Genomic DNA, 72,089 nt, shown 5'->3' with positions numbered 1-72,089 from the left:
ATTAAAGCCACATGGGGTAATGAATGCATTTGATGCTTGTGTTGAGATGACCGGAAAAGGAAGGAAGAAGCAGTCTACGTGGGGTTCATGGTACAGCACAGAGTTGGGAGGAAAGGGCTTCCAAGGAGACAGCTCTTTCTGTTGCATGGTCTGGAGACAGAGAATGTGTTATGTTGAAGAATAGAAATAAATAATGCTTCATAAAATTTTTACTAAAATGAGAAATGTGTGTCTGACAGACCACTGCATAGCTGGGAGAAGCCACACACATCCACTTTGCATATCGAAGAGCTTGATAATTTCTTAGAACCACATGAGATCCTGCGATTCAGACTTCCTTTTACAAATAGACAGATCTAAGGATATAAAATATACTTTATAAATCATATTTTCCTTATGAACATCTGGAGTATGTTGCAGATGTGCTAATTGGAAGGTGTAGGTGATCTTTGCTACAGCCATTGAGTTGAGGTTGTATTGAGATTTCCTTCCTTTCCTGGTTAATTTTTTTTTTTTTGGTCAACTTTACACAAGCTAGGGTCATCTGAGAAGAGGGACCCTCAGTTGAGAAAATGCCTCCATCAGATTGGCCTATGAGCAAGCCTGTAAAGGCATATTCTTGATTAGTGATTGATGTAGAGGGATCCAACCTACTGCAGTGGTGCCACCCCTCAGCTGGTAGTCCTGGGTTACAGGGTTACATTAGAAAGCAGGCTGAGTAAACCATGGGAACAAGCCAGTAAGGAGTGTTCCTCCATGGCCTCTGCATCAGCTCCTGCCTTGCATTTCTGCCCTGATTTCCCTCAGTGATGGAGTGAAACCTCTAAGCCAAGTAGACCCTTCCCTCCTGGAGTTGCTTTGGCTCATGGTGTGTATCACAGCAATAGAACGCAAACAATGGCATTTGGCCTGGGAAAGCCCTAATTCTGATGATCTGCCTGTGTGCTGGGATATGGTCAAGTGCACACATGTGAAGGGAGAGGAACAGCTCAATGCTAGAACTGTATCAGGAGATGGTCTCTGCACAGACGTTAGAGGAGATTTTTCTGTCATGCTCCACCACCAATTGTGGGATTCACAACCATAATTATTAATATTTTGTACTTTTTGAATACTGAGATTTTAATACTGAGAATCCTTAACCCTCAACGTGGAATATTTCATCTCTCCTGGAAACTAGTGAGTCATTTCTAGTTACTTGGAAAACTACCTTGATTACAGAGAGTTTCATTTCTGCCTCAATCTAAGTAAATGCCTGCTTTAAAAAGCAACCAGTTATCAAGTTTTAAAAGCTTGAGGTCTTAGCTGAACATCCTAAGATTGTAACAAACAATTCCTAATGTATCTGCAGCTTGGTCTGAAGGATGCTCAATGGAAAAACAACCAAGATATGATGCTAACTGAGTCTTGGGGCAGGATAACCCCAGGTTTATAAAGTCCTTTGTTAAATACTTCTTGTACTGCCTATCAATCCATAACTAGTTTACATTAAATGAAAAAGAAATCTAAGAGTGAAATGCCACGTGGTAGATCAATGTTTTAAGTCTAAGAGACGTAGGGAATAATAGAAACACCAACTCAATCTAGAGTTCTGTGAGTGTATTAAAAAAAGCATCATGTATACACACAAAAGTAAACATTTTCATTTCCCATTTACTGTAGGAAATCTTTCTAGAACATGAGTCACTCTAACTGACTGCTTTTTATATGCACTTATTACACCACAAAGGTTGAGAAAGCAATGAGATTTCTGAACATAATCTGTTTTGCTTTTTATGAAATAGTTCTCTATATTGTGCTTATTAGAGAAAACAAAAAAATACCTAGACATTGTCTTAGATAGTACAGAGGAAGTCCTAACACTAAGTAACCACTGACTGATCAAAACTTTCAAGGAGGTGTAAATTTTAGATTTCTTTCAGTTAGTTTGTTGATTGATTGATTGACTTAGAGGCAGGGCCTCCTGTTTCCCCAGGCTTGCCTTTCACTTGCTGTAAGGCTGAGGACACTGAACTTCTGATCCTCCTGTCTCTAGAACAGGCTGGGATTGCAGGAAAGCACCACCATGCTCATTTTTATAGAATGCTATTGATCCAAACACCCCTTGTGCATGCTCGCCGAGCACTCTGAGCTACATCCCCAGACTACAATTCATAGTTTCTAGTGATACAGTTCTAGATGTAGAGTAAGCTGTTGTCTCCAAGATGAGAAAAGAGATCATCCCATTGGCCAAAATTTATCAAGGGTAACTGAATGATGACTGGGTAATAAAATCAGGGGACACATTACATTCCTGCATGACCTGCTCCCCTCAGAAAGGAAGGCTTGCCTACACTCACCACCTATAACCACCATGGTTGATTCAAGTTAAGACAACCTAAGAGTCCATGGCTTAGTCAAGGCTTATCTACCTATGATTCCTTTCTGGACTTTCCAAGTTTCACCCAGGAAATATAAATATAGATATTGAAATGTATTAGAATAAACATATTCACATATATGTCTATATAAATTATAATCTATGAAACACTAAAATATGATTTTAAAATATTGAGGGAGTACGTATTGGTTGCTGATGATTTTTTTTTATGCTTGTTACAGTGGAGCAGACATTTCTTCCTAGTTGGAGTTCATTTGTAGATTGAGTTTTCCTGCCTGGCCCACAGTCAGGACAAATCTCTCTCACCTGCCAGTCCCACAGCCGCTCAAACCCAACCAAGTAAACACAGAGACTTATATTGGTTTCAAACTGTATGGCCGTGGCAGGCTTCTTGCTAACTGTTCTTATAGCTTAAATTAATCCATTTCCTTTAATCTATACCTTGCCACATGGCTCGTGGCTTACCGGCATCTTCACAAGCTGTTTTTCATCATGGCGGCTGGCAGTGTCTCTCCGACTCAGCCTTCCACTTCCCAGCTTTATTCTCCTCCTTGCCCCGCCTATACTTCCTGCCTAGCCAACGGCCAATCAGTGTTTTATTGATTAATTAGCAACACATTTGCCATACATCCCACAGCACTTCCCCCTTTTTTTTTTCAAAAAGGAAGGTTTTAACCTTAACAAAGTAAAATTACATATAATTTGGGAATTTGGGCGTAGCTTCTCTTACTACTTCCTGCTGGAAGGGGGCGCTGTATCTTATGGGGAAACAAAGAAAATTTTAGAATTATGGAATAGTCCATGAGGCTGTATCGTCTGAGCCAGATGCTTTCAAACCATTCTGGATGTTGGATCATCTGGGCCATGGTGTCATCAGAGATCTTTCAGGGGGTCTTGGCTGGTCAAACCTGATGTATCTTAATCTTGAACAAATCCATAGCCTCTGGCTTTCTGTGGGAACAAAAGCAGAGTCTCCTTTCCAAAGTAACATATCCTTACATCGAAATTTTGAAGTCAAGATATCTTTAAAATATGCATATTGGTTTAACTCAGCTTCCTTTACAATCAAATATCTCTCTGCAGTTAAAAATCCCAAAGACAACACAATCCAGATTCTCTGTGTAATATTCATCTTTACGTGGCTTATTTTTTATATTACCTTTACTGTCTCTTTAAAGACTTTATTTTTTAAAACTATGTATTTGTTTCTATAACTCTATATATCACCTTTTTTGTCTCTTTCAAGCCTACGTATCTTTTACATACATTGTAAACTATTACATCTGAATCTGTCTTATTGTGAATCTCTTGCTTTAAACTGCAGCAGCTGTGGCTGCTGGCTCCGCCCACCTCAGCTTCCCAACATGGCTACGTTTACCACCAGCTCTGGGAGCTATCATGGGTCTATGCTTTTATCCAAGCAGCATGTAGTCCAGAAACCTCTTTTTTTGTTTTGTACTGTCAAAGTCTAAATCCACCATGCAGCTTAATGTGCCACTTGCAGAGGCCTGATTCCCGCCATACTGCAGGTTGAGCATGTACGCCAGGAACCCACCAGTAGCTGAAACCAGCAGCTGCCGCTCATTTGAGAGAGACAATTAGGAAGCTGTTTTTAGCTCCGTTTTAGAATCTTTTCTCAGGTTTTAGGTGGAAACTTTTGCCACCACGTTGGACGCCATTTGTAGCTTAAGTTTTCCTGCCTGGCCCACAGTCAGGACAAATCTCTCTCACCTGCCAGTCCCACAGCCGCTCAAACCCAACCAAGTAAACACAGAGACTTATATTGGTTTCAAACTGTATGGCCGTGGCAGGCTTCTTGCTAACTGTTCTTATAGCTTAAATTAATCCATTTCCTTTAATCTATACCTTGCCACATGGCTCGTGGCTTACCGGCATCTTCACAAGCTGTTTCTCATCATGGTGGCTGGCAGTGTCTCTCCGACTCAGCCTTCCACTTCCCAGCTTTATTCTCCTCCTTGCCCCGCCTATACTTCCTGCCTAGCCAACGGCCAATCAGTGTTTTATTGATTAATTAGCAACACATTTGCCATACATCCCACAGCATTCATGAGTTGATCATTGGCTGAAACCATGGACCACGCATCAGCAGAGACTGCAGATAGGAAGAGGGGATAGCAGTTAAGCTGTAAATAGCACAGCAACTTATGAAGCATCCACTGTGTTGTAAGCACTCTGGTTCCCACATTACTTCCTAATACTTGGGGGTTCGTGGATGCCGAGCAAGAGTCCTTCAAAAGCATCTTGCCATTTCTGGTCTGGTGAAAGATCCTGTGGTGTAACCTGTTAAAAGTGATGCCCTTTCCCACTCAATACCTCCACATAGTTGACAAAGCCTTGCCTAATAGTATCTTTATCTGCAGTCTTGAGTCATGATAATTACTACAACACCCTATATTACCCACCATTATTCTTCAGAGGAAACATGGGGTCCAGCCGGCATTCACCGAGTAGGCAGAATACCACTACAAAGACTGAAATTACTAGGTTATAACACAATGTACTGAGCTCTCTCTTGCCCTCCACAATCAGGTACAAGTGCCTTTTATTGGGAAAATAACAGATTATACTGCTTCAGCACCCAGGAAGCTAGATTTGTGAAGTTTGGACATTATATGTTTTAATTGCTATTTATCCCAAACAAGAATCTATATTCATGTGTTTTCCCCTCTCAATCAAAGCCACAGTTTAGGCTTTGTTTGTTTGTTTGTTTCTGCAACATCAGGGACTGAACCTAGGACTTTCCACAGGTGAGGCAAATGCTCTTCCACTGAACTCAAGCCCTGGCTCTCTTTTAATATTTCATTTCCTAATAGTCTCATTAAATGGTAGAAGTTGGACTTGAACTTGAGATACTCTGCCTCCCCATGGAGTGGGGATGACAGACCTGTGATGCTTGGTTCAGCTTTAGTCTTCACTGCTGATAAGTTTTTCTGTACTTAACCCCATACCTACCCTTTCTTGTTGAAATTGTGTCTTTAACCCTATAGCTTCCAGATCTTTTGTAGTTTCTCTAGGGAAAACCTTCTTTGTGATGCTCACAATACTTTCAAGCTCTGTTGAGCATCCAGTGCACTTGTTACCATGGTTACTTATTTGTAAGCATCCTTGCTAGAGAATGAGCACATGGTGGGTCTGAGGCACATCCACCTCTGCTCCCAGCACCTGCCACATGTGTAATCAAATCCAGTTGGAAGGATCAAGACACCCGGGTTTCATACTTTTTAAAAATACTCCCTTTAAAAGACCCCTGTTCTCATTAATTCACAAGACAATTGACTTCTTTGATTGCCTATTTCTTTGATTTGTTTGATTCAGATTACAGAACGTGGAAATAGATGAATATTAAAATGAAAGATTTTTTTAAAACATGCTATTATACATGAATTACAATTTAACCATTTTTCTAAGCCAGCTTATCCTTTGAAATGACTTGGTATGCAGAATAATAATGCTATGTAAATTTCTCTCTCTTCTTTGATTTTGACTAATCATGATCTCATGCTATTTGAAATATAGCCCAAGCTCTTTATAACAATGAAATTCACCCCATGTGTACTAGATTTTAATTCCCTAACTGAGACATTTCTACCACCCTTTCGAAGCCTCAGGGATCATCAAGAAAAAGGAAGTGGGCAAGGTGGTGGTGGCACACGCCTTTAATCCCAGCACTTGGGAGGCAGAGGCAGGCGGATCTCTGTGAGTTCAAGGCCAGCCTAGGCTACAAAGTGAGTTCCCGGAAAGGCGCAAAGCTACACAGAGAAACCCTGTCTTGAAAAACCAAAAAAAAAAAAAAAAAAAAAAAAAAAGAATGAAAAGAAAGAGGAAGTGGAAGTGGAAAGAGTGTAAGATCCAGAAGATAGGGAGAAAGGATGTGAGGGGTTACCTGCTAGGCATAATGTGCCCATTGCCATCATGATCCTCGTAGGTGTGGTTGCCTGCACTGGTCTGCACAAGACTGGCCCAGTCAACAGTCAGCCATAGAAAAGGTTCTACTCCTCCCTGCTGAACCAGTGACTACTGATGGATTCTAGGGGAGCGGCAGTCATTGTCTTCCAGTGTCTTCCCACTGAGAAGCCCACCAAGCTCCACTGGACAGTTCCATACCCAGAGTCACATACAAGGCCATGGTTAAATCCAGAGAGATGCAAAACAAAACAAAAAGACCAGAATGTGGGGAAGGGACCTCTAGGGAGTGGGAAGGACATAAGAGAGGATGGGAAGACAATAATCAGAATAAGTGCTCCTTAAAAAGAGAATTAAATATATAAAAATAATTCTGAGCTCTAACATATTCAAAGTTGGGTTTCTTAGGAAAATTCTCTATGTGCATAATAAAAAGATGATTCCCAGATGTGTGTCTTCTGATTGCCAGGAATTTGATTTTATAATATCAGGTCACTGACAACCCATCAAGGGTTGTTATAGCATCAAGTACTCATCCTGTCCATTTGATTTACTAAACCTCATGTTTAGAGAATTCTAAATGCTACCTTTAAAAATGTATTTATGTGTGTAGCAGTCAGAAGACAGCTTGTAGGAGTCAGTTCTTTCCTTCCAATATGTAGGTTCCAGGGGATTGAACTCATGTCTTCAGACTTGCCTGCAAGTACCTTTACCTGCTGAGCCAGCCCTCTGGTGCAGTCAAAAGAAATTGACTTTCTCCAGTGGTTCTTCAATGTTAAGTAGCATAAGAAACAAAAGAGACAAATTCCTCATTTATGGAGTAAGACTGATGCCTATGCCTGAGAACCCTTCTTTCTGGGTGACTGAGGACTGCATAATGACATGTTGCATTAACGAAACCATTGCCAGCTTGTTCTGAGACGATAGAGTCATAAACATTATACAATAGATGATCCAGGTGTGCATCTAGTGTTTTGAATATTCAAGTTAGGGAACTGCCAGGTGGCAGGTCTTGTGTTTAGCACTGTGTTGAGTTATAAAGATACATGAGACTCGGATTTTGTCCTAAGGGACTATCGCAATGTTAAGTGAAAGCATATGAATTTTATGAGTTAAACTGTGTCTACTAAATCAATCAGTTTTAGGTTAGCCTATATTTTGAGGACTATAGACAATCTTTATAACCCACAAATGATAGCTTCACCAAGCTCCAACAGTGAGGTAATGTAAGAAAAAGGAAAATTCCTTTTAGCCTGAATTTTTTTGTTTTTTGTTTTTGTTTTTTGAGACCGGGTTTTTCTGTGTATCCCTGGCTATCCTGGAACTCACTCTGTAGACCAGGCTGGCCTCAAATTCAGAGATCTGCCTGCCTCTGCCTCCCAAGTGCTGGGATTAAAGGAGGCACCACCACTGCCTGGCCTTAACCTGAATCTTAATAAAAAATTTAGATAAAACTGTGATTCATAATATGTGGTGATATTTTTATTGTGCTGAAATGTGATCTTATTTGTATGTTAATAAATGAAGTTTGCCTGGAGAACAAAGGTCATAGCTAGCCAGGAACAGAAGTCAGGCAGTGGCCCTTAATCTGATCACATGGCAGGCAGAGTCTCTGCGTTGTCAAGGACACAGCCAAGCGTGGTGACACGCGCCTTTGATCCCAGTACCAACCATAGAGACCTGGAGGTCTGTATAGATAGGCAGTGACGAGGAAGTCATGTGGCTGGGCTTAGAGCCAATGAGAAGGCAGAACAGGAAAGCAATAAAAACACAAATCACACAGGAAGAAGCTCTCTCTGGGGAAGCAACGTCAGCGAGGTGGTAAGATAAGGCAGTCGTGACTTTCTGATCTCTTTGGCTATTACCTCTGTATTTGGCTCTGTGTTTTTTTTTATTTACTAAGACTGTTTAGAATTTCGTCTACACATAATATATATTATATATTGTATTTTTTCTAGAAAATTCTATTTCCTAGTTAGAGTTAATATAGTCTGAATTGCATTGTTTTCACATGCAAAGAAGTTGTCAAGCAAACACACATATTTACAGTACACTGTAGAATATTTCTAATGCTGGTCATTTTAGCTATTATAAGCCAGGACTTACAGATCTGAATGTTATTAATTTAATTTTACTCATTCAGTAAGTGCTATGAATGCAGCTTGATTATTTGTATTGTATCTAATTGAGTTATTTCTGTACTAAAAAGCATATGAATTCTAGAACCTAGCTTGGGGTAGGGGTCAAGACGGGGTAATGCAGAGGGTATTGTCAAAGGTCGTAACTTGGTGGTTAGAGAAGAAAACACTGCTCTTTGTGTCCGAAAGAACCAGCTCTGCAGCATAGAAGAATCTGCAGCAGACTTTAGTGCAGAAGAATTGATGAAAGGTAAAATTCAAAACAAATTGCTTCGTATGAAATCTGAAAAATACCTCAGCTGGGAAGAGATATAGTTAAATATACTCATGCATACACACACACACACACACACACACACACACACACACACACACACACAAACAACCATATTCTCCTCTGTTACTAATTAGCATCAACTGAATAGAGGCTTTATGGTATACCATGAACACTTCCCAATTATACACAATTTCATGATAATGGCTGGTGTATGTCATGTGGGTGTCTGAAAACCCAAGCTGAATGCATTGTGAACCTTCAGCTAGATGGATGGTTCATCATTTGCATACCCCCTTAGATTTAACCAATCAATTTGCATAATGTTCCAACATTGTCCTTTTTGGTGAGGAAGCAGCAAGCTCCACAGCGAAGGGAGAGTTAGCACTGATGACAATTCCATGTTTGCACTTGACAAGCAGATCCTGGTCCAATCCTGGGAGGAAAGTTTGGGTCCCACCTCACCTGGGCATTTCATCCCTGGCTTTACAAGAGAAGCTTTGGTTAGGACTAGGTAATGTATCTTTTTTAGCACAGCAAGATTAGTGGGTCTGGAGAGATGGCTCAATGTGATGGAGTGCTTGCTGCTCTTGTAAGAGGATCTGTGTTCAGTTCCCAGCACTCACATGAGGCAGCTCACAGTCCCCTGTGATTCCAGCTCCGAGGCATCTACCACTCTCTTCTTGCCTCTCAGTGCACCCACATTCCTGTGCCCATGCTCGCTTGCTCTCTCCTCTCTCCTCTCTCTCTCTCTCTCTCTCTCTCTCTCTCTCTCTCTCTCTCTCTCTCTCTCTCTCTCTCTCACACACACACACACACACACACACACGTACATCAATAAAACTAAAAGTTAATATTTTTAAAAGACATTTCAAGAGCCAAGGAGTCAGAAAGGGGCCCTCAAGATCACTGAAAGAGTCCATCCAAGTCAGCTCTTCTGGTGATATTTACTGTGTCCCGGATAGTTCCATGTCAACTTGACACTAAACTGAAATGGCTGAAGTCATCCAAGAAGAGGGAGCCTCAATCAAGAAAATGCCTCCATTAGATTGGGTTGTAGGCAGACCTGTAGGGCATTTTTTTAATTAGTGATTGTTGAGGGAGTTGGGCCACGCCTGGGCTGGTGGTCCTGGGTTCTATAAGAAAGCAGGCTAAACAAGCCATGAGGAGAAAGCCAGTCAGCAGCACCCTTCCATGGCCTCTATCACTGAGCTTTTGCAGCCCTGAAAGGTGTTTGTTTGAGTGGATTAGGATCTGTGAAATTTTATGGCACAGAAAGCCATTCTGCATCCTGGTCCCTGCCCTGTTTGAGTTCTTGTCCTGACTTCCTTCAGTGATGAACAATGATGTTGAAGTGTAAGGCAAATAAATCCTTTCTTCCCCACCTTGCTTTTTGGCCATGGTGTTTCATCACAGCAATAGAAACCCTAACTGAGACAGGTTCCCACTGCAGGTTCACCTCAGACTCAATGTGACAGATTAGGATTTGAACTTGGGTTGGAGCTTCATATCCCTGACATCTAGAACATGGAACATCTCACTAAAACTCCTGTAATCATGCCCAAGAGTACATCTCATGAAGCAAGACAAAGGGCCTTACCATTTGAAACACATGGCTTCCTCCTTGGGCCTCAAGAAAGTCTGAATTAGGCCTCCAACACAAACCATTTGGTACATGATTTGGGATAGAGCCTTGTCTAACAAGAGCAAAATATCCACTTAAACATTACTACAAAGAACAGAGAATCACCCTCCTTTGAGTCATTGCCTGGTTTTATTCCCCACCTAGAACCAGCACCCTGCTTGCCATTTCTCCACTGAAGCCCTACTCTGGGGCTTTGGTGAACAGCCAATATCACAAGGCTAGCGCAGCTTCCTACAATGATAGGTAGATACCTTCCATCCTCATCGTCTTGTTCTGTGCACATCAGTCATGCTGCCTTGGATCGGGTGTATCTTGCCACCTTCAATATGCCTTGTATCTGTGGTTTACTAATCTCTCAGGATTGTAGATGTGTCAATTCTCAGGTTATCTCTGAGACTGTAATTCTGCAACACACAGCAAAACCTGTGTGCTATAAAGTTTGTATTCCATGACTATTAACATATGAAAATATTGCTTGGAAAATAGAACAATCTAAAAGCCAGTATGGCCTGTGGCTTTTGGTATTAGGTAACAGATTCACAAGTGCCCCATGTATGCGTTGTAAGAGTAATGATTAATTCTGAGTATGATTCCCATAAATCACAATTGTAAGTATTGGAATGCTCTGGAGAGAAAGTGGCAGTGCAGAAACTCAGCCAGTGAGCTATTTAATACCTATCACCAGAATGTAGTGTTTGGAAGTTTAGCTTGTGGTTTAAGTAGCCTGACTCGTGGGATTCATTTCCAAAGAAGGAATGAGGTCCCTACACTGACTTTTTTGTTGTTTTAACATGTAATTCACGATCTGGTCCAGATTCATGTATGTAAGTGCCAGAGAAAGCTTTCATTACTAAAGGCAATGTAAAATATGTATCTCTATGTTTACTCATTGAATCGGGGAAGCAGGAGTCTAAGACCTACAGTCGGGCTATTGGGTGTTGCTACTCATCAAAACCACTTTAAATGCCGTCAATCAAAACAGTGCTTTCCATAGCAACAAGACTGTTTTTACTAACATGGCAGTGTAGATTTCTTGATGCTTTAAAAGACTCAGATCACTGTAGTTTTCAAATATTGAGGAGATTAGTCACAAGAAAGGGAATCCTTTGAACAGAGATTATTTACTTCTGATTTGACATTTCTTTTCCTAACCTGTTAAATCACCTCACTTACTCACCATGGAGGTTTGTTTATGCTTACCTAAATGATGAAAGAGTTATATCATTGCATATTTTATCAAAGAAGATGCCTTTTTCTTTTTAAAGGTTTATTATGTATTTACTATGTGTGTGTGTGTATATCTGTCTGTGTGTCTGTCTGTCAGTGTTTATGTGAATGAGTGTGTGCAAGTACCCTCTGAGGCCAGAAAAGGGGGTTATGAGCTGCTGGGTGTTGATGCTGGGAACTAAACTCCGGCTCTCTGCAAGAGCATAACATGCTCCTAAATTCAGAGCCATCTCTCCAGCCCCAAGTGTGCTCTTTTCTGATACGAACTTCATTCATTTGTGAACATGAACTTCTACCCACTGAAGGAAAAGTCACAAGCTTTACTTCATGTGCTAGTGTGCCCCTAATGGTGCTCGTCTACTCTAAAACTATCTTTCCGCCATCACAGTAGCATGCTGTATACAGGCAAAGTCATTTAAAGTGTTCTAAACACTTCCTGATGCAGCAAGCTGGTAACAATAAATTCTAACTATAACGTTAGGGACCACCCAAGAGCAGTTGCTCAAGAGTTTTGTTTTGTCTATTGGTCTTAATTTAAAAGTAGAGATGTTTACAGATGCAAGACGAAGATGATGATTGCTCCCCTGTGGTTTCTTGCAAGAAAGGAAGGAAGAGGGGTCAGCAAGACTGCTCAGGGTGTAACAGCACTTGCTACTAAGCCTGCTGACCAAAGTTCAGTCCCCAGAAACCACTGTGGAAGCAAGGAACCACACCCACTCCTGAAAGTCACGCTCTGATGTACACACACACACACACACACACACACACACACACACACATGCTTTTTAGTGATGAATACATTCTTATAGCTGAAATTAGAATTCTTAAATTAATATTTTATTAATAAGGAGTAGACTTACAAGACATCCAGAGGAGTCTTCCATTTAGGACTTTAAGAGGAAGCCAGTGAATCATTACATCCCAGGACACTGGGAACTTGGAGATTGAGTTCCCTTAGGATTTGTAACTTCAGAATTTATGCTACTTTCGATATTGCCTAGAAAGAGATTGTGGGCACACCTTTGTGGTTGAAGTGATTATAACCTCAAGCTACCAAAGAAGAGAGTGGTGCTTGGCAGGGTGAGGACAAAGTTCCTATGCTGTAACAAAAGAAGCAAGGCTGGGTAGCAGCTCTCATCTCAGGACTTACCTTGGCTGGCACAAGCTAACCACCCTGTGAATCCCCAGTGAGCCAGGGTTCTGAGAGTCTGATTTTTGATACTTAAGGAGTGGCACATGTCCAGCTTGGCCTCTGATTTATCCTAAGCCACTCATTCATGGAACAGCCATTAATCAGCTCTAACACCAGGTTAGACATTGAAGATATCAAAAGAGCAGAAAGAACTTGACCATCTCCTTCATGGTCTAGGATGCCACTGAGAATAGACACAAGAGCAGTTATAGTAAAATGTGAAATGCACAAAGGAGGAGGCAGCCATCCCAGCTTCCCCGGTGGGAGAGCTCCTTAGAAGTGGATCTGGACTGGACCTCGCATTTACAAAAGAAAGGAAGAGAAGATATTGAGGGGAACGTGTAGAGAGAGGACTTGCCAGAGAGAAAGCACAGTCATAGAAGTCTAGGAAGGGTCATGTTTTTTTACTGAACTCTGGAAGAAGCAGTCTGTCATTACATCATCTTTTGTGTTATCATTGATACTAAAGACCAGGAGATTTATAACGATCTGGAAGCTAAAAGTCTACACCTGACAAGGGTCTCCTTGACACATCGAAACATGGCAGGCATTACATGGCCAGGGGAAGGAAGGAGGGGCCAGACTAATCCTTTATAAATAACCCAAACTGTGCTGTGAAGAGAGTTCCATCCACAAAGTCCTGCCTTCCAAGCAGGAGCCCCGAGTTCCACCCCCAGAACCCACAAATGCTGTGTGTGATGCCACCATGTGCCCATAGTCACAGCAGTGGGTGATAGAGACAGGTGGATTTCTGGGGCTCACTGGCTGGCCAGCCTAGCCTAATCGGTGATCTCCAACCAGTGAGAGACCCTGTCTCAAAAGGAAGGCCGACAGCTCCTGAGGAACAGCACCTGGAGGTGACCTCCTGTGTCCACACTTGTGCATGCATGTGCATGAACCCATGCACATGAACATATGCACATGAACACAGGCACATGGACACAGGCACATGAACACAGGCACATGAACACAGGCACATGGACACAGGCACATGAACGCATGCACATGAACACAGGCACATGAACATATGCACATGAACGCATGCACATGAACACAGGCACATGAACATATGCACATGGACACAGGCACATGAACACAGGCACATGGACACAGGCACATGAACGCATGCACATGAACACATACACATGAACACAGGCACATGGACACAGGCACATGAACACATGCACATGAATGTAAAGAACAACACATGGGCCAGTGAGAAGGCAGGGGCCAAGCTGACCCCTTACTAAAGAACTCAGAGAGGTCCCAGTCAGCTGGAAAAGAAGCCCCAGGACTGCCACACTGAGACATGGTTGAAGACATCATCATCTCTAGGGACTGCCAGCACAAGATGACCCAAAATAAACTTTTGACCAAACTGAAAAGTTAAAAAACAAAACAAAAAAGCAATCAAAACCTCCATGACTGTGATAATCCTGCTTTTAAAAATATCCAAAACACATGAACTATAAATAGCCTCTTTCACAAAAACAAAAAAATAAGAACAGTCAATTCTAGCTTTAACTACATTTATAAAACCCTTGATCATTGAAATAAGAGACTTCAGGGACTAACCATGTATGTTTGTTTTCTCTTGCTTGTCACCATTAACTACATACCTGCTGCCTCTCAGTTTCTGCAGGTCTGGAGGCCATGCAGACCTTTGCTCAACACTGCAAAGAAGGTTTTGATTTTTGTTTTTCCTTTTTTTTTTTTTTTTTTTTTTGGTTTTTTGAGACAGGGTTTCTCTGTGTAGCTTTGTTCCTTTCCTGGAACTCACTCTGTAGCCCAGGCTGGCCTCAAACTCACAAAGATCTGCCTGCCTCTGCCTCCTGAGTGCTGGGATTAAAGATGTGCACCACCAGAGAAGGTTTTAACAAGGTTGTGTCTTCTCTGGATTTTATGGTTATTAGAAAAATTAATGTCTTTGCACCAGTACAACTCAAGCTCCAGACTCTGGTACCTGCAGCAGGGAGGACCACTGTTACCTCCTTCTCCAAGGCCCCCACAGGAAGCTCTCACTCCACTCTCCTGAGACAGCCTTATATAAAATAAAATATGATGGGAGTAACATACCTTCGTCTCTGCCATGTTTAGTTGATTAAAAGCAAATGATGGATTTGTCACAGGACTTGAAGGTCCAGGATGAGTCTTAATCTGTTAAAGCTGTGATTATCAGCCTTCTTAATGCTTCATGCACCCCTTTAATACAGCTGCTAATCATTGAGATGACCCCCAACCATTATTTTTATTTTTATTATTTTTGTTGCTACTTCATACCTGTAATTTTGCTACTGTTATGAATCATAATGTAAATATCTATGTTTTGCAATGGTAGAAAAAATGTAACGGAAACAAAAATCTAGACAGTGCAGTAAGAGAAAGGGCAAAGATCCAGGAGCCAGTGAATCTCAAAAGTAGGTTTGCTGTTCTTGTGTGTGTGTGTGTGTGTGTGTGTGTGTGTGTGTGTGTGTGTGTGATGTACAGATGTGAGCATATACTTGCCACAGTGTGCATGTGGATATCTGAGGGCAGCTTTATGAGTCATTTTTCTCCTTCTTTTAAGCAGATTCCCAGCATGCAACTCTCAAGTCACCACCATCAGGCTTGCCCAGCAAAGGCGTTGCCTACTGAGCCGTTCTGCCAGCCCCGGGTTTGCTATTCTTACAGGAGATTTTATGTATATTTATGCCATATTCATGAGGTGGGTAACCTTCCTCCACCCGCTAATCATAGTGGATCAAATATTCCTTTTAGTGTATTTCTTCCCACGAGCATCTCGAAAAATCCCACAGGCAGTGGTCCAAACCACAATGCTAATGGCATTAAAATGTAGCCAGGGTCTTCTAAGGACACAGAGCTCCCACTGTGTGAATGGGTCACAGCTAGGAAAACCCTTTTGGAATCTTCACTCCTGATACAGAAGGAAAAGAAAACAAAAACAAAAAAACCCAAAAACTTCACCAAAGCTCCAGGTACCTAACCACAAACAGGCACTTTTAACTGTCATGAAATATGGCAGCCTGTTTCTTGGATGTCCCATGTCTGACTCATTGTCTAACTAATCTCATTCTCCTTCAAGGAACATGGGTCCTGATAAGCTTGTTGTAGGGAGAGGGCAGGTCCCCTCTTGAGTAACTGCTTCAGGCCAAGAAAGGACACAGACTCTACCTATGGATCCAGTTTCCTTGGCACATTGGTGAGGGAAGCAAGGCTCATTAGATTGATGGTGGAAACCTACTGACTGCTATAAAAAAAAGGTGAGTTCATTGGCTGAAAGATCCTGAAGTCCCCTTTAGGCCAGTGTATGACAAGCTAAACCTGTTGAATGCCAAGAAAGTGAACCTCAAGTGTCACTGAAGGACCTAATGACCTTCTGTCTGGAAGAAACAGATTGACTTTGGCAGTGATTCTTGGGTCCCAAACAACATATTTAGTACCTAATGAGGTGACGAGGTCTGCCAAATGCCTTGTGGGGTCTTGGATGGTTTGAGTAGATGCTGTATTAACAGCCCGGGTAATGCTCCCTTACCTGTGCTGTCTCTTTAAAAGGGGCTGGCACAGCAGGAGGCTAATGTCAGCTCCCAGGTGGTTGTTCCTTTGGGGTTTTTGTTGTTGTTGTTTGTTTGTTTTTTGTTTTGTTTTGTTTTGTTGAGGGGGATGGGGGCACAGCCAACAGCTGCACTGGCCTGCTACATTTGTGACCTTTATTTATTACAAGGACAAGCAGATGTTTACTCTCCATCAAAGACAGGAGCCCCAGCAGGGTTGCAGGGCTACAGAGCTCACCCCAAATAATTTTATACTTACTATTTTGAAGAGGCGTCTGAAGTTCTTCCACAGCCTCACAGACACAAAGGACACTCTGCTTCCTTTCCCCTTTTTCTGCGGTTGACATTGAAAATTAAGATTTAGTTTGAGTCAAGTATATTGGAACTCTCCAGCTTTTAATTTAAATGGCAATAGAATGTTCTGGAAGACCTGACATGCTTCTTATTCTTCTTCCCAAGCAGATGAGAGTCCATGTTTGTTTTCAAATGACTTTATTAACTGCCCAGGTCCCCAGTCATGAGGAAGCTGGAAGGGCCTTGGATTGAATAGATAGCACCTAAATTGTGTGTTATTGTCCTCAGCTTCTCAAATGTCCCAGCGACTGAGTCCTTTAAAGACCACAGGTTAGGAGCAGCTGTCTGTAAAATGTCTCAAAGGACGAGGAAGTGATTCAGATTTGGGAACTGCTCAAAGTCAGCATGCTTCAGAGCAGTTCAGTGGGCTTCTGAGCTTTCCTTGCATTGGGTCTGTTCACACTCAAGGGAGGGGACGTAGGTGGGCATGGCTAGTGTTATCACTGTAACTTGTCCTCTAGGTGTTGTCATCACAAAAGTCATCAATCAAACTGCTTACTCCAGAAACAGATCAGAAATAAAAAGCAGAGGCACGAGGAGACAGTGAGGACAAGGAGCTTCTGTGGATATCATTCTGTATGTTGTGAATGTGTGTTGCTCTGATTTGGTTGATAAATAAAATGCTGATTGGCCAGTAGGCAGGAAGTATAGTATAGGCGGGACAAGCAGAGAGGAGAATTCTGGGAAGAGGAAGGGCTGAGTCAGGAGTTGCCAGCCAGACACAGAGGAAGCAAGATGTGAAGGTAGAACTGAGAAAAGGTACCAAGCCACGTGGCTAAACATAAATAAGAAGTATGGGTTAATTTAAGTGTAAGAGCTAGTCAGTAGTTAGCCTGAACTAACGGCCAAGCAGTTTTAATTAATATAAGCCTCTGTGTGTTTACTTGGGTCCAAGCGGCTACAGGGCTGTGGGAGCCAGGCAGGACCAGGAAAACTACAGCTACAAGGAGCCTTCACGATTTTCTGCAAGATGGAACCGGAAATAGAAGAGAAGTGAGAGCAAGAGAAGCAGCAGCTGGGAGTGTAACAATCAAAGAAAGGTTACCTAGCAAAAAGTTCTTGACATACAAATCCTGAGGAGACACAGGGAGTTCTTCGTATTCAGTATTCAGGAAACTGAGGTATGAGTCTGTTCCATCCATGCTGGCTTTGTCTTTCTCATGGTATCAAAGAGCAGAAAACTTACTGAAATACATTTAAATGTCTTGGTGGCCACAGACAGGACTGTCAATGTAAAACGTAGTGTAAAACAGCCAGTTAGTTAAATTGAACTGACTGTGAATGACCAATAAGCTAATAGCTAGTCTTTGGTGTTGAAATGAAAACATCCATAGAGACAATTCTCTTCAGATGTCAGCAACAATGAGACCAGTTTGCTGATGCAAATTAATTTTAAGCCTAACTAAAATGGGGTTCATACTAAATTATTTTTCAAAATGAAGATAGTATTAAAAATAATTCATAATACCAGCAAGGTTTGAAGAGTTAAAGCTCCATATGGAAAGGGTAGACATTCCCCTCACAGTGAAAAAATTATGCTATTAACAAGAAAAAAGTACAAATCTTGGTACTATCCTCAAAACCCTTCTAGAAGGATGACTCATACATTATGCCTTACTCATTTTGAGACTATTTATTTATTAAAGAAAAATCACATTCTCAGCAGTTCTGCTCAGTTTCTCCTCCCTCTTCAGTGTTGCTGGCAAGGTAACTTGTAGGCAAAGGCATTGAGTTAAAAACATTTCATTGGGGCCTACAGAAATGACTCAGTGGTGATGAGTACTGGCTGCTCTTGCAGAGGACCCAGGTGTAGTTCCCAACACCCACAGGTAACTCCAGTTCCAGGAGATCTGATGCCCTCTTCTGGCTTCCACAGGCACTGATTGCATGCACATGGTGTACACACATACATGCAGGCAAAATACTCATACACATGAAATACAGAAAAAATTTAAAGGATGTTAAATGGTTAAAATGTTTTTTAAATGTTAAAACTAGTTAGAGTTGCTCTAAAAACATCAGAATTATTCTGAAAGCATAGAACACTAAAAAGAAAATACTAACTAATGTGCACCTGATCAAGTGAAAACCGAACTACAGTAATGAGCCATTAGCAGAGATGGGTCATTAATGTGTTCTAATCATCCACTTAAGACAGCTCTGCCATCTTTGAATGACAAAGACTGGTGTCATATGAAAACAGGGTTCATGTGAAGAATGTAAGAACACTCAGTTCACACTCCATTCATGATAGTAAATGTTTCATTGTAATCAAACCGGCTTATTGTAGTTGTCAGAGAAGGATCGTTTCATACATGAAGTGATGATGCCATCAGCTTAGAGAAAAATATACTAGATATTTAAAAGATGTGTCAGCTTTTGTGGCACTTGGTCCTGGAGCCTTCTGTCTTGGGGTTTTGTGGCTTAATTCCCTCCATAGAGAAGTGAGGTTGGATGCTCCTCACACAAGGAGCTGGGCCAGCACCACTGCTAAGTGCCGGTTTCCCAAAGACTCTGAGTGATTGACTGGTGTGCTCCCGTCTCCATCTGTTGTGTGGATGGACAGACACCTGTGGTAATATATTTGTAATCTAAGAAATAAAACTGATCAGAGGACAGAGACGGCCACAGAATTAGCCACAGAGGTCAGGCAGTGGTGGCACACACCTTTAATCCTAGCACTTAGGAGGCGGAGGCAGAAATCATCTGGATTTCTGTGAGTTCAAGGCCACACTGGGCTACACCAGATTAATCCAGTCTACAAAAGAAACAGCCAGGCAGTGGTGGCACACACCCTTAATTCCAGCACTTGGGATCACACACCTTTAATCCCAGCTCTAGGAAGGTTGAAACAGAAAATGATATGGCTGGGCAGAGAAAGGAATAAAAGGCAGGAGGAGACAGGGATTCACTGTCTTGCAGAGGCTCTTGCAGGCTGAGGAGATGGTGAGGTACCTGTGGCTTGCTCTATTTCTCTGTTCTTTCAGCTTTCACCCTGATATCTGGTTCTGGGTTTTTATAACAAGACCATTTAAGATTTGTGCAACACACACCTGCATCTAATTTGAGTGACATCAGCACGTGGCTCAGCCGGAAGAAGAGAACCTGGAGTGCATGGAAGTGCTTTTCTTGGGATGCCAGCTGCCTATTTTTACCATCTAGACTCTGGGGCTACGGAACATTTAAGATTACAGAGCAATATAGACAAGGTTAATGGACTTGATTAATTGGGTTCTTCCTTCCTTCATTTCTTACTTTTCTTTTTCTTCTTCTTCTTCTTTTTTTTTGCCAGCTGGAATAACCTGAAAATAGCCAAATGGTATAGCTTGAGGCCTTTTAAGAAAAACATTTAATGTATTTTTGTTTTCATATGTGAAGAAAAAAGTTGCGAGTTCATTCTTCCTTTCTTTTTAGTGTGTGTGTGTGTGTGTGTGTGTGTGTGTTTGTGTGTGTGTGTGTGTGTGTGTACCAATGATGCACATGTGCAAGTCAGAGGACATCTTTCTGTTCTCCCTTTCCACCATGTAGGCTCTAGGAATCGAACTCATGCCATTGGGCTTGGCTGTAAGCACTTTTACCAGGTGAGCCATCTTGCCAACTCTAGTTTTATGTATAATGATAAAAATTAAAGTCTGAAAAGTGCCTTCCCATAAGAAGATAACTAAAGTTTTTGTTAAATATGATACTTTATGATTACTTATTAGTGACCAAAGCCAACATTAAATTCAAGATCTCTGGAGCATCTAATTTTTAATTACCTCCTTCAGAGACACACAAGAAATAATTGTGTGCCTAACAGCAAGATTTCATGCAGCATCATAAGAGATTTCATGATTTCTACGTCATTTTATTTTAGGGTGTCCTTAATGTCCAGGACCATTAATGTCCTCAGGTGAAATGGTGTCTTTTCAAAATGTCAGAATTTATTGACTAGTGACAAATTCACAACCTGCATGAATTTTGTTGGCTGCAATGTGCCAAGTAGCCATGACTCCACTTGACAGCTGGCCATTGGTAAACTAGGTTTATTTTATTCCAATTCCAACATGTAAGTATATGTGTAGGCACAAAACACCTGCAAAAGAAATAACCATGTTACTTACTCAAGGAGTCCAAAGAATCCTCAGTGGAGGCAGAGAACTGAAAAACGGCAGAGTCAGCTCAGTGGTGGGCAGCTAGAAGTTGACCTAGGCTGATGGGTTGAATTGAGTTGTAGAGGCAAGGTGTAGGACCATAGAGTGTAGGGCCATAGAGATGAGGTGGGAGACCAGGTCCAGATGGATGAGTAGACGGGCACAACTCAGGTGGACCATATCAATGGTGGGCCCTGTGCTGAGTTGGAGAGCACTTGCTGGGAGCACTTGGGATTTCTCAACCTGTTGGTCCCTTGATGTGCTCACCAGGCGGTCAAATGGCAAGTTGTAGGGGTGTCAGCGCTGCAATGTCATGTGTCTCATCTTTATGGGGCCCTAACGCCTGATTTTCCTGAGAGGATTTTAATCAGTTTGCTTTGGTAGACTTATAGGGTGCCGCTCTTTTCACCTTTAGTTGTTGTTGCCTGCCAGTCTGTGCCTCCTGGTGGTGCTGGACACGGGGTGGAGTTTACATACACATCAAGGTACTGAGTCCTCCTGCCTGAGTCTGCACCACAGTACAGCCAATAGAGCAAGTTAAATGGAGCCATGGGGGCAAGGTGCTGCCTGGGGCTGCTCTTTATCTAACAGTGTGGAGTAACTGTAAGAGGGACACAGCCTACTCCACAGTGACTCTCTCAAGGTCTGGCTTTGTGCCTGGGATAGGACTTTCCTGAAGTAAACCATGAAGCACATTTCCCTGTGACGTCTTTTCAACACCCTGTTAATATTTTCAATCATTCTAATAAAAGGGAATAAATTATCATCTAATTAAATTAACAACATAGAAGTGCTGTACCTCTTGGGAAACAGATAGTGCTGACTTAGCCTAGTAGCAGAATATTGATGTACGAAAATCCTTTGTTGGCATCTCCAGCCAGAGCATAAGGGTATGGACCTGGCTTGGGGTCACTCCCAATATCACTGAGTGATACCACTTCTGAGTCAAATTCTTCTTCATTTCTAGACTTTCTCTCCCATCTCATGGTGGGCCTGGGTTTTTTGATTTCCCTTGCTCTTTAAAGATTCACCATGATTTCCACAAATTTCTCTGTTTAGGAGTCTACAGCTTTCTGTCATCCAGGCCCCAGGAGTTGAGTCCCTCACTGTGTCCTTAGTCTGTCTGAAGTATTTTCTGTGCATCTCCAGTCACCACGTCTATAAACAGTCATCCCATCCTCCCCTCTTTCTCTGGAGAATCATTCTTTCATCACTTTATCTCCTTCCCTCTCTGATCTGACAAGGGACTTGATTAGTGGTGTCCCTCTTCTCTCTTCAGAGACACTAAAATGGAGCTTGTGGTGTTCTGCAGGGAATCACCCTCCAAGATGCCAAGAAGCATCTGGGACAGGAGAGCTGTCCCTTTGGTTGGCACTGGGGAGGCTCTGTATACTCTCCGGCTCCTGTTGGCCTGTCTTGGAGGCTTACAAGAAGGTTTAGGCACAGATATGTGTTTAGACTATTACATCAAATGTGAACAAACAAAATGTGATCATAGTTAAATGGAAGAGTAGACTCTCAAGCTGTACAAGTAGCACATTAACTCCTAAGTAGTGGATGACTGAATGAATGATTTGACTTGATACTTCAGCTTCAGGCTAAGTGAACACTGCACATAATTCAGTGGTTAATAATAAATTTCATAGGGTTTAGATATTACAAGTTTACATTAAAAACTAACAACAACTCATGGTCGTGGAATGAAATACTATTAGAAACCTACAGTGACCAGCCCTTCAAGCTTTGGCCTGAAGTAGAAACTAAGCCAATACATTTTTTTTTAATTTTTATTTTGCAATACAATTCAGTTCTACATATCAGCCACAGATTCCCTTGTTCTCCCCCCTCCTGCCCCCCTCACCTTCCCCCCAGCCCGCCCCCCATTCCCATCTCCTCCAGGGCAAAGCCTTCCCCACAGACTGACATCAACCTGGTAGACTCAGTCCAGGTAGGTCCAGTCCCCTCCTCCCAGGCCGAGCCAAGGGACCCTGCATAGGCCCCAGATTTCAAACAGCCGACTCATGCAATGAGCACAGGACCCGGTCCCACTGCCTGGATGCCTCCCAAACAGATCAGGCCAATCAACTGTCTCACCCACTCAGAGGGCCTGATCCAGTTGGTGACCCCTCAGCCATTGGTTCATATTTCATGTGTTTCCGTTTGTTTGGCTATTTGTCTCTGTGCTTTATCCAACCTTGGTCTCAACAATTCTTGCTCATATAAACCCTCCTCATTCTCGCTAATTGGACTCCCAGAGATCCACCCGGGGCCTAGTCATGGATCTCTGCATCCAGATCTCTCAGTAGTTGGATGAGGTTTCTAGCATGACAATTAGGGTGTTTGGCCATCCCATCACCAGAGTAGGTCAGTTCGGGCTGTCTCTCGACCATTGCCAGCAGTCTGTTGTGGGGGTATCTTTGTGGATTTCTGTGGGCCTCTCTAGCACTTTGCTTCTTCCTATTCTCATGTGGTCTTCATTTACCATGGTCTCCTATTCCTTGTTCTCCCTCTCTGTTGTTGATCCAGCTGGGATCTCCCACTCCCCCAAGCTCTCTTTCCCTCGACCCTCACCCTTCACTACCCCCACTCATGTCATGTTCATGTAGATCTCATTCCATTTCTCTGTCATTGGGCGATCCCGTGTCTTTCTTGGGGTCCTGTTTTCCAGGTAGCCTCCCTGGTGATGTGAGTAGCAGTTCAGTCATCCTTGTTCCACATCTAGTATCCTGCTATGAGTGAGTACATACCATGTTTGTCTTTCTAAGTCTGGGTTACCTCACTCAGGATGATTTTTTCTAGATCCATCCATTTGTCTGCAAACCTCATGATGTCATTGTTTTTCTCTGCTGAGTAGTATTCCATTGTGTATATGTACCACATTTTGTTTATCCATTCTTCAGTTGAAGGGCACCTAGGTTGTTTCCATGTTCTAGCTATTACAAACAATGCTGATATGAACATAGCTGAACAAGTGCTCTTGTGGTGTGGTTGAGCATTCCTTGGGTATATGCCCAAGAGTGGTATAGCTGGATCTTGGGGGAGATGGTTTCCCAATTTTCTAAGAAAGTGCCATATTGATTTCCAAAGTGGTTGTACAAGCTTGCATTCCCACCAGAGGTGGAGGAGAGTTCCCCTAGCTCCACATCCTCTCCAGCATAAGGTGTCTTCAGTGTTTTTGATCTTAGCCATTCTGACAGGCGTAAGGTGGTATCTCAGAGTTGTTTTGATTTGCATTTCCCTGATGATTAGGGATGTTGAGCAATTCCTTAAATGTCTTTCAGCCATTTGAGTTTCCTCTGTTGAGAATTCTCTGTTTAGTTCTATAGCCCATTTCTTAATTGGACTGTTGGGCATTTTGATGTCTAATTTCTTGAGTTCCTTATATATTCTGGATATCAGTCCTCTGTTGGATGTGGTGTTGGTGAAGATCTTTTCCCATTCTGTAGGCTGTCGCTTTGCCTTGTTGACTATATCCTTTGCTCTACAAAAGCTTCTCAGTTTCAAGAGGTCCCATTGATTGATTGTTTCTCTCAGTGTCTGTGCTACTGGTGTTCTATTTAGGAAGTGGTCTCCTATGCCAATGTGTTCAAGACTACTTCCTACTTTCTCTTCTAGCAGGTTCAGAGTAGCTGGATTTATGTTGAGGTCCTTGATCCACTTGGACTTAAGTTTTGTGCACGGTGATAGATATGGATCTATTTGCAGCCTTCTACATGTTGATATCCAGTTTTGCCAGCACCATTTGTTGAAGATGCTTTCTTTTTTCCATTGTGCACTTTTGGCTTCTTTGTCAAAAATTATTTGTTCATAGGTGTGTGGATTAATGTCAGGGTCTTCAATTCGATTCCATTGGTCCACATGTCGGTTTTTATGCCAGTACCAAGCTGTTTTTATTACTGTAGCTCTATAGCAGAGCTTGAAGTCAGGGATTGTGATGCCTCCAGAGGTTGTTTTATTGTACAGGATTCTTTTGGCTATCCTGGTTTTTTGTTTTTCCATGTGAAGTTGAGTATTATTCTTTCCAGGTCTGCGAAGAATTGTGTTGGGATTTTGATGGGGATTGCATTGAATCTTTAGATTGCTTTTGGTAAGATTGCCATTTTTACTATGTTAGTCCTGCCTATCCATGAGCATGGGAGATCTTTCCATTTTCTGACATCTTCTTCAATTTCTTTTTTCAGGGACTTAAAGTTCTTGTCATATAGGTCCTTCACTTGCTTGGTTAGTGTTACCCCAAGATATTTTATGTCATTTGTGGCTATAGTAAAGGGTGATGTATCTCTGATTTCCTTCTCCGCTTCTTTGTCCATTGTATATAGGAGGGCTACTGATTTTTTTGAGTTGATCTTGTATCCTGCTATGTTGCTGAAGGTGTTTATAAGCTGTATCAGTTCCTTGGTGGAATCTTTGGGGTTGCTCAAGTATACTATCATGTCATCTGCAAATAGGGAAAGCTTGACTTCTTCCTTTCCAATTTGTATCCCCTTAATCTCCTTATGTTGTCTTATTGCTCTAGCTAGAACTTCAAGTACTATATTGAATAAGTATGGGGAGAGCAGACAGCCTTGCCTCGTTCCTGATTTTAGTGGAATTGCTTTGAGTTTCTCTCCATTTAATTTGATGTTGGCTGTTGGCTTGCTGTAAATTGCCTTTATTATGTTTAGGTATGTTCCCTGTATTCCTGATCGCTCCAAGACCTTTATCATGAAGGGGTGTTGGATTTTGTCAAATGCCTTTTCAGCATCTAGTGAGATGATCATGTGGTTTTTTTCTTTGAGTTTGTTTATATGGTGTATTACATTGACAGACTTTCGTATGTTGAACCATCCTTGCATCCCTGGAATGAATCCTACTTGATCATGGTGGATAATTGTTTTGATGTGTTCTTGGAGTCTGTTTGCCAGTATTTTATTGAGTATTTTTGCATCAATGTTCATGAGGGAGATCGGTCTGTAGTTCTCTTTCTTTGTTGTATCCTTGTTTGGTTTAGGAATCAGGGTAATTGTAGCCTCATAGAAGGAGTTTGGTAATGTTCCTTCTGTTTCTATTTTGTGGAACAATTTAGAGAGTATTGGTATTAACTCTTCTTTGAAGATCTGGTAGAATTCTGCACTGAAACCATCTGGTCCTGGGCTTTTTTTGGTTGGGAGACTTTTAATGACTGTTTCTATTTCGTTAGGGGTCATTGGACTATTTAAATAATTTATCTGGTCTTGATTTAATTTAGGTATGTGGTACCTATCCAGAAAATTATCCATTTATTTTAGGTTTTCCAGTTTTGTGGAATAGAGATTTTTGAAGTATTACCTGATGATTCTCTGGATTTCCTCAATGTCTGTTGTTATGTCCCCCTTTTCATTTCTGATTTTGTTGATTTGGATGCTCTCTCTCTGTCTTTTGGTTAGTTTGGATAAGGGTTTGTCTATCTTGTTGATTTTCTCAAAGAACCAACTCTTTGTTTCATTAATTTTTTGTATTGTTCTCTTTGTTTCTATTTTATTGATTTTAGCTCTCACTTTGATAATTTCCTGACATCTATTTTTCCTGGGAGACTTTCTTCTTCTTGTTCTAGAACTTTCAGGTGTGCTGTTAAGTCACTAGTGTGAGATTTCTCCAGCTTATTTATGTGGGCATTTAGTGCTATGAATTTCCCTCTTAGTACTGCTTTCATAGTGTCCCATAGGTTTGGATATGTGGTGTCTTCATTTTCGTTGATCTCTAGGAAGTCTTTAATTTCTTTCTTTATTTCTTCCTTAACCCATTGGTGATTCAGTTGGGTATTATTCAGTTTCCATGAGATTGTAGGTTTTCTGTAGTTTTTGTTGTTGTTGAAATCCAACTTTAGACCTTGGTGGTCTGATAGAACACAGGAGGTTATTCCAATTGTTTTGTATCTGTTTAGATTTGTTTTGTGGCCAAGTATGTGGTCGATTTTAGAGAAGGTTCCATGGGGTGCTGAGAAGAAGGTATATTCTTTTTTGTTAGGATGGAATGTTCTGTAGATGTCGATTAAGTCCATTTGAGTCATGACATCAATTAAGTCCTTTATTTCTCTGTTAAGTTTCAATTTGGGAGATCTGTCCAGTGGTGAAAGTGGGGTGTTGAGGTCTCCCACTATTAATGTGTGGGGTTTTATATGTTATTTAAGCTTTAGTAATGTTTCTTTTACATTTGTGGGTGCCCTTGTGTTTGGGGCATAAATGTTCAGAATTGAGACTTCATCTTGGTGGATCTTTCCTGTAATGAGTATGTAATGCCCTTCTTGATCTCTTTTGATTGATTTTAGTTTGAAGTCTATTTTGCTGGATATCAGGATGGCTACACCCACTTGTTTCTTAAGACCGTTTGATTGGAAAGTCTTTTCCCAGCCTTTTATTTTTAGGTAGTGTCTACCTTTGAATTTGAGATGTGTTTCTTGTATGCAGCAGAAAGATGGGTCCTGCTTTCATATCCATTCTGTAAGCCTATGTCTTTTTATAGGTGAATTAAGTCCATTGATATTGAGGGATATTAATGTCCAGTGACTGTTCATTCCTGTTATTTTTTGGTGGTGATGTGTGTGTACTCTCTTCGTTGGGGTTTACTGCTGTGGCTTTATCTATTGCCTGTGTTTTCAAGGGTGTATCTGACTTCCTTAGGTTGGAATTTTCCTTCTAGTGCTTTCTGTAGGGCTGGGTTTGTGGATAAATATTGTTTAAATCTGGCTTTGTCATGGAATGTCTTGTTCACTCCATCTATGATGATTGAAATTTTGCTGGGTATATTAGTCTAGGCTGACATCCATGGTCTTTTAGTGTCTGCATTACATCTGTCCAGGTCCTTCTGGCTTTCAAAGTCTCCATTGAGAAATCGGGTGTTATTCTGATAGGTTTGCCTTTATATGTCACTTGGCCTTTTTCCTTTGCTGCTCTTAATATTCTTTCTTTATTCTGTAAGTTTAATTGTTTAATTATTATGTGGCGAGGGGACTTTTTTGGGGGGTCTAGTCTGTTTGGTGTTCTATAGGCTTCTTGTATCTTCATAGGCATTTCCTTCTTTAAGTTGGGAAAGTTTTCTTCTATGATCTTGTTGAATATATTTTCTGTGCCCTTGAGTTGGTATTCTTCTCCTTCTTCTACCCCTATTATTCATAGGTTTGGTCTTTTCATGGTGTCCCAAATTTCTTGGACATTTTGGTTCATGACTTTGTTGGCTTTAGTGTTTTCTTTGACTGATGAATCTATTTCTTCTACTGTATCTTCAATGGTAGAGATCCTCTCTTCCATCTCTTGCATTCTGTTGATTATACTTGCATCTGAAGTTCCCAATTGTTTTCTCAGATTTTTTATTTCCAGCATTCCCTCTGTTTGTGTCTTCTTCATTTTTTCTATTTCCCTTTTCAGGTCTTGGACTGTTTCCTTCATTTGTTTCATTGATTTTTCTTGATTTTCTTTCAGTACTTTATTGTTCTCTTCTAGGACTTTATTGATTTCTTCTTATTTGTTTGCCCTTTCCTCTAGTTGTTTACAGCGTTCTTCACATTTTTTTGTCTTTTCCTCTACACAAGCCTCTAGCTTCTTCATGATGTCATTCATAAGACTATTTTCTTCTGCTTCTTCCAATTTCTGATGTTCAGGTCTAGGTGTTGGAGGAGGGCTAGGGCCTGGTGATGCTGTATTGCTATTCATTTTGTTGTATGTGTTTCTGCCTTGACGTCTGCCCATCTCCTTGTGATTCATTCTTGGCCTTATCTGCACACTTGGTTCAGACAAAGCTGACAGATTCAGGAAGTCTCTCTCTCTTGTCCAGATGGGAGCTCTCTTGTCCAAATTGGAAGTCCGGGGCAGGATGGGAGCTCTTGTCCAGAAGGGAAGTCCGGGGCAGGATGGGAGCTCTCCTCTCTCTCTCTCTCTCTCTCCTCTCTCTCTCTCTCTCTCTCTCAGGAAGAGGCTTGGGGCTCAGGCGGATGGGCATGGGGGCAGGGTGTGGAGACTGCAGGGTCTGCCAGGGGTCTTGGAGAAGGGGATGCTTCCCAGTGGGGCTAGAAGGGAACATGCCCGGTGGCCAGAACCTGGGGCCAAGTTGGGCAAGTCTTCCCTGGAGTGGCTGGTGCCCAGGGATGGGGTCCGGGGCAAGTTAGGGCACTCACCTGTGCTTCAGAAGGGAAGTCCGGGGCAAGATGGGAGCTGAGGGCCGGCCTCTAAGTCTCAGGAAGAGGCTTGGAGCTCGGGGTGGATGGGTGTGGGGGCAGGGCATGGAGACTGCAGGGTCTGCCAGGGGTCTTGGAGAAGGGGATCCTTCCCGGTTGGGCTAGAAGGGAACCTGCCCGGTGGCCAGAACCTAGGGCCAGATTGGGCAGGTCTTCCCCTGAGTGGCTGGTGCCCAGGGATGGGGTCCGGGGCAAGCTAGGGCCCTCACCTGTCGCCAGTACATTTTTAACATAGGGAGAATGCATGGATGTGTGTCGAAGGTCACGATCTACTGTGAGGCCAAGAGAGACTCAAATAAGATCATGAGGTCACTTTGGAATGGCTGAAAAACATCTTTTTACATTTCCTGTTTTCAGAAACAATTTTGCCAGCACAGCAAAGTGGCTGAAAATAGAATTAATGAGAGCAACGGTTGAGCTGCTTAACTATGTATTCAGTAAGAATTGTGCCTAAAGTACAGCAGTGTTCATTTATAAGGCAAGAAAAGAGGCACGTGCTAATAATTTTACTATATCCAAGGTATATAGTAAATATACAGCTTGTGCTGGCTAGTTTTATGTCAACTTGACACACAAACTAGGATTATCTGAAAGGAGGAAACCTCAATTCAGAAAATGTCTCCATAAGATCCAGCTGTAGGCAAGCCTATAGGGTACTTTCTTACTAGTGATTGATGTGGGAGGGGCCATCTCTTGGCTGTTGGTGCTGAGTTCCATAAGTAAGCAGCACCCCTCCATGGCTGTTGCATCAGCTCCTGCCTCCAGGTTCCTGCCCTGTTTGAGTTCCTGTCCTGACTTCATTGATGAACAGCAATGTGGAAGTGTAAGCCAAATAAAGCCTTTCCTTCCCAACTTGCTTTTTGGTCATGGTGTTTCATCACAGCAGTAGAAACCCTAATTAAGACAATAACCAAAATTTTAATTTGAACTAAGTCAGTTTAAATGGATTGAAATCAGAATGTAGTAAACTAATGTAAGAATACAGTCAAAAGAGGCAGTAATATTTGTTTTTAAAATGACACATAGATGGGTACTGATTGGAATGATCTTGAACAGTCCTGGCAGGAATAAAGATGTTTGTAGAGACATTCCCACCCCTCTCTTTGGCTATCAGACTTAGAGATAGATAAGGCACCCAAGGACCCAGATTTCATTGGACCTCTCTGCTTTTCCCATTGCAGTGGCCAAATCTATCTTGCTGGGCCTGCCTTAAACCCTGGTAATACCTCTGCTGTAGACTTTTGAGCTTTGAATATTTTTACTCATCTTCCACATCTCTAAATTACTTCTTTACAAAAACAAAAACTAACAAGAAAATTGCAGCATGAATTGGAGTTGGCTAAAATTGTGTTTAAAAGTTCCTCTTTTGAACACAGATGTGGTGGTTACGTCCATGGCTGTATCTACGGGGCATTGTCTATCAGTCAGTGTTCTGGGTGCTGACTCTGGCCTCCCCAGGTGTCTTAGTTATGGTTTCTATTGCTGTGAAGAGACACCATGATCCTGGCAACTCTCATAAAGGAAAACATTTAATTGGGGTGGCTTGCATTTTCAGAGGTTCAGTCCATTATCGTGATGAGACATGGCAGTGCATAGGCAGACATGATGCTGGAACTGAGAGTCCTTATGTCTTGACTCAGAGACAACAGGAAGTGTTCTGTCTCACTGGGCAGGGCTTGAGTATATATGAGACCTCAGAGCCTGCCTCCACAGTGACATACTTCCTCCAACAAGACCACATCTACTCCAACAAGGACACATCTCCTAATAGTGCCACTCCCTTTGGGGACCATTTTCTTTCAAACTACCACATCAGGGCTCCCCAGATCTTGCTGAATGAATTCAGATGACACACACACATAGCACAGCAGAGGAGGTAGAGTTTACCACAAAGTAACAGTGAATGAGAGTGGCTGAAGGAAGCCCCCTGAAGAAAACATTCTCACGGGGAAAGAGAAGACAATGGCCAGAGAGACCATCATGTTGACCTACATAGTGAGGAAGGCTTTATTTGGTTTAAAGTTTTTGGAACAGACATATTTCCTGAGGGGTGTTTCATGTCCAGGTGACTGACACAGAGTGACTCTTAAGGAATGGGGAAATGATGTCTTTGTCCTTTACCAAATGACTTCTACTAGAGGTTAGCCTTCCATTAACTAGACGTTAATGATCCTTTGGACCATTCAAAATGCCATATGTTGGGAATAGAGAGTTGGCTCAGTGGTTAGGAGCACTGGCTCTTCTTCCAGGGGACCTGGGTTCAATTCCCAGCACCCACATGGCAGGTCACAGCTGTCTGTAACTCCAGTTCCAAGGGGATCTGACACCCTCACACAGACACACATACAGGCAAAATGCCAATGCACATGAAATAAATAAATCTAAAAAAAGAAAGAAAAAAACTAGAATATCATATGTCTACTCAGGAGCAGAAATACAATTCAGATCTCATTCTTGTGACCAAAAATCATGTAAGATCACATTGAAAAGAATTAAAGAGGGTCATGGGAGCTATCTCAGGTGGTGTGGTGTGGTGGTATGTGCTGGAAATCCCAGCCCTGGGGAAAGGAGACAGGTAGATCCCTGCAGCTTACTGACCAACGAGTCTAGCCTACTGGGCAACTTCCAGGCCACTGAAAAAATCTTTTCTCCAAACAAACCATGCACCTGCACATAGGAACAAGTACATAGAAAAATTAAACAAAAAGAAAATAATAGTTGAAAAAACCTATCGGTAGTTGATTTTTACTGAGAGGAAACAATTTTCCCCTGATGGGCCTCCATAAAGCCCTGCTGTCTCCCCCTTGCCCCTTTTCTCTGCCCGCTTCTTTCAGAGATAATTTAATTAAAGAGGGGGACATCCTGACTCTTTCTCTATCCTTTTACTTGGCATTTCAAATTCTAAGAAGGGACAGTTTTGATGCTTTCCTGGTGACTAAGAGGGGTCTATCTCCAGTGGCCTTCTAGCTTGCTAACTTCTATCTAACCATGTAACATATCAAAATGAAGAAGTATATTAATGAGAAATGTGGCATCCTAGTAAGGCTAGAGGTCAGGGGTACAAGGCAATCAAGTCACCAACAGCTGGCCAGACACAGAGTGGAGACTGTGTGGCTCTCAGTCACAGCTACGTTGTCTCCTCAGGACCAATCCACTACAGCGTGCTCCCCAGTGCAGTTTTCATGAGTTTTGTAAAGAGTAAAATCCTACCAAAAAAAGTGCTTCTTGTGATGCAAAATATAAGTTTAGCAAATTCTTTTTAAAAAGGCAAAAACTATAGCATTCAGTGTAAAGGGATAACTATTTCTCAAAGACACCATAACAGACTCCAGAGAAAATACAGAATTGAATACAACCCTAATTTTTGCCTATGCTGTAGGGAACACTTATGAAATAGTAATTATCCTTTAAACTACAATAAGATCAGGAGCCCACATTGATAAAGGAAAGCCAAGGACAGCATTGCCCCTTTGGCCAAGATGGAGAAATCTAATGCTATCCAGCTCTTCTCGGGCCCAGAGGAGAATGAGGACTCACTGAGTCACGGGCTGTGAGAACCACAGCATCTAACACTTAGCGCTACAGGAGCTGCCAGCACCATGGAAGAGCCTGTGGAGGATGTCAACCGTACCTCACAGGCGCATGCAGACTTCGTGCTCAGTGAGAGTGAAAACCGAACTGGAGTGTGGTGCTTTGAAGCCCTGGACAGGAGAAGGGTGCTCAGGGCACGTGAAGAGAAGTGATGAGTCTCCTTGAGTGATCTCACGAGCTGCCATGACTGAACCCAGAGATAAACAGGGATTATGCCTGCTCCCTTTAGCAGGGACTTAATTCAACCAGGATCATTATTTGTAGGGACTAAGTGGGAAAAACTCTCAGTCAGGTCATTTGAGACCCCCTGGTTGCAATTATCAATATAACTCATACTTGGCCTTGACTTTAGCCTCCTGTCATTACAAAGGGTGTAAAGTCCGTGAAGACTGCATTCAAAGGACCAGATTGGACTCTTAAGTTGGACCTCAGTGAATGGATGTAACCCCAAGGGGTTGAGGTGGGAGAGGGTTAGAAAATGCCCTAGATGCATGATGCAGGGGAAGAGCTGCAAATATCCCTCCAAAAAGGTTTTTTTGTTTTGTTTTGTTTTGTTTTGTTGTTTATTGTTTTTACATCCCAATCAAAGTTTCTGTCTTCTCCCAGTTCCTCTCTCCCACCCCCCAACCCTGTCCACTCCTCCTCCTCTGTTTCTCCTCAAATATAGGCAGGCTTCCCATGGATATTAACCAGACATGGCATATCAAGTTGCAGTGAGAACAGGTACCTCCTCTTCTATTAAAGCCACATGAGGCAGTCCTGTAGTGGGAAGGGGTCCCCAAAGCAGGCAACAGAATCAGAGACAGCCCCTCCTCTCACTGTTAGGAGTCTCACAGGAAGACCAAACTACACAGTTGTCACATATATATGGAGGGCCTAGGTCAGTCTCATTCAGGCTCCCTGGTTGTCAGTTCAGTCTCTGTGAGCCCCTATGAGCCCAGGTTAATTTATTCTATGAGTTTTCTTTTGATGCCCTTGATTCCACTGGCTCCTACAATCTTTCCTCCACTTCCTCTGCAGGATTCCCCAAGTTCTGACCAAGGCTTGGCTGTAAGTCTCTGTGTCTATTTTCATCAGTTGCTGGGTGAAGCTTCTCTGATGACAGTTGGGCTGGCCACCAACCTATGAGTACAGCAGAACATCATTAGGAATCATTTCATTGACTTTCAAAAAGTTTTTTTTTTAAAGAAGTGCACATTTCATCCTTGTCCAGAAGACACTGTGACGTTCTTCATGTTGTGTTGGAAGCCAGCTCTGACCTGTCTATCAAAGGGTTCTTGGGGGAAGGAGGGAGAAATGAGGAGTATCAGATAGAAATATAGATGGGGATGAGGTGAAAGACAGACACAGGATAGCTTTGGGAGGGCCCTGGGTCAATACCCAGCCACCTCAGCTTTATTCATGATGGGATTTTTATACATCAGCAAGTGGAGGAGCAAAAGACTTCCCTATCTCAAGGTCAAGGTATAAAGTATCAACAAGTGTAGACCCTTCAAAACACCTGATAAGGATGCCCTTGGCCAAATCATCCTATTATGCAGCCCTGCTGGGCAAAGCAAGCTCAGACTTTCTGACCTTGAATAAGGCCTTACTAGGGAGCCTCTGTGGGCCCCCACAATGTTCTGGTTTTAGTAGCCTTGCTCCATGCAGCAATGCCAGTATGCAGATCATTCATAAATAGAGTATAAAGTAAGAGACAAAATTAACAACACCTTTGAGGCACAGAACAAATACCTTATGATGATGAAGTAATGAAATATGGGTAAGAAATAAACTCTAATGTTGAGTATACTAGCCTGAAAATAAAACTTTGTGAGCCATGATTATCTCTTATAACTGAACCAGCAAATCTTTGAGTGAGAAACTCGGTGGATTGGTCAACAAAGCCCATGGTGTCAGAGCTGGAAACTGCATTCATCCACTTCATTCTCAGATGCCACATTGTGCTCACTATTGAACTTCTAGAACATCTGTGTTAGGGTTTCCATTGCTGTGAAGAGACCCCTTCCTTGACCATAGCAACTCTTACAAAGGAAAACATTTAACTGGGGCTGGCTTACACTTTCAGAGGTTTATTGTATTATCATCATGGTGGGACATGGTGGCATGCAGGCATCACCATGCAGACATGGTGCTGGAGAAGGAGCTGAGGTTCTACATCTTGATCTAAAGGCAACAGGAAGTGAACTTTGTTCCACACTGGGTGTAACTTGAGCATAGGGAACATCAGAGCCCACCCACACAGTGACATACTTCCTATAACAAGACCACATCTACTCCAACAAAGTATAATAGTGCCCCTCCCTAGGGGGCGCATTTTCTTTCAAACCATCACAACATTCATTGCTATACTGATCATCTACTTGATGCCAATGTCACTACCTCAATCAGTGTAAAGAGTATAGTCTTTCCTGTGTGCGACTGAGAAAATGAACAATGACTCTGACAACTTACAGCTGGAGTGGACTAAGATTCTAGAATAGCATAGAAAGTGGTCTGGGATGCTGGAGTGATGTGGGAAGTGTGCTGGGATGCTAGAGTGATGTGGGGAGTGTGCTGGGAGGCTGGAGTGTTGTGGGGAGTGTGCTGGGATGCTGGAGTGTTGTGGGGAGTGAGCTGGGATGCTGGAATGTTGTGGGGAGTGTGCTGGGATGCTGGAGTGTTGTGGGGAGTGTGCTGGGATGCTGGAGTGTTGTGGGGAGTGAGCTGGGATGCTGGAGTGTTGTGGGGAGTGTGCTGGGATGCTGGAATGTTGTGGGGAGTGAGCTGGGATGCTGAAGTGTTGTGGACAGTGAGCTGGATGCTGGGATGCTGGAGTGTGGTGGGCAGTAGGGTGGGAGGGTAGAGTGATGTGAGTGAGATGAGATGCTGGAAGTCATCCACTGCACAGAATTCCTGTCTTTCCCAGTTATGCTTGGGAGTGAGAACAGTTGAGACTGAGTGGAAGAGCTTGGAGGTCAGATGCAGAATTCTAACCAGAATTGCTAAGAAAAGGCAGCCACCATCAAAGGGGCTAATTCAGAACAGTACTGAGTTGTAAGGTTTTTGGTTTAGCACACTATTTTAAATCACTAAGCTTTAGAGTTCTAAAATGCCCGGGTTGTAGCTTTGAACTGACCTTCACACACAGTCCCGTTTTCCTGTAGACCCCTGAGCTGTCATCCATCATGCTTTCTGTGCTAATTTGTGAATCTAAGATTCTTCCTGAATTCCATGCTTGTGTTATTTTTAGTAAAGACTGCTTCCTGCCCCCCATCTGCTCCTCAGTGGGAGCAGTCTTCACTCATGTACCCTGCAGATCCTCTCTCAAAACACAGCCTCTATTGTGTCGAGAAAATAGGAATGCATTTGATTTATGTGAATATATTTTAAAAGACCTTGGATGAAACTGTCTGTCCTCAAGGCTGTTATGAATCTATTCTGATTAAATTCCCTGAAGCAGACTATAATTGCTGGAGCCTTGAGTTAAGTATCTATGATCTTAACCATTGCAGTGGGAACCACTGTGTCAGACAACTAGATGTAATATATGTATGCATGTTATATATTACGATTTATATATACATAACTATTCACATTACTCAAACACACATTTGCTTATTGGCTTCATGAGAACTCAAGAGATAGGCCTGAGAGCTAGCCTGTTTTCATACTGAAAAAATTAATGTTAAATTATTTTCCAAGAAACTGTACCAAGAATGAATCAGTTCACACTTTCAAAGTACTGTGAGTCTTCATGGAAAACATTAAATAGTTAATTTAATTGAAAAGTTAAAAAAAAATCTAGTTCATTTGCTTAAGTATTGTGTAAATACATGTTAAATACACAACCTTATACACAATTAAATACACAGTTGCTCAAACCCCAATTCAATTATTATCTCTCTACGTAAACGGATCTCGCCCTTACCAGAGACTTATGCCCAGAACCACTTACAGGATTTATTAACGGAAAACCAATAAATGACACCCGGTGGTTAATGTCTTATACCCCTTTTCAGTCTGTTTCTTTTTATTCAGAATTTATGTATAACAAATGCTTCTAAATGCTATGCATATTTTGAAACGTCCTATGTTGATTTGCTGATGCTGTTCTGAGCTTCACTAATCAACACCCAAGTCACCAAGCTCAAGTCTTTTGTCATAATTGCTCACATGGCACTGGTTGGAAGAGCTAGAAGAATTCACCATTGGCATCTTCACACACACACACACACAAAAAAAAATCTCCTTTGGTCTGCTATCTGTTCTCATTTGTCCAAACACTTAGTATTCGTGACTTTTCCTTCCAGCTTACTGTCTCCTGAGATCCACCCGTGTGTCCTCTGTTCTCTAGTTGTCTTTTAGTGACCTCTTCCATAGGGGAAACTTGCCTCAGCAGCATGTCCTGATGACATTTAGGCCCTTTCTGTATCAGGGCTCCTTAGACTATTCGTACACCTTCCGCTTTCTCTGCCCCATCACTTGAATGGGTTCCCAGCATCTTAAATGTTGTTTAGCTGAACTAAAGTCACCATCCTTGCCCTCCAATTTGTTCCTCTATGACTTCCAGACTTTGGTAATGGCACCACAGTCTTTATGACCACACCAGCACCAGGACTAAATCAGAGGGAATGACCTCTGTGTTTTTAAACATCAAATTCAATTTCAGAATGACTGAATACATTCTGTTCCTAATACAATACATACTGTAGAACAAATTGCCACAACTGTGCCGAGATGGAGCAGGACAGATGGTTCTAGAGTTTGCACAGGTCTGCAGATGGCAGAGTTGGGTGGGTACAGGTAGAGGTGCTAGGTTCCTGTGCCCAGAGCAAAGGAAGGAGCAGAGACATGTGGACAGGAGCAGTTGGGGACAGTGGATTAGAAAAGGGCACACTTCTGAGGAAGGAAGTAGACTGGGTCAGAAGGAAACTTGAAGAGTTCAAGGGCCGTACTGTATAAAGGATGGAACATCTGTGTCGCACTGTACAAGCCTCCTGGCTCATTTGCATAGCCTGGGCTAACTCACCCATGTTTTACACACAGCTCCATGAGTCACATTTCTTATTAGCATCTTAAACTTCCAGCCAGGGTGTATTTAAAAATAAATGAGCCACAGGCCACCTTGACACATCTAGTGTCTCCATGCCTGTGCCAAGCTCCAGCCTGTTCAAACTAGTCTTGGCTGAGGCATCTCCAGCCTCCCCTTTACTAGTGGGATTTTGCTTCTTCCTCCACTGCACCCAGTGAAGTTTAGGGTGTTGGACTAGCTCTGCAAGCCGACCTTTGGCACACTCATTTCCTTGTGACTGGGGCCTTCATTTTCCCTTAGCTGCTGGTCTTCCTCGGAGATTTCTCCCAGTGCTGTCTTCACTGATTCTCTCTTATACCATCCAGGACCTGGTCTTCCTGCAGGTCCGTCAAAGCTGTGGCGCTGCCCTCTTCAGCAACCCACTAGGGCAGAGCTCTGCTTAGGAAGTCATGGCATGATTAGATCTTGCACAGGTAGAGAAGCTCCCCGTGGTGACGTCAGCTGACATGGAGCCCTAAGGAAGCATGCACAGCAGGCCTCACTTATCTAGGCCAGCTTTTCTTCTTTTGTTCTGTGTGTGTGTGTGTGTGTGTGTGTGTGTGTATGTGTGTGTGTGTGTGTGTGTGTGTGTGTGTCCATATGTAAGTATATATGCTCCCTTTCTTGAATATTTCCACTAGGTAACATTTATTGGATTTTTGTTTATTAGTTTATTGTCTGATCTACCCCAATGAGTATAAGTTTCACAAGAGCAAGCACTTTGGCTAATTATTAAAAACAACTTAAAATTTTAAATTTATTTTTTGTGTGATGAGGCACATAGGCCATGGCACACAAGTGGAGTTCAGAGGACAGCTTTTGGAGTTTTCTCTCTCCTTTCCTCTTAAGATCTAGAGACCAAACTCAAGTCACCAGGATGGTTAGTTTTAACTGTCAGCTTGGCCCAACCTAGAATCATATGGGAAGAGAACCTCAGTTAAGGGATTATCTAGATCAGGTTGGCTTGCAGTCATGTCTACGAGGGACTATCTTGACTATTAATTGACCCAGCAGCCCACTGTGGGTGGCACCATTCCCTAAGCTGGGCTCTGGACTGTATGGGAGTGAAGGAAGCTAAATGGACAAAAGCCAGCAGGCAGGTAAGGATGTGTTTGTTCTCTCTGCCCTTGACTGTGGATGTACTACTTAGAGTCCCTGCCCTGACTTCTCCAAATCAATGGACTGTAACTTGGAGTTTTAAGCCAAGCAAATCAGACTTCCCTGTAGTGGGCAGCCATTCCAGCTTTGATCTGGAAGTTCCAACCCCCATTGAGGCTTCGGTAACTGTCATGCCTACAAGGCGGGGCCAAGAGAGGACCCTGAAGACCTGAGATCCGGATGCGCCACCTTTCTCTGTTCCTGGACCCTGGACGGTGGAGGTAGACCGAGCAGAGTTCTCCAGAGAACACCGCCGGACTGCGACACACCTTCCCCAGACCCTGCAACCTACCTATCCCTTCATTTGTAAGTTATGCCACTCCCTTTTAACTATGTGGAGTAGCCTTAATAATTTCACCAATACTTCCCTATGTTGCTTTTTGTCAGAATATTTTAGCACAGCTACAGAATGAATATAGAACAGGAGTGAAGAGAAGAGGCGGTATAATCTGGAGAGTGTCATTTTTAACAAATACAGAACTCTCCTCTGAGAAAGGTCACTTTTGAGAAAGGTAACTGGAAAATGTGACATGGGCAGATGACGGTGCTTTAGAAGGGAGAATGAAGGGACATTAAGCTGCCCTGAGTGATCCTCAGAACATGGTGTGCCGAGGCTGGAGTTAGGAGACAAGTGAGACACAAATGGAATGAATCCAGACAAGGGTCCACTCTCTAGGAAGTTCTGAATGAGAAACTGAGGTGAACTAATTGGGGTTTCCCAAAAGACCCCTCTTTCACCCTGTGCAGCCAGACTCGGAGCCAAAGGCAAAATAGGGGACACCACAGGGAGGCTGGCCCCGTAAAATGGGAAAGAGGTGATGGGGGCGAAGACTGGGTGATGGAGATGGAAGTGAAAGTGTTCTTCACCCTATGTGGACTAGGAAACTGGGCTTGGGGGCTGTTAAGAAAATCACATGAAATGACGCAGCCAGAGAGCAGGTGTCCTCAGACACGGACCATCCTGGACTCAAATCCTCACATTATATCTGCCTTTTCTTACTTTAAGAAATAACGAGTAGTAAAGAAAAGAAACTACAAGTAAAATTTCTATATGAAATGAAAATTGAAAATGAAATTATTTGGGGAAATTACGCTATATTAACGTGGGGAAAGAACATGAGTGACATCGAAGAACAAAAGAAACAAGAAAAATGGTCCGAGAAACTCCTAGGATCCGTTCGTGGGGTGGAAGGGGTGTTTGGTTTCCTCTTGGCCCAAGACTGTCAACATGACCTCATTTGAGGAAGAACTGAAATCTAGGAGAAGGAATCATTGTTTCCTTTTGATCCTGTGAGTGTGCAAACAGAGCACTGTGGTCCTGTAAAACAAACAGACTGAGCTGGCTCCCCACTGCCTTGGCCACTTTTTGGTGACCTTATTATCAAGTGGTAACCCAGGAAACACACATATAAACACAAGGACATGGTGGCAGACACATAAACACACACTAACACAAGCACACACATTAACACAAACATGCATGCACACAGTAACACACACTAAAGCACTCAAATTCACAAACACACACATACAACCTCAAAACAAGTATTTCCAAAACTAATATTTATCTTTCCATTCTTCGTACTAAATTCTGGAATCTTACATTGCATTTGACTTTTTCAATACCAGTGTCAAATCTCTGGTTTGAATGCCAAGCCTGCTAATACATGAGTGAGCAGAGCTTCAGAGAGAGCTGGGTAGAGGACCACCTGGAGGGGACTGTGTCCATGCTCATCTTCCCAGCTGGGACTGAGATATAATCATTCTGAGAATGTCCATAGCTCTAGAGTGACCAAGTCTGGGCTGGGAAGACAGAAATGTGTCTGAATACACTTCTCAACCAGTTTAAACTCTAAAGACATTCACCTTTGTCAGCCAGTAGATGACACATGTGGAGTGTGGCAAAGCTGGGCACATGAGAATAAAATACAACTGAGGTGGAAGCAAGACACAAGAAGAACCCCAAGGTTAGTGAGGACCTTTCTCTAAAGCCTGAGCTTAGGAGAAGCTGGGAGCCAGCCCTGGCCTGACCTGGTGAGAAAACCTTGACAACTGCTAAACTGTGCACTTTAGTTGGCTAAGGCTTGAAGCAGCTCCTGGGACCCTATCAGATGGAGGCTGGGGCATGAAGTGGTTGATGCAAGACACAGACTCAGCCTGGTACAAAAGGAGACTCAGTGGACAGTTGCTTATACGACATCCACGGAAGTGAGGTCATGAGGTCAGAAGGAAAAGGAAATGAGGAAACCAGAGACCTGTTCCTTTCCACTGCCCCACTGGCATTTGCCTATCAGAAGTAAGTACGAGAAGGGAGTGAGTGAGGTCCCAGAACACACAGTGGCCGACCCCTTTTCAGTCAAGGAAATGCAGCTGGAGATGCTGAGCAGCTGCTGTCTCCCACAGCTGCTTTGTGGCCAGTTTCGCCTGCAGTATAGTATCTCATCACCCTCACACTCCACAGCATTGGCAAAGACTCACAAGAATACTGTCTCATAAAACTTTTAATTTTGAAGACAATGTGCTAATTATTATCTTACTGCTAAGAAGTCAAAATGAACTCCTAGGAAACATTTTCAAAGAAGGTAGGACCAGCAGCCCAGGGGCGAGTGCTTGCTGCCTGCACGGGTGCCAAGTGCAAGCAGTGACTGGGCAACCGAGCAAACGAACACTGTGCTTCCAGGCATACAGATAAACTACACAAGTAGAGGTCCGTATGTTTGAGAGTTTCGATTAAACTCATGATTATGACAAACTGACATCTCTTCATTTGATATGTGTGCCAGGATCTACTTATGTATCTGCTTTATTATTAAAATTGCTTTTAAAAGTTTGCGATCTATAGAGGATGAATATTGTGAGTGACATCCAAAAGCAGTTGAATTATCTTAGCAATTACACATAGGAAGAACACCCACACACACATACACACATGCATATATACATATATTAGATATATATACAGATGATACAGATGAATACACATTCATACACATGTATACATATACATATAAACATATATACAGACATATACACAAGAATACATGCATACATAATGTGGTGGTTTGAATAGGTATGACCCCTATTCAAAGACTCAGGTGTTTGAATGCTTGGCCCATAGGCAGTGGCACTATTAGGAGATGTGGCCTTGCTGGAGTAGGTGTGGCCTTGTTGGAGGAAGTGTATCACTGTGGGGGTCGGCTTTGAGGTCTTATATGCTCAAGCTATGCCCAGTGTAGGGCACTGTATTCACTTCCTACAGACCAAGATATAGAACTCTCAGCTCCTCCAGCACCAGGTCTGCCTGCACGCTACCATGTCCTACCATGATGATAATGGACTAAACCTCTGAACTGTGAGCAAGCCACCAAATATTTTCCTTTGTAAGAGTTACCATGGTCATGGTGTCTCCTCACAGCAACGGAAACCCTAACTAAGACACACACACACACACACACACACACACACACGTATGGTATACACACACACACATATACACACCCAGAGGAAGTGCTGTAGTGGTCTCTGGAAATTAAGTGATGTATCGCTTTTCACATCAGGAGATCTTGGCTGTCTCATTGTCTTCTTACTAAGTCTCACTGAACATTGCCTCAGTAGCTCTGACCTTGAAGAAGCACAGACCATATAAAGTAGTAACTATTACTATGGGGTTCAATAACATTTACTCTCACACAATGAAGTCCAGGCTTCATCAGCCTTAGTAAAGTATACATTTGTCTAAGCTACATGTATATGACTATTCAAATACATATATAAATATATGTACATGTAGTATATAGACAATCGAACAATATGCTTGTATGTGTGGTGAACACAAATGTACATTTATATGTGTGTATGTGTATGTAAGGGGGACAGACAGGGAGGAAGAGAAGAGAGAAGACAGTGCAGGTGTAAAATGTCACCTCAGTATCCACATTAGTAACAGGTAAAGTTCAGTGGAAGAGTCGATATTTTTCCTCATAGTCTCAGTTACAAATGAGAATCATTTCCTAAAATTACACCAACAAGCCTTTAAGTTTACACTTGTGGTGCTTGGCTGAGAAGGTCCCCTCTCAACTCATGTATCTGAACACTTGGTCCCCAGTCGGTGGCTCTGTTTGGGGAAGTTTGGGAGGTGTGGCCTTGTTGGAGGAAGTAAGTCACTGTTTACGGCTTGCATCATTTCCAGTTTCTCTCTCTGCTTTGTGCCTGTGGATCAAGACATTAGCGTTGTATTTGCTGCCATGCTTCCCTGCTACTGAGGATTTTGCAACCGTAAGCCCAGGCACAGCCCTTTTTGGAAGTTACTTCTGGTCAGTGTCTCATCACAGCAATAGAAAGGAAACTAATACAAGGCTCAACTATATTTGTTCATCCATTGATAATATTACTAAATAATTCAGCATTCAAGTAATAGATTTCCTACATATATAAATACACTTATCAATGAGGTGACTTCATGATATATTCCTGAATATATATTGGAACAGATAAAACACCAAGCCATATAATAATGTATAAGCTGCATAGCTAATTACAACAATATTACTCCCTTCTAGAAGGTTTTCTGTGAGTTGGAGCTCAAAGAATTTTACAGACACAAAATTTACACCAGATTTAAAACCAAAGAGTAGGGTGACTTTGCTTAGATTTTCTGTGATTGAAAGTTCTCCACGGGACATCACAGAGAGTGCCCACACGTGGGGGAGTATATGTGTGTTTCTCTGTATTAGCAACAACCTGCAGTAGCTGTGTCAAAGTGTGTTCCCCCGTACTGCACAGCCAGGAGTAGGAAACTGGAGTTCTCTCCTTGCTTCTCACTTTTGAGTCCATTTCTCCTCCATTATTTATTTTATTGCAAAAGTCCCATCAATGAGAGACTGAGCTCTCTAACCTTCCTGCTGGCTCTTCCTGTCACATGCCTCCCCCAGTCACCAACTCCATCTCTAAGTCTAGGTCCTACTGTGATCTTCTTCTGTAATTTTCTTTAAAAATAGATGATTTCAGGCCACAGCCTTAAAATGTTAGTGCTTAATTATTACAAAACAATACATCCTTATTTAAAATACTTGAAATCATAAGTTCTCAAAGTTTGGAAAAAGTCACAAACATAAGCTCATCATATAAACATTGCTATCTTTTCTATGACTAAACTTACAATTTAGCAAATGTTTTTCCTAGTGTAGAAATATAATATAAATGCTGTTTTGTGATTATGTGGCAATATCTATCAACATCAATAGTTTCCCAAGATAAACATTTGACAGCTTGTTTTAATATCTCCTATTTCCCAAACCCTATTATTAGTATTGTAGATTTAATGCTCCAGTCTCTGTCATTACAGACTTTATAATATAATGAGGCAAAGTAATATTAAAAAAAGCGTATTAGTAAGTATGCTAAGTATTAAGGAGAGGAAAGGAGTAGAGGTGCTGTGGGGAACTAAACCAGTCATCTTGCTGCCAAGGCCTCACCAGCTTCTGGAAAGCTCACCCATGTGTGTTTTACAGCTAAATACTAGCAGAATCTCCTGAGAGTTCTCAAAAGAGGAAGTGAGGGTCGTTGTGTGCTGTGGAACAATCTTTTTATATACTGTGAATATTTGTTGCCCTCATTGTTTTAATAAAGGGCTAAATGGCCAATAGGTAGGCAGGTAGAGGTTAGGTGGGACTTGAGGACAAAAAGAGAACATGGGGATATAGAAGGGCAGAGTCACCAGCCAGCTTTAGAGGAAGTAGGAGATAAACATGCCATGCTGAAAAAAGGTACCACCATGTGCTAGAGCATAGATAAGAAGTATGGGCTAATTTAAGTTGAAAGCTAGTTAGTAACAAGCCTAGGCTAGCAGCTGAGCATTTATAATTAATAATAAGTCTCTGTATGGTTATTTAGGGAGCTGATAGTCCTGACGCAAAACTCTGCCTACAGCTGTATGTGCACAATTTTTAGGTGTCTAATGTTAATCTCTGTGTCCACTGAAAGCCTACACAGAGCCATAGCAGATCACCTCCTGCTTACCAGTTACTCTTATCCTTGCTGGGACCAAATACCTAACAAGAGGCAGCCTGTGGGTTACTGGTAAGTTTACCTGGGCTTACATTTGGGGAAGATACAGTACATGATGGTGGGGAAAGCATGGCATATGAGAGGGAGGCCACTGAACACACTGTGTCCACAGTAAGGAAACTAAGAGAGACAAATGTTGATACTCAGCTGAGCGCTTCCCTTTCCATGTTTATGGATGATACTACTTTGAAAATGATACCACTTACCTCCAGGGAGACTTTCCTGCTCACTTAAATCTCTCTAAAAACATCCTCACAGATTCACCTGGAGGTGAGTCTCCTAGGTGATTCCAAAAGCAGTTATACTGATGTTGAAGATTAACTGCCATACCTCTAGAGTGAGTACTTTCCTCCCCTCCAGTGAGTAGTGTCCAAATTGTCTTCCTTAGATCCCCACCTCCTTCTTCTTCTCACTTCCATCTGATTCTTACACACAACCTATTAATAAATTATGTCACACCTACTAAAAAGTTATATTTTGAAGCCCACATGAGAGAACTTTAAATTAATTTCTACACGATTGACTAAACTTGTCTGTAATAGAAACCCCTTAGAGGGTTTATAAAAAAAATCCAAATTTCAGAGTCTCTAAAATTATTGTTAAAAGAAGGTTTTTGAAATGTTTGAGACAGGACAAGTTATTCTTTTTACAAGGCAAAAAGGAAAGGGCAAATTTGTTCATGAAGTTATCTATTGAGACATTTCAGCTCAGTAAGCGGTGTGTGTTTTGTTCTGTAGAAGGTGCAAGCCTTCTTGGCTCTGATCCTTAATGACTATGAAACTGTTTCTTCAAAGACTTGCTTTGTCTAAACTTTGAGAATGGAATTTTACTGAAATTTCTAGAAAAAGCAGGCCAAACTTGTATTGGTATTTCCTGTATTTATTTTACTTTCACACAATTTAATCCATGAAAGAATATCTATTTCACACCAGGGACACAATAGGGTTCTTCTCAGAGTTTGTATATTTAAACAGGAAGAGCCTATAGTGTGCAAGGTGCTCTGTGTTCCACATCTATATATACAGGTCTCATCGTACAACCCCAACCCCACACTGAAACTGGAAACAGAGGGGAGACTCAGCAAAATCCACAGTTCCCTGAAACAGGGGACTCAGCTCTCAAATCTGAAGCAGATTTGTTTAAGGAAGTTTCATTATAAAATATGACATATTGTACCCCAGTAGAAGCATGTGCCAAGTCCTGTGTTCTCACTGGAAAAGCCTAGATCGAAGATGGTCAAGTGGTTGCACCAAGAAGATTGTTTGAAATAAAGAGAAACTAGGCTTCCGTTAAGAGAACGAAATGTGTGGGGATTTTTACATTTATAATTTTTTTCATTTAGTTTGAGAATTCATGCATGCATACAATGCATTTTGATCAAATCTGCCCCTGCTCTCTCGCTTCCACTTATATCGCTGCCACCACTTTCCCCTTCCAACTCTTTTCTTAAACCACTAAGTCCACTTAGTACCACTAATATGTACACGAGTGTAGGGCCATTCACTGAAGTATGGGCATCCCTCAAGGAAATTGACACACTCCCTCCTTTCGAAGCCAACAGTCACCAAAAATAGCTCCTCAGCTAGTGGTAGGACTTCTTAAGCCCCAGTCCCAGCCATGCTGGTGTTTAGCTGACTTGATCTTGTCCAGCTCTGTGTGTGCAGTCACAGCAACTCTGAGTTCACGTGTGTGATGCCCCTGGCACGTCTGGAAAACACTGTTTGCAGCAGTCTTCTGCTATAACTAGCTCTTACAATCTTTCTCTCTTCCTCTCTTCTCCAGTGATCCCTGAGTCTTGGTGCGAGAGTGCTACAAAAGTGTGTTACTAGAGTAACAAACCATTTCCTGATTGGATTTAAGGCATGCTGCAAAAACCCAAACTCAAGCCTGTTAACTGTACTTAGACAGTACTGTTAACTGGGCACAGACATTAGGAAAGAACTTATTGCCATTGGTATTCTGTCAAATGTTAACTATAAAAATAACTAGCATATTTGGAGAGTGTTTACCAATAAATATGTATATGGAAATCCATGGTTATTTTTCCTTTTATTCAAAAAATTGTTTTGTATTAGATAACTCTTCTTGTGACATCGTTGTTCTCTTAGACCCTTCTTGAGAACAAAGGGCATAGCACCAGGGCCATGTGATTCAAAGCAACTGTGAAGGAAGAGACTGTAAGGATGTGAGGAGGGGGACCATGAAGAAGAGGGACTAAGAGGAGGAGGGGAACTGTGAGGAGGATGGTGACAGACTGTAAGGAGGAGGGGGACTGTGAGGAGGATGGTGACAGACTGTGAGGAGGAGGGGGACTGTGAGGAGGATGAGGACTGTGAGGAGGAGGGGGACCGTGAAGAAGAGGGACTATGAGGAGGAGGGGGACTGTGAGGAGGATGGTGACAGACTGTGAGGAGGAGGGGGACTGTGAGGAGGAGGGAGACTGTGAGGAGGAGGGGGACTGTGAGGAGGAGGGGGACTGTGAGGAGGAGGGGGACTGTGAGGAGGAGGGGGACTGTGAGGAGGAGGGAAACTGTGAGGAGGAGGGGGACTGTGAGGAGGAGGGGGACTGTGAGGAGGATGAGGACTGTGAGGAGGAGGGGGACTGTGAGGAGAAGGGGGACTGTGAGGAGGAGGGGACTGTGAGGAGGAGGGGGACTGTTAGGAGGAGGGAGACTGTGAGGAGGAGGGGGACTGTGAGGAGGATGAGGACTGTGAGGAGGAGGGGGACTGTGAGGAGAAGGGGGACTGTGAGGAGGAGGGGGACTGTGAGGAGGAGGGGGACTGTGAGGAGGAGGGGGACTGTGAGGAGAAGGGGGACTGTGAGGAGGAGGGGACTGTGAGGAGGAGAGGGACTGTGAGGAGGAGGGGGACTGTGAGGAGGAGGGGGACTGTGAGGAGGAGGGAAACTGTGAGGAGGAGGGAGACTGTGAGGAAGAGGGGGACTGTGAGGAGGAGGGAGACTGTGAGGAGGAGGGGGACTGTGAGGAGGAGGGGGACTGTGAGGAGGAGGGGGACTGTGAGGAGAAGGGGGACTGTGAGGAGGAGGGGACTGTGAGGAGGAAGGGGACTGTGAGGAGGAGGGAGACTGTGAGGAGGAGGGGGATTGTGAGGAGGATGAGGACTGTGAGGAGGAGGGGGACTGTGAGGAGGAGGGGGACTGTGAGGAGGAGGGGGACTGTGAGGAGGAGGGAAACTGTGAGGAGGAGGGAGACTGTGAGGAAGAGGGGGACTGTGAGGAGGAGGGAGACTGTGAGGAGGAGGGGGACTGTGAGGAGAAGGGGGACTGTGAGGAGGAGGGAGACTGTGAGGAGGAGGGGGACTGTGAGGAGAAGGGGAACTGTGAGGAGGAGGGAAACTGTGAGGAGGAGGGAAACTGTGAGGAGGAGGGGGACTGTGAGGAGGAGGGGGACTGTGAGGAGGAGGGAAACTGTGAGGAGGAGGGGGACTGTGAGGAGGAGGGAAACTGTGAGGAGGAGGGGGACTGTGAGGAGAAGGGGGACTGTGAGGAGGAGGGGACTGTGAGGAGGAGGGGGACTGTGAGGAGGAGGGGGACTGTGAGGAGAAGGGGGACTGTGAGGAGAAGGGGGACTGTGAGGAGGAGGGGGACTGTGAGGAGGAGGGGACTGTGAGGAGGAGGGGGACTGTGAGGAGGAGGGGACTGTGAGGAGGAGGGGGATTGTGAGGAGGATGAGGACTGTGAGGAGGAGGGGGACTGTGAGGAGGAGGGGGAATGTGAGGAGAAGGGGGACTGTGAGGAGGAGGGAAACTGTGAGGAGGAGGGGGACTGTGAGGAGGAGGGGGACTGTGAGGAGGAGGGGGACTGTGAGGAGGAGGGGACTGTGAGGAGGAGGGAGACTGTGAGGAGGGTGGAAACTGTGAGGAGGAGGGAAACTGTGAGGAGGAGGGAAACTGTGAGGAGGAGGGGGACTGTGAGGAGGAGGGGGACTGTGAGGAGGAGGGGGACTGTGAGGAGGAGGGGGACTGTGAGGAGGAGGGGGACTGTGAGGAGGAGGGAAACTGTGAGGAGGAGGGGGACTGTGAGGAGGAGGGAAACTGTGAGGAGGAGGGGGACTGTGAGGAGGAGGGAAACTGTGAGGAGGAGGGGGACTGTGAGGAGAAGGGGGACTGTGAGGAGGAGGAGGACTGTGAGGAGGAGGGAGACTGTGAGGAGGGTGGAAACTGTGAGGAGGAGGGAAACTGTGAGGAGGAGGAGGGGGACTGTGAGGAGGAGGGGGACTGTGAGGAGGAGGGGGACTGTGAGGAGGAGGGGGACTGTGAGGGGGAGGGAGACTGTGAGGAGGAGGGGGACTGTGAGGAGGAGGGGGACTGTGAGGAGGAGGGAAACTGTGAGGAGGAGGGGGACTGTGAGGAGGAGGGAAACTGTGAGGAGGAGGGGGACTGTGAGGAGGAGGGGGACTGTGAGGAGGAGGGGGACTGTGAGGAGGAGGGAGACTGTGAGGAGGAGGGGGACTGTGAGGAGGAGGGGGACTGTGAGGAGGAGGGAAACTTTGAGGAGGAGGGGGACTGTGAGGAGGAGGGAAACTGTGAGGAGGAGGGGGACTATGAGGAGGAGGGGGACTGTGAGGAGGAGGGAGACTGTGAGGAGGAGGGAGACTGTGAGGAGGAGGGGACTGTGAGGAGAAGGGGGACTGTGAGGACGAGGGGACTGTGAGGAGAAGGGGGACTGTGAGGAGGAGGGGACTGTGAGGAGGAGGGGGACTGTGAGGAGGAGGGGGACTGTGAGGAGGAGGGGGACTGTGAGGAGAAGGGGGACTGTGAGGAGGAGGGGGACTGTGAGGAGGAGGGGGACTGTGAGGAGGAGGGGACTGTGAGGAGGAGGGGGACTGTGAGGAGGAGGGGACTGTGAGGAGGAGGGGGATTGTGAGGAGGATGAGGACTGTGAGGAGGAGGGGGACTGTGAGGAGGAGGGGGAATGTGAGGAGAAGGGGGACTGTGAGGAGGAGGGAAACTGTGAGGAGGAGGGGGACTGTGAGGAGGAGGGGGACTGTGAGGAGGAGGGAGACTGTGAGGAGGAGGGGGACTGTGAGGAGGAGGAGGACTATGAGGAGGAGGGGGACTGTGAGGAGGAGGGAGACTGTGAGGAGGAGGGAGACTGTGAGGAGGAGGGGACTGTGAGGAGAAGGGGGACTGTGAGGAGGAGGGGGACTGTGAGGAGGAGGGAAACTGTGAGGAGGAGGGGGACTGTGAGGAGAAGGGGGACTGTGAGGAGGAGGAGGACTGTGAGGAGGAGGGAGACTGTGAGGAGGGTGGAAACTGTGAGGAGGAGGGAAACTGTGAGGAGGAGGGGGACTGTGAGGAGGAGGGGGACTGTGAGGAGGAGGGGGACTGTGAGGAGGAGGGAGACTGTGAGGAGGAGGGGGACTGTGAGGAGGAGGGGGACTGTGAGGAGGAGGGAAACTTTGAGGAGGAGGGGGACTGTGAGGAGGAGGGAAACTGTGAGGAGGAGGGGGACTATGAGGAGGAGGGGGACTGTGAGGAGGAGGGAGACTGTGAGGAGGAGGGAGACTGTGAGGAGGAGGGGACTGTGAGGAGAAGGGGGACTGTGAGGACGAGGGGACTGTGAGGAGGAGTGGACTGTGAGGAGGAGGGGACTGTGAGGAGGAGGGGACTGTGAGGAGGAGGGGACTGTGAGGAGGAGGGAGACTGTGAGGAGGAGGGGGACTGTGAGGAGGAGGGGACTGTGAGGAGGAGGGAGACTGTGAGGAGGAGGGAGACTGTGAGGAGGAGGGGACTGTGAGGAGAAGGGGGACTGTGAGGAGGAGGGGACTGTGAGGAGGAGGGGACTGTGAGGAGGAGGGGGACTGTGAGGAGGAGGGGGACTGTGAGGAGAAGGGAGACTGTGAGGAGGAGGGACTGTGAGGAGGAGGGGGATTGTGAGGAGGAGGGGGACTGTGAGGAGGAGGGAAACTGTGAGGAGGAGGGGGACTGTGAGGAGGAGGGAAACTGTGAGGAGGAGGGGGACTGTGAGGAGGAGGGGGACTGTGAGGAGGAGGGAGACTGTGAGGAGGAGGGGGACTGTGAGGAGGAGGGGGACTGTGAGGAGGAGGGAGACTGTGAGGAGGAGGGGGACTGTGAGGAGGAGGGGGACTGTGAGGAGGAGGGAGACTGTGAGGAGGAGGGGGACTGTGAGGAGGAGGGGGACTGTGAGGAGGAGGGAGACTGTGAGGAGGAGGGGGACTGTGAGGAGGAGGGGGACTGTGAGGAGGAGGGGGACTGTGAGGAGGAGGGGGACTGTGAGGAGGAGGGGGACTGTGAGGAGGAGGGAGACTGTGAGGAGGAGGGGGACTGTGAGGAGGAGGGGGACTGTGAGGAGGAGGGGGACTGTGAGGAGGAGGGAGACTGTGAGGAGGAGGGAGACTGTGAGGAGGAGGGGACTGTGAGGAGAAGGGGGACTGTGAGGAGGAGGGGACTGTGAGGAGGAGGGGACTGTGAGGAGGAGGGGACTGTGAGGAGGAGGGAGACTGTGAGGAGGAGGGGACTGTGAGGAGGAGGGGACTGTGAGGAGGAGGGAGACTGTGAGGAGGAGGGGGACTGTGAGGAGGAGGGGACTGTGAGGAGGAGGGGACTGTGAGGAGGAGGGAGACTGTGAGGAGGAGGGGGACTGTGAGGAGGAGGGGACTGTGAGGAGGAGGGGGACTGTGAGGAGGAGGGGGACTGTGAGGAGAAGGGGGACTGTGAGGAGGAAGGGACTGTGAGGAGGAGGGGGACTGTGAGGAGGAGGGAGACTGTGAGGAGGAGGGAGACTGTGAGGAGGAGGGAGACTGTGAGGAGGAGGGGACTGTGAGGAAGAGGGGGACTATGAAGAGGAGGGGGACTGTGAGGAGGAGGGAAACTGTGAGGAGGAGGGGGACTGTGAGGAGGAGGGGGACTGTGAGGAGGAGGGGGACTGTGAGGAGGAGGGAAACTGTGAGGAGGAGGGGGACTGTGAGGAGGAGGGAGACTGTGAGGAGGAGGGAGACTGTGAGGAGGAGGGGACTGTGAGGAAGAGGGGGACTGTGAGGAGGAGGGAAACTGTGAGGAGGAGGGGGACTGTGAGGAGGAGGGAGACTGTGAGTAGGAGGGGGACTGTGAGGAGGAGGGAAACTGTGAGGAGGAGGGGGACTGTGAGGAGGAGGGAGACTGTGAGGAGGAGGGAGACTGTGAGGAGGAGGGAAACTGTGAGGAGGAGGGGGACTGTGAGGAGGAGGGGGACTGTGAGGAGGAGGGGGACTGTGAGGAGGAGGGAGACTGTGAGGAGGAGGGGACTGTGAGGAGGAGGGGGACTGTGAGGAGGAGGGGGACTGTGAGGAGGATGGTGACAGACTGTGAGGAGGAGGGGGACTGTGAGGAGGAGGGGGACTGTGAGGAGGAGGGGACTGTGAGGAGGAGGGGGACTATGAAGAGGAGGGGGACTGTGAGGAGGAGGGAGACTGTGAGGAGGAGGGAGACTGTGAGGAGGAGGGGACTGTGAGGAAGAGGGGGACTATGAAGAGGAGGGGGACTGTGAGGAGGAGGGGGACTGTGAGGAGGAGGGAGACTGTGAGGAGGAGGGGGACTGTGAGGAGGAAGGGGACTGTGAGGAGGAGGGAGACTGTGAGGAGGAGGGGGACTGTGAGGAGGAGGGGGACTGTGAGGAGGAAGGAGACTGTGAGGAGGAGGGGGACTGTGAGGAGGATAAGAACTGTGAGGAGGAGGAGGACTGTGAGGAGGGGCCTATGAGGAGGATGGGGACTGCTAGGAGGAGGAGGAGGAGGAGGAGGAGGAGGAGGAGGAGGAGGAGGAGGAGAGCACACAGATGCATTTTCCTGGGCTCTGAGTCATTGAAAAGCGTTTCTGTATCTGTCTGCAGTGTGATTTCGTTCCTCCCAGAAGAGCTTGTCTTTGTAAAGATCTGATGCAGCAACTAGTCCTAAAACACTCCCAGACCTTCAAGGAGCCACTTGCATTCCATCCATTCCCCTGTACTTAGTGCTGACAGGCTTAGAAACCTGTCACAGGTTCCTGGTAACGCCTAGTAACCCAGAATATAACAGAATGTTACCAGGAGTATATCATACCCTCTTCTGTTTAATAAACCTGTCTGTAGAATGCTCAGGACCAGTGGCACTAGGCTGAGATAATTATATTTGAATCAATAGATCCTCAATTCGTATGTCAGCCTCTATACAAGTTTTCTCTTTCTTAATATGCCTTATACACTCCAACGCAGCCATCTTTTCTTGGTTATTATAATTACTCAACCATGTCCCCAAGTCATTCTTATCAGTCATCACTTTAGGAAACATTACCAATACCATTCCAAGGATTCATGAAAGAAGGATAAAAAGAGTCAATATTTCAGTATATTTCAAAGATAAATCTGAGACAGAATAAGAACAATTCAAAATGGGTATATTTCTTCTGTCTGTTACATTCTGGCTTATTGGCTAATCTTGCTTTGACAGAGACCTGTGTCAGGGCTCTGGCTGCTTCCTCTCAGAAACTAGGCCAGGTCGGTACTAACATCCAAAAGAAAAGGTTTCCTAAACAGACAGTGAGTTGTAAGTAATTTGAAGGATTTGAGATGGAGGAGATGGGAGCTCTGTGTGGGCATCTGGCAACCAGGTTCTCCCAAATGAAGTGCGTGCTTAGACACCCCTCCTCTTTGCTGGGCCTACACCAGGCGAAGGCTGTCTTTGAAGTGGTCCGTGGGATGCGATGAGGAGGAACAAGATAGCCAAACACAGACAGCTAGCTGCTGGAAAGAGAGGGTCAAGCACAGGCTTCTGCAAATATATGCTGTAACCACAAAAATATTTTCACAAGTACTTTCCATACAAAATCATAGGAGCCCCATGATAAAGTTCTAGTTGATGGGAAGGTTTGGAGGAGAAGTAGGTGGGGCAGGAAGAGGTGTAGGAGTTCAGGTACAGGGAGAAAAAAGCAATCAACATTTTCATTGGCCCATTGCCAAATCATTTGAGAATCACTACACTCACAAAATATTTTTCAAATTGAAAAAAAAATGATTCTCCTGTTTCTTTCTAAATTCTTCAGTTGAGCTGTCAGGGAAAGGTTTAACCACAAAATTGATTTAGCAAACATTCATCATCCCTATAAAAGACTTTAGCAGGAATAAGCTTGAAAATGATGCATTTAGAAATTTTCACGGTCTGTAACAAAATGAAGTTCAGACATACAAGGGAACTTTCCCTTTCCTATTTTTATCTGATCATGAGTATTAATCTTTTATTTCAAATAATGAAACAACTTGATTTATACCCAGGATGTATCTTCCCTGAAGGTCATATCATATATCCAAAGCTAAATACAGACCTTTTTTTTTCTTTTTAATGTGGTAGTTGAAACTCCTTCTGTAATTGCTGTAATTTTATGATCCTGATTACAAACTTAGACCTGTTAAGATCAAAGGGGCATTTACAGGGTAGTAAAGGAGGCACAGGCCCTGAGATCACTCTCTGACCTCTGTCCCCTGAGCTACACTGCACAGACCTTCCTCTTTGATGACACAGCTCAAGAAGCCACACTCTGTTTCTGTCACATATTACATGATGCTACCATCACAACTGCATAGACTTTCCTCTCTCACCTTCAACCCATGTCCCATCTGATCACACTCAGTCTGACCCATGCTAAGCATTGGATAAGGACATTTTCTGTCACCTCTAAATTTGGGACCTATTTAATTAAGTGTCAAAAGAGAGATAAGTAGGAGATGTACATTGTAAGAACATACTACATTCTATTTCAAAAAATAAACAGCATACAGGCCCCTGAGAAGAAAATATATACAATTTGGGCCTAGATAGATGGCTCAGCAGTGCTCTCTCGAAGAGGACCAGGTTCAATTTCCAGCATCAATATTGCTGCTCACAACCATCTGTATTTCCAGTTCCAGGGGATCTGAGGCTCTCTTCTGGACACAAGGCAGACAAGTAACACACACATACACACACACACACACACACACATACACACATACACACATACACACATACATACATACATACATACATACATACATACATACATACATACATAAATACATACAGGCAAAACATTCATACACATTAAAAATAAAGACAAAATATATCTGATTCACTTAGGAACTGGACTAAGGACTTGGTGAGGCAATGTGAATTACCAGTTGGACCTTCAGACTCCTATGCAAACACAGAAACTCAGGATTATGTCCAGAATCGTTTGAGCCTCTGACCATTTTTGTTTCTTCATCTTACCACAACCTCACTCTGAGGCCTGTGCACTTGACACTGAGCTATGTACAATCCCAAGTAAGAGGCACACATCCATGATTAGGGAACATTGAACTTCAGCTCCTAGGGCTCAGCGTATAACAGCGTATTCTCTTTCTGGTCAGCTTTTCTGCCCCATCACCTAGCCTGGGCACTTCTCAATCCTCACAAAACCCATTTGCAACAATTCTTAGAGATGATGGAGCCCTTCCACACCAGCTGTAATCATCCATCCACCCATCCATCTACCCATCCATCCACCCATCCATCCACCCATCCATCCACCACCCATCCATCCAACCATCCATCCATCTATCCATCCACCCACCCATCCACTCATCCACTCATCCATCTACCCATCCATCCATCCATCCATCCATCCATCATTCATCCATTCAAGGCTATATATGTGCTTGTTCCAAGTGGCCATGAAGGACCTGTGAAGACTTCCTCTTTGTCCCACATTACTCTTGGAATGTGGGAGCAGAAAGCTGAATTATGCTTTCCAGATCACGTTATGCCTCATCTCTGGTTTAAGCCTTTCAGGTATTTACACATTTACCTTTCGGGTCCTTGCCTGTTCCCAGCTCTACTTACTTTGTATGCAGCCACTCTTTATCTTTAATAAATTTGGTTTCACTTAATAGTTTAGTAAAATGTAGATATATTGAATACATTATTTAAAATTTTATATAAATATGCTATTCTTAATTTCTCATTGTTTTTTACTTTATCAAATACTGTGTATTTAAACTAATATGCTATATTTTATTTTGAATATTTAATCATGCACCATTTACTTTTTAAGCTGACAATGTGAAACACTCACCATGTGTCAAGTACCATTCCAGGGGGTGAGGATGCTGAGATTAATAAGGCAATATGCAACCTCTGAGAATGTAGAGCTCTGCAGGATTAAAGCCTGATGCAGATGAATGAGGCTGGATAAGCCTTATGTTTTGTTGTTAAGCCTTGGTTTGCATTAAAATAACAGAATCAGAGCTTAATTGACGGTATTTTAATAACAAGATGATAATGGCTTCTTTTAATTAAGGATGTACACACTGGGACTTTCTTCAGGCCTATGGTACAGATAAGAGGACTGTGAGGCTGAGATGTCTTTCTGAGCTTAAGCTGAAGAACAGCCTCACTAGGATAAATACTCTGAACAATTAATTCATGTGAAAATTCCACAGCAAATCATCCAATTTTCTGCCTGAAAACATGTTGGAAACAATGCATTTTTCAGATGTTTTCTGCTAGATTGCTGTTTTCATCGGAGCCTGTTTACATTCCCCCATCACTGTAACATGGTCTCTAAAACAGTAGTCACATAGTGAGATCACCGCCAGAACTGGGGAGGCTTTCAGACTAGATAACAAATATGCTATGTTACCTCCTCATAAGCTCCCCGCCATGTGGTCTATCCAGGGAGGGAAGTCTTATCATCCAGACCTTAGTGTGATGCACTCCCCTGTGCTTCCCCCTAATTCTTCAGGCCCAGCTTTAAAATGCTTTATAACGATAAAGCCTTCTCTGACCTTGGCAGGGAAAGTGGGTGTTGTTCATTCTCTCTAATAAGCCTATGCTTCTCTTTCTTAAGAACCACCATCACTTTTCATTACATGATAACTCTGTTGCTTATTTCAAGACTTCTTCTCCAAATCCATTACAAACTGCAGAAATCAGAGGCTGCCTTAGTCAGGGTTTCTACTGCTGTGAAGAGACACCATGACTATGGAAACTCTTACAAAGGAAAACATTTCACTGAGGTGACAGCTTACAGTTTCAGAGGTTTAGTCCATTATCATCATGATGGAACATGGCAGCACACAGGCAGACATGGTGCCACAGGAGGGGCTGAGAGTTCTACATCTTGATCTACAGGCAACAGGAAGTGAACTGTGTCTACACTGAGCATAGCTTGAGCATAGGAGACCTCAAAGCAACCCCCACAGTGACACACTTCCTCCAAGAAGGCCATACTCCAGCAATAATACACCTCCTAATAGCACCACTCCCTATGAGCTTATGGGGGCAAATTACATTCAAACTACCACAGAGGCCATGTGCCTGGGACATCACTAACTACTAACTAACCAGCACAGTGCTCAGCACATGCTGTCGTGGTAGAATCTTGAGTGAACAGATTGGAACATGTGGTTACCGTCTGCATTCCAGCTCTGATAAAAGTTCTCTTCAGAAACTTCAGGACTCTTCACATGTCCTTAGGCAATCAGTCTCCCCTAACCAAAACAATACAGTACAAAATTGTGTTAACTGATCTTTCCCAGAAGTACCCTGGGAGACTTGTATTATAAATGACATTCTTAGTTGGGCATGGTAGAATATGAGCTTAGTCCCAGAATTAACTAGGCCAGTTAAACTAATATTTCAAAACAGAATTTAAAAATGCTTTAGTCTCTTCAGCATCAGAACAGAGAGAGAACACAGGCATCAGAAGACTGAGCTGTGGCTTGTTGCTGTGGTCTGGCACTGGCAATGGTGGTTCTTCTTGCAATTGTCCAACAGATTCATGGACTATAGGCAATGGATTGGATGGATGGCCAGGGACTTGAAAAGAACATGATGGGAAAATTGGTAAGAAATACATCTTGGAAAGAAGTATGTGGATGGATCTCTCTAAATAGGTGAAGGATGTGAAGATACTTGTGTCCTATGTCAAAGCTCATCAAAAGGTGACTTCAGCTGAAGAAGAGTTCAATAATCAAGTAGAGAGGATGACCAGTTCTGTGGACAGTCAGCCTCATTCCCCAGCCATTCCTATCATTGCCCAGTGGGCGCATGAACAAAGTGGCCATGGTGGCAGAGATGGGGGTAATGCATGGACTCAACAAATGGACTTCCGCTCACTGGAATGACCTGGCTACAGCTGCTGCTGTGTGCCAGATCTGCCAACAGCAGAGACCAACACTGAACTCCAGATATGGCACCATTCCCTGGGGTGACCAGCCAGTGACATGTTGGCAAGTTGACTACATTGGACCACTTCCTCTGTAGAAAGGACAATTCTTTGTTTTTACTCCAGTAGACAATTTATTCTGGTTGTGGATTTGCCTTTACTACACATAATGCTTCCACCAAAACCACCATCTGTGGACTTACAGAATGGCTTATCCACCACCATGGTATTCTACACCATATTACTTTTGACCAAGGAACTCATTTTACAGCCAGATAAGTCTGTCGTGGAATCCATTGGTCTTCCCACATTCCCCACCATCCTGAAACAGCTTGTCTGACACAAAAATAGAGGGGTCTTTTGAACACACAGTTATAGTGCTTATTCATTGGCAGGAGCCTAGAGGGCTGGGGCATGGTTCTCCAGGAGGTGGTATATACCTTGAATCAGCATTCAGTATAAGGTATGCTTTCTCCCATAGCCAGGATCCATGGAGCCAGGAATCAAGGGGTGAAAAAAGAAATATTTCCACTCATTATCACCCTTAGTGTCACACTAGGAAAATTTTTCCTTCCTGTTCCCACAACCTTAAGTTAGGCTGGCCTGGAAGTTTTGATTCTAGAGTGGGAAGTGGTACTGCTAACATTCCACTAAATGGGAAGTTCAGACTTTTCCTTCTACCTGGCCACTTCTAATGCCTGAAAGTCAACAGATTGAGAAAGGAATAACAGTGTTAGCAGAGGTGTTGATCCAGGGGAGATATGGCTGCTTCTGAATAAAGGAGGAAATACAGAGTGGGTAGTGGTGGGGGTTAGTTATAAATACCAGCTAAGGTCATGTGATCAGTTGCAGACCAAGAATTACAATTGACATAAGTGTTTCTGTCATATTTTGGTAAGAATGTATATGTACAGATATTTGTGTTTTCTTTCTTCCAATTTCTTCATCAAGTAATATAACATCAATTAAGAAAATACCAGTGTTTATCATATTTAAGTTTGAGATACTAAAAGAATATCCCTCAAGGAATTTGCCACCTATTCTAAAATTTGTAATATATTTGTGGTTCTACAAGGGACAGTTATATCATGTTAAGTGTCATTATGGCCTGGTTATTGTTTTCAATTGGAAATTAAACATGACATAAGGAAACATGATTATGGGTCAGGTTGACAAGGGGTAGACTTGGATTGGCAATTCTTGGTTGTCAACTTGAATACATCTGGAATTAACTAAAACCCAAGTGGCTAGGTACACCTGTGAGGAACTTTTCTTCATTAAATCATTTGAAATGAAAAGACTCATCCCTCTTTTTTATTGAAAATAGATTTTTTTCTCACATAATACATCCTGATTACAGTTTCCCCTCCCTCTACTCCTCCCACTTCCTCCCCACCTCCCCTTCCAGTCAGATCTACTCCCTTTTTGTGTCTCATTGGAAAACAAACAGGCTTCTAAGGGATGATAATAAATCAAAAGCTAACACATTTGAATTGAATAAAACAAACAGAAAGAAAAGAGCCTAAGAGAAAGCACAAGAAACAGACCCACTCATTCACACACTCAGGAATCCTATAAAAACACTAAACTGAAAAACATAATATATACATAAAGGACCTGGTGACCCATGTAGGCTTATATATGCTGCTCCAGTCTCTAAGTTCATTTGACCATTGATTCTGCTGATTTTGAGGGCCTTGTTTTCTTGGTGTTCCCCATCCCCTCTGGCTCTTATACTCTATCTGCCTCCTCTTCCACAGGGTTTCTGGCACCCTCAGAGCAGGGATTTTATGAAGATATCCCATTTAAGCCTAAGTGTTCCAAGGTACCACACTCTCTGTATAATGTAATTCGGGTCTCTATATTTTTGATGAAGGAGGAAGCTTCTTTGATGATAGCTGAGCAAGGCACTGATCTATGAGTATGGCAGAATGGGAAGACTCACTTTTAATTGAGTTGTTTTGAGGTGGGAAGATGTTAGTCACTGTTCTATTGCTGTAAAAAGACAACATGACCAAGGTAACTTCAATGAAAGAAAGTATTTAATTAGGGCTTGCTTATAGTTTCAGAGGTTTAGTCCATTATCATCATGGCAGGGAGCATGGCTGCAGGCAGGCATGATATTGGTGAAATATATCTTGATTCACAAGCAGAAAGAGACACTGGGCCTGGCTTGGGCTTTTGAAACCTCAAAGTCCACTCCCAGAGACACACTTCCTCCATCAAGGCCAAACCACTCCAGCAAAGCCACATCTCCTAAGCCTTCTAATCTTTTCAAATAGTTTCACTTCCTGGGGACTAAGCATTCGAACATATAAGCCTATTGGGACCATTCCTATTCAAACCACCATAGAAGATGCACCTTTATTTAATCTGGGTCCTACCTTATGCTGGCAGCCTATGGACGTGGACGAAGGAAGCTTTTGCTCTTTCTTTGCCTGCTTGCTTTCACTGGCAATTTCATTCCTTCAATGGCATTGAAGCCTACTTCTTTGTCATTCCAGAAAATACAGAAGACCAGATGAGACATCTAGCCAAATCCACCCCCACCCCCATATATAATTTCTGTTCCTCTAGAGAACACTGACAGTTACCACTATTCTGTTCTGATATTTCAACCCATGTATTTAGTTTTATGTATGAACTTAAATACATTAATTTACTATAGGGCCTGTGTGTCTATCTAAAAGTGGGAGGGGGGATACTGTACAGGAAGAGAGCATGAAAGAGCCTTTTACCTGCAATGAACTCCAGGAAGATGGGCAGCTAAACTGGTACTACCTTCCTCAAGCCAGAAGTCAGACAGATGACTTGTGGGCATGTTTTGTGTGATGTGTTGGTAGGGGGACTAGTCAACTTCATTTTCTTTCTCGAAGTATGAAAACAGAACCTAGAACTTTCCGATAGAGGTCTGATGCTGAGCAGTATTGCCACGTCATCACATCCCACCTCTAATGCTTTGTTTCCTTGTGGTGCTCCTGGCCATTTGTCATTCTCTCTCTGCTTCAGGAGACTGGAGGCCAACAGTCTTACTATTGCATTTGAACAAAAAAAAATGGCCTTATAGTTCAACCCTTTGCCTTCTCTTTCTTGGCAGTGAGCTCAGCAGACACACACACACACACACACACACACACACACACACACACACACACACACACACACACTTGGTTTATAGGCTCCCTACTGGCACATCCAGATTCTATTGCCAGAGGGCCAGTCGTGGTGACTGGGGTCTCATATCCAACATCCAACACAGCCACTGGTGCCTCATCTGGATATTCTTTCCTTGTGCTGCCCCCAGCCACACTGACTTGGTCTCATTTTTGAAACCAACCAAACCACGTAGAATGGCATAGTAAATCTGTCACTCTGCCCTGTTCCTTCTTGGTATAAGCCCTCTAAGAGAAGCTAGCTACCTGCATCCTGAAGAGACTCAAACAGTCCCATGCAAAGAAACTGAAGCAGCTCCGACCATCATCATCCTCACCTTGTCGGTAATATGTTACCTACTTTTTATTATTTACAGTGGCTGCCCCCTTAAGCAACTGTTGTCCTAATCAGAGACTGCAAGTCTGATGTTACCAGCAGCAGTTGGGCTGCAAGGGCCACAGCCTGAGGGAATCCTGTCAAAGCTATTACGGGAAACTTAATCCAGATCTCTATTTCTCTAAAGAACTCATGATTGAATGGTTGAGGTGGAATTCTGCCCACTCAGACAGGCTGAATAGCAAGCTGCTAACCTTCTCCCTTTGCTGGCATCTTCCGGAAAACCCAGGCGTCCTTCTGCTCAGTATCCACTTAGGAACCCCAGCTACATGTGGTTCCTCCCTACCACTTCCTGCCAGCTGCTTGCTGACTCAGCCTCCTGCTTGCAGGTTAATTTTATTTAATCAAACAAATGTAACACATCTTTGCATCGTTAACAAAAGCAGTAGGAAAAAAATGAAACACACTTTAAAATAATATTACACAACAGTAACTGAACCATTGAGAACAAAACTCCATCCTCACCTAGTTTCAGATGAAGCCCAGGCCAATATCCTCACAAAAGCCTTATCGGAGTACTTGGAACAGTATCCATTATGCCACCCATCCCAGGAGACCCTGAGCCAACCATCCACATGCCACACCTCCCAGGAGACCTGGAATCAGGCCAGCCACTGTGGGAGACCCTGAACCAGATCTCCTATTACACTGGATGCCTGACCTGGAGAATCTGTATGTCTTAAGTTCACACTGTCCTTTGAAGCCAAATCTTTAAGTAATTCACACTTAGATGTAGATACTTCATTCAAGTCATTAAATGCTACTAAATCATGCCTGCTCACACCTGCTGCACCACCAGCCTCATGTGCCCCAGGTGAAATTCCATCCTGCAAATGCTGAATCTTTGTATTTTTTGTCATCACTGTGAACTTGGACAGGGAAGCTTTCCAGTTACGGCCCCTCGAAAGTACTGTACTGTACTCTGCCTCCCTTCCCCCACTCAACAAGTAATAATAGCTGTGAAATTCCAAGGACCATTCATACATTTTGAACACTGAAGGATAAAAAAGCCTTTTGTATTGACGATCAAGTTTCAAGAGTCTCGTTAAAAAGTCACAACCATTAATACTGTTGAGTATTATCACCGGGAGGCAAATCTTGATAAGTTAGTTCATGGAAGCCAGATTGGAAGAGCTCATCTTGGACAGGATGATCCAGGGTCTAGCTAAAATCTCCTCCCATGGACACTGTTCATATGAAAACCCAGCCCATGTTATGTCCCCTATTGTAACCCTTGAAGAACAAAGCATGGTCATATGGACCATGGTGAACTAAGTGTCTATGACTCTCGGGATATGAGTGATCTTGGGTAAATGACTTAAACTTAATGTGCCTGCTTCCTTATCAACTAAGAGTGATTATTTGAGGCTAAAATGAGTCAGTATGTGCATAATATTTCAAATGGTGTCTAGCAAGATATTATTGTCTGGTATTTATTTATTAATTTGATCTCTTCCAAACTGACATGAGACTCTAAAATGTTCAAGAGAAAATAATGCCCTCCAAGTCATATTGACACACATGCTGGAATGTTCTGTGAAATGTCCTATGTAGGCTTGTGTGTTTAAACACTGGGTCCCCAGATGATGGAGCTAATTTGAAAGACTGTGCAACCTTTAGGAGGTGAGGTCATGTTGGAGGAAGTGGGTCCCTGCAGGAACAATATCCTGAATCTGGACTGAAGACATACAGGTCTTTTTCACATTGCATCCTTCCCAAAGCAGAACGGAAGTATCCGCATGCCACTTGCGTTGCACTGGGTATTATAAGTAATCTGGAGATTATTTGACTCATGTTGGAGGAAGTTCATAGTTATATGAAAACACTGTGCTGCCAGTTCATATAGACTTGAGCATTTTAATTTGGGGTACTGCTAAGGGTGGATTTAATCATCTGTAGTACTCAAGTGACATTTTTACTCAAAATAATAAAAAATTTGGGGGGATACCTTAGTTGGGGTGCCTAGTGCTACAATGAAACACAATGACCATGGCAACTCATACAAGAAAACATTTAATTGGGGCTGGCTTACTCTTTCAGAGGTTTAGTCCATTATCGTGAAGCATGGCAGCACACAGACAGACATGGTGCTGAAGAGATAGCTGAGAGTTCTACAACAGATTGGCAGGCATCAGGAAGGAAAAGTGAACCACTGGGCCTAGCTTGAGCATTTAAAACCCCAAAACCCACCCAGTAACATACTTCCTACAATTAGGCTACACCTACTCCAATAAGGCCACATGGTCTAATCCTTCCCCATAATGCCACTGCCTATGAGCCTATGGGGGCTCTTTTCATTCAAACTCCCACATTTAGGTCCTTCCAAAAAGGGACCTATGGCCTTCTACAGGGGTAAATGTACACTGTACATTGGAGGAAAGGAAATAATCCAGCTTTCTGGATTTTGTTAGATACTGGTTCTGAATTGAAGCTCTTTCTGAGAGATCCCAAGAAACATTGTGACTCCTAGTTGAAGTAGGGGCTTGTGGGGGTCAGGTGATAAACTGAATTTTGGCCGAAGTCCAACTCACATTAGATCCAGTGGGCCCCCAAACTCATCCTGTGGTTACTTCCCCAGTTCCAGAATGTATCACTGGGATAGACACACTTAGGAGTTGGCAGAATTCTCACATTGGTTCCCTGACCTGTGGGGTGAGGGCTCTTCTGGTTGGAAAGGCCAAATGGATGCCTTCAGAGTTGCCTCTGCCCAAGAAAACAGTGAATCCAAAACAATATGGCATCCCTGTGGAAACTGCAGAAATCAATGCCACCATCAAGGTCTTGAAAGATGCCAGGCGTGGTGGTTCCTACCACATCTCCATTTAACTCTCCTGTCTGTCCAGTGCAGAACAGATGGATCTTGGAGAATGACAACTGACTATGGAAAACTCAGTCAAGTAGTGACTCCAATTGCAGCTGCTGAACCAGATGTGTTATCATTACTTGAGCAAATTAACACATCCTCTGGTACACGGTACACAGCTATTGAACTAGTAAATGTCTAGTACCTGTCCATAAGGACCACCAGAAGCAATTTTTTTCAGTTGGTAAAGCCAGCAGTATACCTACTGCTTTACCTCAAGGATATATTAACTCTCCTGCCCTGTGTCATAACTTAGTTAAATGGGATCTTGGTCATCTGTTCGTTTCACAATATATCACATTGGCGAACTATGTTGATGATAGTATGCTGAGTGGACCAAGTGAGCAGGAAGTAGCAACCATTTTGAATATACATATGCTTATCAGAGAGTGGGAAATAATTTCAACCACAATTCAAGGACCTTCTCCCGCAGTGAAATTCCTAGGGGCATGATGTGGGGCATGCAGGGATATTTCTGCTAAGGTGAAGGGTAAGTTATTGCACCTCCCCTCTCACCTAGAAAGAAGCACAACCTTTACTGGGCCTATGTGGATGCTGGAGACAGCACGTTCCTCACCTGGTGGTGGGTTCCTCGGGCCCATATACCAAGTAACTGGGAAAGTTGCTAGCTTTGTGTGGGGCCTGGGACAGGAGAAGGCTCTTCAGCAGGTCCAGGCTGCTGGGCAGGCTGCTCTATCACTTGGATCATATGATCCAGCAGACCTGATGTTACTTGAGGTGTCAATAGCAGATAAGGATGTTGTTGGGAGCCTTTGGCAGCCCCCTACAGGTGAATTACAGAAGAAACCTTTAGGATTTTGGAGCAAGGCTTCATCATTATTGGTAGCAACTATTCTTCCTTTGAAAGACAGCTCTTGACCTGCTATTGGGCCTTAGTAGAAACTGAACATTTGACAATGGGCCACCAAGTTACCATGCAACCTTAGCTGCCTGTCATGAGCTGGGTTGTTATCTGATCCACCAAGTCATAAAGTAGAACATGCACAGCAGCAATCAGTTATCAAATGGAAGCATGATCAGGCCAAATAAGTCCCTGAAGACACAAGAAAGCTATTTGAAGAAGTTGCCCAAAAACCTATGGTTTCTACTCCAGATACAATGCCATCTGCTGCCAAGTATGCATTTATAGCCTCATGGGGTGTTCCCTATGATTGGTTGACTGAAGATGAAAAGAATAGGGCCTGGCTTATTGACAGTTCTGTGCTTTAGGCAGGCACCACCCAGAAATGGACAGCAGCATCATTACAACATCTTTCTGGGACAACCCTGGAAGATACCGCTGAAGGGAAATCTTCACAGTGGGCAGAACTTTGGGCAGTACACGTGGTCATAGATTTTGTTTGAAAGGAGAAATGGTCAGGTGTGCAATTATTTGCTGACTTGTGTACTGTAGGCAATGGATTGGCTAGATGGTCAGGGACTTGAGGAAATTGGTGAGAAAGGCATCTGAGGAAGATGTAAATAGATCTCTTCAAATAGGTGAAGGATGTGAAGATACTTGTGTCCCACATTAATGCTCATCAAAAGGTGAGTGACTTCTGCTAAGGAAGAGCTCAATAACCAAGTAGCTAGGATGGCCAATTCTGTGAACAGTCAGCCTTTTCTTCCAGACATTCCTGTCATTGCCCAATGGGCCCATGAACAAAGTGGTAATGGTGTCAGAGATGGAGGTTATGCATGGGCTCAAAACATAGGCTTACACAGCTGCTGCTGAGGACCAGATCTACCAACAGCAGAGACCAACACTGAGCTCCAGATATGGCACCATTCCCTGGGGTGACCAGCCAGGGACTTGTTGGCAAGTCAATTACATTGGCCCACTTCCTCTGTAGAAAGGACAACGCTTTGTCCTTACTGGAGTAGATACTTATTCTGGTTATGGGTTTGTGTTTCCTGCACATAATGCTTCTGCCAAAACCACCATCTGTGGACTCACAGAACGTTTTATCCACCATCATGATATTTAACACAGTATTGCTTCTGACCAAGGAACTCACTTCACAGCCAGAGACTTGTGATAATGGGCCCGCACTCATGGAATCCACTGGCTTTAACATGTTCTCCACCATCCTGAAGCAGCTTGCTTAATGGAAAGATGGAATGGCCTTTTGAAGACACAGTTGTGGTACCAATTATGTGGCAGCAGCCTGGAGGGCTGGGGCAGGGTTCTCCAACAGGCAGTGTATGCTTTGAATCAGCATCCAATATATGGTACAGTTTCTCCTATAGTCAGGATCCATGGAGCCAGGAATAGAAGGATGGAAAGGGAAATAGTTCTACTCACCATCATCCCTAATGACCCACTAGGAACATTGTTGCTTCCTGTTCCTGCGACCTTAAGTTTGGCTGGCCTAGAAGTTTTGGTTCCAGATGGGTCAGCACTCCTGCCAGGAACCACAACAAATATCCATTGAACTGGAAGCTTGGACTTGCCTGTGGTCACTTTGGGTTCTAATGCCCTTAAACCAACAGGCTACGAAAGGAATAACAGCAGTAGGAGGAGTGATTGATCCAAATTACCATGGGAAAATTGGATGGCTTCTCCACAAAGGTGGTAAGAAAGATTATGTCTGGAGTGCAGGAGAACTTTTAGGCCCTAAAGTTTAGGGCATCTCTTGGTGCTACCATGTCCTGTGATTAGAGTCAATGGGAAACTACAACAGCCTAATCCAGGCAGGATGACAAAGGGCACAGACCCATGAGGAATGAAGGTACGGATCACTCCTCCAGGAAAAGAGCCATGGCCGGCAGTGGTTCTGGCCAGGGGTGGAGGAAATACAGACTGGGTAGTAGAGGAAGGTAGTTATAAATACCAGCTAAGGCCACAATTGCAGAAATGATTGCATTTGACATGAGTGCTTCTGTTGTATTTTGCTAAGAATGCTTTGTACAGATATTTGTGTTTTCTTTCAATTCCTTTATCATGTGTTGTAACATCAATTAAGAGGATATCAGTGGTCAGCATATTTAAGTTTGAGATACTGAAAGAATGTTCCACAAGGGACATTATCACCCATTCGAAATTTATGACTCATTTGCAGTTGTATGAGGGATAGTTATATCATGTTAGGGAAGTGTAATTATGACCTGGTTAATATATAATGTATTTGCAATTGGATGTGAGATAGTTATATTATGGTTAGGTGTTATTATGACCTGGTTATTATTTTCATTTGAAGAGTAATCATGATGTAAGGAGATATGATTGTGTGTCAAGTTGACAAGGGGTGGACTTGTGTTTCTTGGTTGTCAAATTGACTACATCTGGAATGAACTATAATCCAGAAATGGAGGGCACAAGTTGACAAGGGGTGGACTTGTGTTTCTTGGTTGTCGAATTGACTACATCTGGAATGAACTACAATCCAGAAATGGAGGGCACACCTGTGAGATATTTCACTTGGTTTGAAGGTGTGAATCCATTCTATTCTGGACCTTTGAGGTGGGAAGACACATGCCTTTGATCAGGATCTTGAACTTCTGCTGGAAGCCCATATAAGGCCATGGAAAAAGGAAGCTTTTGGTCTTTGCCTGCTTGCTCTGGCCCTGCTAGCACATCCATTCCTTCCCTGGCATTAGAGCCTGCTTCTTCAGGATTCCAGCACATACTGAAAACCAGCTAAGACAGCCAGCCTTGTGCATCGAGCAACTACTGACTTCTTGGACTTTCTATTCACAGCCAGCCATTATTGGATTAGCTGGACTGCAACCTTTAAGTTATTCTCTCCCTCTCTCTCTCTCTCTCTCTCTCTCTCTCTCTCTCTCTCTCTCTCTGTCTCTGTCTCTGTGTGTGTGTGAATTAATATATACATGTAGTTGGAAGTTTTCCTATGTCCTAGCTGACCAGCGGTCAGGAAAAATCTCTCCCACTCCTGTCCCCCAAGTAAACACACAGAGGCTCATATTAATTATAACTGCTTGGCCATTATCTCAGGCTTATTACTGGCTAGCTCTTACACTTAAATTAATCCATACCTCTTATCTATGTTTAGCCACGTGTCCTATTCCCAAAATTCTCCTCATCTGCTTACCCTGCCTATATTTCCTGCCTGGCTATTGGCCAATCAGTATTTTATTAATCAGCCAATCAGAGCAACACATATTCACAGCATACAGAACGACATCCCACAGCATATACATGCATATATACAGACTTTAGCAGAGACTAAGACCCTGGAGAATGAAAAAGACATCCTTTTAGTGGGCAATGAAATAGAGAGGTAGCTGTGTAGAAAAGGGAGAAAGCAGCAGCTATCATCATAGAAGGGTAGGCTCCAGTAAAGCCCAGAAATGAAGAAGCAAACAAAATCTGGGTCCTTGAGGAGGGAAAATCAAAGAAAGAAGCTGTCCCAATATTCAGATAAGCGTCACAGGGAACAGGTAGGGTGCTGAGAAAGACAGTGTCCCCAGCTTGTTTCAGGTTGCCTAGAGACTCAGCAAGGTGCTTGAAGGAGGTGAATATAATATAGAAGATGCTAAAATTAAATAACTTAAGGGCTGTTGACTGCTTCCAGTCACCACAGACAATGATCTAGGAGCTGTACTGTCACCAGAGGGAAGCAGGAAGATCTCATGACATCTTTGCAAGAAACTTAAAGAACATATTAGTCTAAGTCACCATACCACAGTCACAAATACTTCTGCAGAAATATCACCATGGAGACAGAGAGAAAGGAGACCTTGATTTGTAAATATATTTATTTTAAAAGTATAGTGTATGCAGATAAAAAGCCTTCAAGTCATTAGCAGCAACACTAAGAGACTAACGTGTATTTCTAATGCAAATGTGCATGTGTGTGTGTGTATGTTGTATGTTTATGCATGTGTGTAATGATTGTAGAAGTCATGAATTTGAGAGGAGTGTGTAGAAACATGAAAGGAGCTGGAGGGAAGAGAGGAAGGGAGGGAGGGAAGTGATATAAATAGAATGTATTCATGTAGGGAAGTCTCAAAAAATTCAAACAAACATTTAAAAAATGTTTAAAATAGCATATAAGTAAAATGTTTAAAATAGATTTCAAAATTATGTGCTAGAATTATACCATACTATAAAACTGTACAGAAGGAGATCAAAGAAAACCTAATATACATCATATTCATGTCTGAAATATTGTTAATAAAAAGTATGGAATATACCATTGTGGGGGCTGAAGAGATGGCTCAGCAATCAGTATCACACACTGCAAAGGACCAGGACCCAAGTTCAGGTCCCAGCACCTGTGGGGTGACTCAGAAACTCCTGTCATTTAGATTCTAGGGGCATATGACACCTCTGGCATCCTCGGCCACCTGCTCAAGTACACACATCCACACCAAGATGCACACACATAATTAAAATATTAAAAGTACATGTTCAAATACATTATAATAAGTATTTAATATCAGTATTTACAAACTGTCTCTTTTATCTATGTTACCTTGCCTATTCAGCTCATCTAAGTCATCAGGTGACCTTTCTTTAGAATTTTCCAGATTCTGAGGTTTATGTGGATATACACAATGAGCTAGAGTAGCCTCTGCCAGAGTCACAGAGTTATTTCACGCCAAAGGCCATGGCCAAACTCTACCAGTGATGGAAGTGTTCTGTTGTAATTGTGTGTGGTGGTCCCCTGGGTCGGTCTGGTGTGATGAAGGAGTGCAGACGAACTTACCCAGCATGCTCGAGGCCCTGGGCTCCATCTCCAGCTCTTCAAGGAAGGAAGTTCTCATCATATGGGAATTATACTCCAATGAAGTTGATAATTTAAAGTAAGATCATGCACTCAACAATTAAGAAAAATTATAGTGGCTTCTGGGAAATAAGAGAAGTAAGTATCATTTGTGTGAGTAGTCCATGATAGAAAATAAGAAAGGAGGGAGGGAGATGTGAAGGGGGCAGGGTGGGATTCCTCCAGTGCAAACCGGGTTTTCACTGTCCTCTCTTCAGAGAGAAGGTAATATCACTTAACATTAATGGGACTGGCTTTGGAAGGGGTTGAGCAAATAAGAGACCTGGAGGCTCAGGGAATTTCATCAGCCGTGGGTTAAATCCACCTGATATTTATACTCAAGAGCGCAAACATGAATCAACAAAGCAGATCCCTGTGAAATCTAATTTATCCGAATCCACTCGATTCTGGCTTCTCTTTAAGGTGTTTTCATGGGTCTATTTCCTACACAGAGAGCCATTTCAACTCACGCTTTTCTTTGGTTAACTTTATTTACTAATGAAAATGGGCTGAAAAAGGAGAAAGGGCGAATTAATTCAGTCACGTTGTCTTGTCCTAAGAGTTGGCAGGAAAGTCAGTGAAGACTGTGTTGAGACTCTTGTTTTCCTCCCCTAAGCAGGTGGCTTCATCCACAGAACCAGTTCTGACCTCTAGTTAAATCTTCCTCCCCATAAAACAAAAGGCTCTATACATCCACTTTAGAGATGAACAGTCTTCAGGAGTGACGTAACTAAAATATTTTCAATCACATGGTAATAGCGAATAAAATTAATTAAAACACTGTTTTACACGTCAGCACCCTTCTGCCAGGGAGCTGCTTTGCGGTTTTTGTTGCTGCCATTATGAAACAGGGTCTTGTGACTGAGCCACTGAGGCTGACCTTGAGCTCAGATCCTCCTTGCCTCAACTTCCCAAGTGCTGCGGTTGGAGGCAGACACCATTCTGTTCGGATCATCCCAAGATAACAAATTTCTCTGGAGCTATGAGAACGACGAATGGTACAGCAGGAAAAGTCAGATCTCTTCCTGTCTGCCTCTTTCACTTTTCCCTAATCTTGCAATTGGATTAACTGAGAACAATGGCGCATGGAAAGGAGCAAAGCCTTTACAAATCAGTGAATAAGGCTCCAAGCCAGACACTGGGCCTTGATGATAATATCAACATAATATTAATTTATTATTAATTTAATAATGAGATCGTGAGGATAAAAAGTACACTGGGGAGGCCAAGGCAGGAGGGTCCCTGGGGCTTGCTGGCCAGACAGCCCTGCTGAATGAATGAGCCCCAGGCCAACGAGAGACCCTGTCTCAAAAAAATAAAGTGTGGATGGATCCAGAGGAATAAGCAACACTTAAGGTCCAACTGCACTCCCACTTGTACACACACACAAACTCATGCACACATACACCACACATTCACATTCACACACACATACCCCCACCACACACACACAGACACACAACCGTGTGTAATAATCTTCAGATGTCTTCCACAAAGAACAGCATCTTCATAAAGCAGTTGCTATTATCCATCCAGAACAGCGAGTCAACAGTTCCCAGGGGAAAATAGGTAGTAACATTCAGTGGGCTTCCGTGGTTCGCACCCACTTTCTCAGCTGTTCTCTGGTCTTCTCTCATTCCCCTAACAGCCTTGATGGCTGGGTGGTGGTAACACTGGGTGACTAACATTGGTCTATTTGAATAGCTTTGCACAGAACCTCAAAGTAAGTATTTATCTCACTTTTCTCTCCCCTATCCCTCCTTATGTCTCATTTGAAATGAATATATACTACTGGGAGTTTCTGACTGGCTCCTGATACACTAGCAGCGGTGGAATTAGGAATTTAAATGACTTTCTTACTGTTGGCATTCAAGCCTGAAAGAGCTTAGTTACAAATC

The 72,089-nt window shown here is 43.8% G+C and overlaps 1 protein-coding gene and 1 long non-coding RNA gene across 2 annotated transcripts; both read right to left on the bottom strand.

The window, feature by feature from the left end:
• Positions 1-33,245: 33,245 nt before the first annotated feature.
• Positions 33,246-45,170, bottom strand: LOC131912371 (uncharacterized). The gene is made up of 3 exons (XR_009379612.1): positions 45,081-45,170; positions 42,307-42,430; positions 33,246-33,719 (listed from the first exon to the last, which is right to left on the bottom strand). It is a non-coding gene; the product is annotated as an uncharacterized LOC131912371 (long non-coding RNA).
• Positions 45,171-48,812: 3,642 nt separating this feature from the next.
• LOC131913505 (uncharacterized) lies at positions 48,813-49,445 on the bottom strand (the record flags this gene model as incomplete). Its single annotated transcript, XM_059266168.1, has 1 exon — positions 48,813-49,445. A coding segment is annotated over one exon (633 nt), but the record flags the coding sequence as incomplete, so codon positions are not given.
• Positions 49,446-72,089: the final 22,644 nt, after the last annotated feature.

This window comes from Peromyscus eremicus, chromosome 6, assembly GCF_949786415.1.
Source record: "Peromyscus eremicus chromosome 6, PerEre_H2_v1, whole genome shotgun sequence".
NCBI lineage: Eukaryota > Metazoa > Chordata > Mammalia > Rodentia > Cricetidae > Peromyscus > Peromyscus eremicus.
The sequence above is the reverse complement of the archived record's forward strand: the minus strand, read 5'-3'. Positions and strand labels throughout refer to the sequence as shown.